Source organism: Trachinotus anak, unplaced genomic scaffold (genome assembly GCF_046630095.1).
Source record: "Trachinotus anak isolate AG129_WGS33_773 ecotype Australia unplaced genomic scaffold, CSIRO_AGI_Tana_v1 ptg000005l, whole genome shotgun sequence".
In the NCBI taxonomy this organism is placed as follows: Eukaryota; Metazoa; Chordata; class Actinopteri; order Carangiformes; family Carangidae; genus Trachinotus; species Trachinotus anak.
Window position 1 is genome coordinate 21,074,922 of NW_027273856.1, and position 60,948 is coordinate 21,135,869.

Genomic DNA, 60,948 nt, shown 5'->3' on the forward strand with positions numbered 1-60,948 from the left:
ACTTCCAATCAGGTCTGTAATATTTCACACAAAGACAGAGGAGTCCCAGATCCCACTGTCTGAGTGCATTTGCTCATCTGCCTGCTCTGAAAGCAGAACCCTTTGATTGAATCTGGAGAATTGGACCATATTGTTTCTTAAAACCACTAAAGTGGAAAAAAGACTTTGACTTTTTTATCTACTGCATGAAGATATGGATATAATTTTACCCTTAGGAGATGCTTCTGATGTATTAGGAATGTGCTTCGGGGTGGAGAACTCGCTCAGAACAGGTTTTGGTACAAGATGTAGGTGCCGGAGGGGTGTGGGCTGACAACTCAAAATATTAATGGATACAAGTCAGGATTCCTGTCGGTTAGGACACCTGCTGAGCACATTAAAGTCTTGTCTATATAGAGATCAATTTAATGCAAATTGGTCGTGGTATTTTAATGGGTGAAAAGAGGGAGGAGAAGAGAAAGAAAAAGACTGTGTGTAGCTGATAGAATTGCTGGAGCTGCCCTGGGTTTGCTGCATCAGCACTGGTGCAGAGCTTCATTGACTTCTTGTTCAGCACACTAGGCACTGAGATCAGAATAGGGCATGGTCACTCAACTAAAAACTGTATATAAAGAGTTAGGAGTTTGGTGGGTTTCTTAGACTTTATAGACTTTTTTTCTACCAAAAAGAAAAAGTATCAGGAGTGGACAAAACTACCAGAACTAGTTGTTGATGGCGGAATAGTTTCAGGTTCCCGCTCCCTCCACACCTTTCCAATGTTGGATTCGGGGGTCTGCATCTGACCATTTCTTACCAACACTATGACTAGCCAGCTATGAGGAGGTGAGAAAAGGGCTTTGAATTTCTCTCTCTAGCTCTTGTTTTTCATTTTTTTACACATTTGTGGCAAGTGAATTAATGAGTGCAATATTACGAATGTCTTCCTGAAGTAGAGAAAATATGTGTTGTTATCCCCCATTTTTATATGATAACACATCTCCCCTCTCTCTGCTGGCCACCTTTTCACCCTGCCTCAGGAGGACCATATAACACTTTTGATGATGTCACATGATGCATCTTCCATACTTGTTAACCAATGACCTTTCAATCAACTGGTAAACTAATGATAGTTGAATAAAGGACTCATTGTTTCAAAACTACTAACTGCTGACTGTGAATCTGCACCATTGTTTCTGGGGACTATACATTAAGGTGGGAGAGACTTAGTGAACAGTTTCAGTACAGTTTGAAAGACTACAACATTTGACATTTGATGTGAAACACTGTGGTAGAGTCTAGGAGGTAAAACTTTGCAGTTCTGTATGCAAATTGTTCAGGATGCAGCATGTTCCTGTGACAATGTAGCACCTGTTTCTTGGGCCTGGTACTCTTGATGAGAAATATCATGATTGTCATTTTGCCTAGACGTCTAACTGCCACAAATATTCTAGGTTCTTGTACAAACATACTGATTGATGTGGATTTATCGCAGGATGCAGAATGATAGCTGACAGCTGAAAGAGTAGGAAAGACAAATAGACTTGTTCCTCATGGTTTCTGCTGAATGTCGCCTAATATTTTAGGAGTAAAGTGAGTAAATTTAATGTACCATTAAAGTATGTACAAAACCATAGTATGGACACATTTCTTTGAGTTGAGATTCTATATTTGTTTTCTTGTTCTGTTCTTCGTAAGAGGGAACACACCATACTATAATTGCATTTAAGAGATATATTGTATACCTGCATTTACAGCAATATCCAAATTATTCATTGTGGCCTGTCTTTGGGTTGAAAATCAATTACTTTCTCTGTATAAATTCAGTCACTATGGCTCCAAGTGAGGAAGAAAAAACAATGAAGAAGAGAGAGTCACTTTGTTTTCATTAACTGTAAATTAAATGGCATTTCCCCAGTGGGCTGGAACTTCAATCTGTCCTGATTTATTAGCTTTGGAAGCAAACTCTGGGAGCCGTGCAACAGATGACCAACCGATCCCCTGGGCCAGGTCCTTCATTTGAAGCAAGCGGCTGTAGCAGTGTTGCTCTGCTCTGTGTCCAATTTGAACAGGTCTTATCTGTCAGGAGGATATTGACTGCATTACTCATTATCAGCCAAGAGTGTCTCTGCTAGTAAACTCACACTCAATGGAGTTAGCTATCAAAAGCAATACTCAAGAGGATGTCTGGCCACAAGGAGATGTTCCCAGCGCAGTCATATATCTCTCTCTGTCTCTCTTTCTTTGTCTAAAATAATCTGTCTCCTTCCTTCTCTGTCTGTCACTTCATAGCTTTTTAATCAACTCTTTGCACAGCTGCTCACCCTTCTAGAGGTCGAAAGTAAGTTATCACTCCATATACCAATAAAGATGACTCTGAGGAAGAAAAATAATGAACACTTGAAGCACATCTGTACAAGTAATATGCTTTCACAGCAAGAAATGATTTAGTATTGACAGGCAAGGATGTGTACGTTTGAGCTTACAGGAATAGTTTGACATTTTGAGCTCATTACCAAGAGTTAGATGAGAAGATTGAAACCAACCTCATGTCAGCCTGTCAAAAATGAAAGCCCCTTTTCCACTGGTCAAAAAAAACTGCTAAGACCCGCTAACAATAGGCTTTTGTTGCCAATGGAAAATGGTACAGTCAGGATTCACAGCCAGGTCAAATGACTCTACAGTAGATGTAGGTATCTATCAGCTCTTGCTCCGATCAGCTCTGATCAGCATTGATGTAAACACAATACCCGGGTGGACCCACTAATTTTCACCCTTTTTGCTGCTGTAACGTCTTTTGGAGCACAGTCGCTGTAGACAGACCTGTCACCTGCCCAGCATGGTGCTATTAAACCAGAAACACCACGGCTACTGGGCATGAAAGAGTGAGCGCAGCTTCGGAACAAGTTTTAAAAACACGCAATCACCAATCTAAGTGTCTCATACCAACCCGGGGATGAAATGTGACAGATCCGTTTTACCAGTTTGGACAACGCCTAGCAGCTCGCTCTTCCTCTACTGCTTCTATGTGCGTGCTCTGTGATGCATGTGATGACATTGCTCCTTGCAGCTGTGTGTGTCCTCCGTCTGAACAGAAGGGCAAACTCGACTGGCAGTAGAAAGGGGTTCATCGCCTTTTTAATAATGGCTTACCTGCGTTTAAAAAAATCCACTTGTACTGGCTAATTTTGGTGGAAGAAGGGTATTAGACTACAGCCAGTAGCTTAGCTTAGCGTAAAGTCTTTTTAGCCTGCTCTTCTAAGAGTAAATAGTCGCCTTCCAGCACCTCTAAACCTCTCTAATTAACATGTCTCATTGCTTTCATTCATAGGCAGATTAGTTTTCACTGGCTGCGTCTCCATATTTCCAGTCTTTGTCCCAAGCTAAGCTAACTGGCTGCTGGCTGTAGCCTTGTAGCTAGCATACAGACATTATGGTACCAGTAGTGCCAATGTTCTCATCAAACGCTTGGCAAGGAAATGAATGAGTGTATTTCCTAAAATGTTAAACTATCACTTTAAGCAATCACTATTGTGCTGTTGTCTTGTACATGTGTTGATCATGAGCAAAAACCTTCTTTGTAGCTGCTGTGGGATCTAAGTCAGAATACTTTCACTGCTGTATTCTAAACTTTTCACTGCCTTTCAAATGTTTTTCTACAAATCTCTTTGTTCAGCTTTTAATAAAGACACAACAAATGTAGAATCTGATTCTTAATGGGATGTAATGCACCGGTTGCCTGTATTTACAGCCTGATTTCCCCACAGAAATCTTTGAACATTCATCCTGACTTGTCTTGTCTTTTACCTGTTGAACTAATTAAACAGTCAAAGCTTGGAAAGCGTGCCATGGAATGTGTGCGCTCTCGGGATCTTCAACCATAAAAACAGGGGAAAGTTTTCTTTCATCCAGCTTGTTTTCTGTCTCATGACTATGCCTTTGTTTACAGTGAGAAAGTATAATTTATTTGTGTTGTATATCCACCAAGGTATCATCATCTTTCAAACAACAGTGAGGAAAAACAAAGAAATGGCTTGAGATGATACAAATAAAAAAGGGAAACAGTAATTACTTTGGCTGTCAAATGAGTCTTAATTTTTTATTTTTTTTTGTCCCACAGTCTGAACTTCAAAGAGATATCAGTGACTGTCTAAGAAATGCGAAGTCGCCGTGAATAGCATCCTCTGAAAGTCACTGAGGAGGCTGAGCAGAGATACATACACAGCTGCAGAGAGCATCAAAGGAAAAGAGGAGCAGCTGAACGGTTAAGGAGTCTATTGTTACAATCTTAGCTACGATACAGGCCATCACAACGCCTCCTCATGAGTAAACCAAACAACCAAAAAGAATAGGTGAATGTGTTAAAGATAAGTCTCAGTTCATCCCATCCCAAGTGGTAGCGGGGAAGATTATGAAACTGTTTTCATTTTCTGTCACTTACAATGAAGTGTTATGCTATTCCTACACTACAACTTGGCATGACCTCATAGTGGGGTTATGATGACGCAACATGGCATGTGATATAGTATAACCAGCTGTAAGTAGTTGGCAGGGCCTTGGCCCTGCTTGTAGTCCAGAACAAGTTTGTTCCTCTGGTGCTACGATGCAGATTATCACTGTGCTTAAATATATGACATATATAGCATATTATAAATTCAGCTTTGTGTAATGCCTAAATGAATTACCAGTTCTTCTTCCCCCACCCAGGCTTATCGTAAGATGCTAACTACAGGCCACTGACCACTCTAATGAGTCTAGGTGTGTTTATGTACAGGCATGAAATGGGCTATACATATGATAATTATCCTTCCCCATGTACCTGAAAAGTACAGGCACTTATGAAGACATCCTGCAGTTAAGTTTACAATGTACAGAGAGGTGCAATTACCATATTCATTGTTGTAATGTTGTTGTGCATTGTGGATACAATGGAAGCTGTACAATGCAAATAATTACAACAGCATCCTTGTAAGTCCTTCAGAGAGTGCATTTCCTTCCAAATGAGCGAAGGTTTATTCATACATTTACCCAATGCGGTTACATACAGTAAACACGTAAAGTGCACAATTAATGATGTGACTTGTAATCACTTGTCAACCAACTGCAGGCAACCCCCACACAACCTTTACATGATAGCCGAGGCTCCAAATTCAAGAGACACTAGCCCTTCATTGCCTCCATTGAGGAGCAAAGAAGGGAAATAAATGTTGTTGCCATTTGAATAATTTTGTTGGTTATAGCTTATTTCTAGTCTGTATATTGTGTCTGCAGTTGGTTTGGTTCTTTTTTCCTACTGTCGCCTGTTAACACACTGCAGATATATTATCGTAAGAGGTATATGCAACCTGAGATCTCTCTGAATTTAAAATAACCAAGGAGCAGCTGTTTTGTGAGCCATTTTATTTGGACATATCTGTATGTATCTGTTTCCCGCTTTAATGATAGTTCAATGGAGGAATATGAAAGAGAGAGATATGCATTCTTTCGTGTGCCTGTGACTTCTAAAGAACTGGACAAAAGTAAACGCCCCAAGAGTCTGGATTGTGATCTGAAATTAGGTCTTCGTCTTCACTCTCAGGTGGTGGGTGCTGGGTGGGGAATGGAGGTAAACTGATCCCAGATTTGATGGAAAAGTCCTCTGTTGCTCAAGGGGATCAATCCACTGTCGCCTTTTGAAGATATAGCAACACTGTTTAGCATTCAGAAAGCAGCTCCCTCTGAAAGAACAGAGGGGTGCAAATAAGAGAACGGTTCATTTCTACGCCCTCATAGTAGACACACATGCACCCTATCAAAAATCTGAGACCAAGGCACAGTGAGAGGGCCTGGGGCATCAATACCTATCCCTAAACCTAAACCAAGAAAGTGCTGTCTGCCTGTCTAATTGGCAATCAATCTACACACACTGAAATCTTGAAAATTGAAGACCTTCCTGTCCCTATTTCCTCCCTCCTTTGTGTGAATGTATTTGAATGGCAGTGGAGAATAGCAGCACTGCATAAGCAATGAGGGCATTATTAAAGATGACTCTTGCTCAATAATTAGTGTCATTGTTTTGACATAGACAAGTCAATATATCAAGCTGCTTTCAGCTATGGCGATGCACAGATTGTCAAAATGCTCACGTGACATTTGGTGTTCATCTGATGGCACAGTTCTATACAAGAAACCAAGCAGGGTTGAGGAAAAGCTGTAGAAAGTTTAGCTGCCCCAAATTTCACACAGATAGTTTATAAGCCTCAACAGTGAAAGTGTATTTCCCATCAGGGACACATGATGAAATGTGAGATAAACACACAGCTTTAATTTTATGATCCTGCTGCCACACATGCAACCCCCTATTTCCAGCATTAAAAGTGGGATGCTAAGCCTCTACCACCCCTCGCTGGATGTAGGCGAGCTTAGCGGAGCCACACATCTGGAGTGGGGTGAGGGGCCCCAGAAGCAGGGCTTATGAGCAGCACGCTGCCTCTGCTCTAGAGCCAGGATGGTATCGATGCTAAAGGGGCTAGGGCAGCCCCACAGCTCGCCACCTGTATAATCTCCTCTAATACTCTCACCACCCGCGGATGTTTACTTTTCCATTTGCCTGTGTTATACTTGCACACATCCATCATGTTCGTGTGATGATGCCCTCTGCAGCCACTTGTGGAGTCTAGAAATTTCAACTACTCCCGCAGCAGAAGTCTGTATTTTATGAGAGAGAAGTGAGGGAGGAGAAACTTGCATTTTTATGAGTGTGTGTGTGTGTGTGTGTGTGTGTGTGTGTGTACTTGTCAGCGTAGACAGGTGCCACAAAACCTAATAATCGTACAAAGACTTGTATAATGGTCTGAGCTGAGCTATTGTACTTTCAAATCCAGTCCTGTGCTACAGGCTGGTTCACTGTACATTCAGGAGTTCACCGAGGCTACAGGGTCAACCAGAGCACACTGTATATGAACAAAACTTTAAAAACAGTGACAAAAGTTTTAACATTGGTTATCATTGGTGTGACTGGATTATTTATGGCAGTTCTAGGGTCAGTTTTTTGCATTATTTTACATTATAGATATAGCGGGAGAAGCCACGTTCAGTATAAAATATGTCCCTTTACTCTGCAGTTGACCTCAGCTCTATGGAGCTTTACAGCATCTTTTAACCCATTGTTTTGGTTTTCAGGCTGTTTTCAGTTCACTTGCACAGTGTTGTTTTCAGCCAGCCAGTAACTGTTCTCAGCAAAAAGCTCTGAAAACCAGTTGTATGTTACCTGCCCAGCACTAAATAACAGACAGACAGAGTTAGCAACTAGCTGGTAAACATAGGGGAGTATTTAGGAGCTGAAGAGCATGTTACTTACCTCAGGAGTTGGTGGAGACCAAAGGAACCTGCATAATTCACAGAAATCTGATCAAATGAGCCTTAATGCTGCTCCTGTTTGCTGAATGCAACTTCTACCGACTTTGCTATATAAACATAATGAGGTGATGGCAGTGTTGTGTTTATAATCCATTACCACTGCCACAAATGGTCAAAAATTGGTTATTGAAGGTCTAATATAAAAACAAGCTGGTTTTAAATCACCTCTGTACCATTTCACTATTTTGAAAAGGTAAAAAGTATCATATCAAACCAATAAGACAATTATGATGCACTTGGACTGCACTTAAACAATGCTTTTCTCGTCTTATCGACAACTGAAAGCACTTTACACTTCAAGGTACATTCACTCAGCACTTTTTCTATGACACACACACACCAGTGATACAGTTTGTGGTTCAGCATCTTGCCCAAGGACACTTCAACATGCAGACTGGAGGGGATCGAACCACCGACCTTCCGATTAGTGGATGAACCGCTCTACCTCCAGAGCCACAGCCGCTTCAAACACAGCATTGGCAACTATAGGGGCCAGGAGAATGACCTAAAGAGTGTGAAATGAGGCAGATGCTGTTTATTACCGAATGGGCAGACCATGAGCTGTTCCCTACTCCAAGGTCCACTGTTATTGTGATCTGTTGTTTAACAGTCAATAGAGCAGGTAAGTGGCAGTGACTTGATGTTATGGCACAAGCTACGCTCAATCCCAGCTGAGCTACACAGTGCCTCTACACATTTCTGTCCTCTCTCAGCTTGTGCCCATATGTGTGGCACTCTCTCGTGGCAATTACCCAGACAAAAAATGTCTCACAACTGAGTTGAAAGGATTACCTTCCACAATAACTCAAAGCTTGGCTGCAGACACATCATCGCACAGAGTCCAAAAAAAGTCAGTAATTGAGCCAAGCAGACAAACTAGTCCGTGCATAACATTTCTGTTGTAAAACTTAATGCAGTAATGAGACAGTTCATGGCTTTTGGCTAACGAGCACACATGACAGACCTGTTTGCTAGACCTGTCCTTGGAAAGACAACAAGGATTTTGATACTGTACCTTGGTATAACACATTTTCCTCTGTATTATCAGCTTATGTCTGAGCTGATCTGTATGAGTCATTAAAACCAGGAACAACTTGATCCTTTAGCGTTTCATATACTTTCACTCTCCACTGCTTTGGGTTTCCACACCTCTGTCAACACTGTTGTTAGGCAAGCTTTCAAACTGCTGCTGCTGAATCAGTGTGAGAGAAGCATTGAGGGAGAATTGCCTCCTCCCTGGCTGAACTGGTTTTCTCTCATTTTCATCAAAGAAGTAACATGTCTGAGGTTCAACTTCTAGAGCAATCCAAATGGACCCACTGCACATAAAAAAGCAGAATAAGTAATAAAAATTATAGACTGATGTACAGACCCAGCATAAACCCCCTGTTTGAGGAGTCTGTGAGTGGGTCAACAAACAATACCCAAACCAGCTCTCCAACCTTCCTTTAATGTGAGCCCTTAAAAAAAAAAGGTAAACATGGGTCTCTGTAATAAAGACAGGATTACTGCATGTTTACTACAGTCTGATTAAAGGATTTCTGTGACCTTATAGTAGATTTTGGCAGCAAGGTCTTGCCCTGACAAGAAGAACCTCTGCTCTATTTAGGCTCAGGATACATCAGCATTGTTATGGAATATGAGATGTGAGTTGAAGCCCCTTAGAACTTGATTTAATATCTTAAATTTTCTTGTTAACATTTGTTGTTAAAAATGTTGCTGTTTAAAATCTTTTGTATTAAGAGTTGAACAGTCTACAGAGAGTATACAGCCATGTGAGCAGCTCTGTAATACCCCTTTTACACCAAAATTAGCGTATATAGGCAGATTTTTTAAAACGCGAGTAAACCCACTAAAAAGGCAATTTACTTTTTACACTGCCAGCTGCGTTGGCCTTTCTGTTCGGAGAGGACACGCACAACTGCAGGGAGCAATGTCATCACATGCAATTACAAAGCACACAGACGCAGGTGCAGGGGAGAAAGAGTGAGCTGCTAGCTGCCGTGCAGACTGATAAAACATATTTCTTCGCTCTCATCATGGGTTGGTGCTCTTGTGTTTCAGAGCATCCATAAGAGATGCTTCGGTTGGTGACTGTGTGTTTTTAAACTTATTTTGAGAGTGACGCGCACTCGTTCATCGCCTGAGCACAATGTAGCCGCTGTGTTTCTGGTTTAATGGCACTGCAGAAGGCAGGTGACAGGTCTGTTAACAGTTTGTGCTCTGAAAGACATCCCAGCACAGAGAAAGGGGTGAAAATTAGTGTCTTCACCTGATGATTGGAGCTGTAGATAAATACCTGCGACTACTGCAGAGTCATTTGACCTGGGAGTGAATGCCGATTGTACCGTTTTCCACTGCTGACAATGGCCCAATATCATGGGATCTTAGTGGGTTTTTTGACCAGTGTAAAAGGGGCTCAACACTATACTAGGCTCAGCTTTAAGCTAAATGCTAACCTCACCATGTTAACATGCTCACAATGACAAATGTTAACATTCTGCCAGGTATAACCATGTTAACCATCTTAATTTAGTTTGCTAACATTTGCTAATTAGCACTAAATATAGGTTGATGGGACTGTTATTAGTTGTGTTATTATTTAGTCATAATCCAAAGTATTGGAAGTGGAAGTTGAAAGTTAAAATTTTGAACTAATGATGGTTGTAGATGAAGAGTTAAGGGATCACCAATGTGAATACAGATCATCCAGAAGAGGACATGAGCAAGTCATCCAATAGTTAAAACAACAAATCTCATTTGGGATCACGAAAGTCATGACAATCAGTCAAACTGAGATATTTCAGTCTGGACCAAAGTGGTGGACCAATCAACAGACCAACATCGCTGCGCCTTGACCCACACTGCTAGCATGGATAAAAACTCAGCTAACCTGCTTCACCAGGACAGTGTGGGTGACGTTTGATTAGGCTTGATTGACAATGCTGACAACCAATCACCTCTGATCACATTCTGATTGAAATATACCAACTCTGGTTTGTGTGCGATATATCCCAGATAGCAAAATAAATCCAACAGACTCTGCCCAAATTTTCACTTATATGGGCCAGATGCAAACTGAGGACCCAGGTATGTGTTGGGCCAGAAGTTTCATCTTGCTATCTGGGATGTGTTATCATGTTTTTTTCCAACCAGCCATTTCTCATAGTGAGAAAATATTTTTTCTAGCTCTTTAATGTTTCACTTCACACATTGCCAGGATCACCTGCGGGTATTTATTTGCTGGTTCAGATGTTTATTTTCATGTACATATAAATATTGCTGTGGTCATTTGTTATGAACTCAAACTCCGTGACTTCATTTAAAAAGTCTATCATACTTGAACCATATATGTGAGCAGCAGTCTGGTATGGATAGTTAAATACCATGTTGAATGTGTGGATTTGTGTGTGGATGTGGTATCAGTGCATGCCTGTGCCTCACAGACCCCGTAGACCACTGAGCTGGCTGTGCCAATGGCAAATGTGGAGCTAGCAGCCCCGCTGGGATTATGATGGCCGCGTTTTTAATTATCGTTTAATGACATTATAATTACATTTTCGTGTCAATGTGTCTCAGTAACTGTCCCAGTGGCTTTCAAAGTATATGACTGGAGGAGTGTTCAGAGAGCTGTGCTGAATAATCAGAATTAGGACATGTAAGTCGAAACTTATTTACTGCAGGTAATACTAGGGGGAGTCTTTATTTATATTATCATAAATGAAATTCCTCTTCATGCTTTTAACAATTTTAAAAGAGATGCTCAAAAAGTTTGAATAGATGGTAAATTGTGTTCAGATTGGAGGCCATGTGTGTGGCCTTGTTCTTGTCTTTTATAATCAGGAAATAATTTTCCTCTGTTAACCATCTCTTTTTTATATATGCGGATGATCTGAGGAAATTGTGCCAACCTGAAATTAGCATTCATTCACTGAAAAGTGATTCAGACTGCTGATTATATGAGACATGCATTCATTCTGAAACAACCTTGTCAGCACTCATTGTATTAAAGTTTGTTGATTACAGGAAATGATTTCATGCTTTTCAAAAATCTTTGCAGTAGCCATCAGTAGAATTTTACCAGTCCATCCCTGTCAATAAACATGTCTTTTATAAACTGAGGAAAGTGAAGAGACAGTGTGAACTAGTTGGCAGCTGTGGCGCTGCAGTTTGTCTAAATCTCATTTAAGGTGCTTACATGACAGCTGTCAGTACTGACAGACAGAAACAATATGGCTGAGATTTGCAGTGTCCTGCTACGGTCTAGGTTTTCCATCACATGTTGAGAGTTCTGTGAATGGATGGAGAGGTTGTTGACCCTCTGACTCTGGCACTAAATCCATGGCTGAGATTACTGGCTTCCGTTATCAGGGCCCGCTGAGCCACAGTGGAAGATTGCACATAAATCTCTGTGAGAAAATAATAAAGGGTTTGTTCTTCTCATCTCAAAGCTTTTCATCTTAGCCCGGAAAAACACAACCACCCACACAATCACACGGCTTCACAAACACTTACACTTACTGACTGACAGTGCATGCACAAATTCAAGCACACATGTATACAGTCACACCTATAACCGTACATATACACTGCAAAAAAACAAAACAAAACAAAAAAAAACAAGCAATCGATTGAACTTTTAATAAATTGAAGAATAATGAAAGGATTGTGAGTGGACAAGTAAAATCCAATAACACATCCATAAAGAGATTAAAATGTGTGCTTTTTTTGTGAAGGTGTTGCAGAAAATTGTTGCTCTTTTAATTCTAAAGGGCCCTAGAGGCAGCATTTCAGTGTTGCAGAGTGCACAGATGACAAGTGGCTCTGAGGATGAGCTGGTTACCAGAGCGCATCTTCACAAATGACTCTAGGATCTTCCAACTGCGGGGATGATGTATGAATAGCCTGAGCTGAACTTGATGCTGAGTATATTGCCATATCACAGCTGTGCTCAGGATCACAGGCTCACACACACACACACACACACACACACACACACACACACACACACACACACACACACACACACACACACATACATAGCACACACACGCAAAGCCAGCCAATATGAGCCACCTGCACCCACATGGATCACACAAAATCACAGCTGCACTCCTCACACACACACACACACACACACACACACACACACACACACACGTGCGAGGTAAAAATATGGCTGCACTCTTACAAAGACACACACTGATATAAGCAGAGATTGGCTATGAAAGGGCAGTCAGTGGTAAAATTATATGAAAATTTCTCCTTTCTCTGCATTTACATCACAGCATGTTATGTACAAAACATATGTTAGTGAAATAGCATACGTTAAGATAGGTCCTTATATACTGTACATGCTTTTACAATTTTTGCATTTGTTGTGTAATATGCTGGCGACTTGAATGCAATCCACACTGAAAAATAACATCTACCTATAAAAACAGATACACATCTGTTTCAGGCTACGTCCACACTACTACGTTTTTGTTTTAAAATGCATCTCTTTAGCTACATTTTTGCCTCCTGTTCTGTTGTTTTAGCTTGAAAACTCCAGCATTGTGTTGTAGTCTGGACAAGCAAAACAGATGGGTTTTCAGGTGTGATAGTATGGACGCAGATCATTTCTGATACAGAGCTAACACGGTCGTCGGTTGGAGACTGTTGGAGACTGTTTTCATTTTCAAACACTGTTTAAAACTAAAACGTAATAGTGTGGACGTAGTCTCAGTGTCTAAATAAACAAACATTTTAACTGAAATGAAATATTTGATGCCGAATTAAGCTGTGAATACACAGTGACATACACTTCTATTGATTGACAAATGTGTTGGAAAACAGTTGCCTATCTACATAAACCAAATACAGAGCAATATTATTATTCATTTGGAGCTGTGTAGTGTTAGGTCATAATTCTCTGTCTGTTCATCACTATGGGCAACACCTTTCACATTAGTCATTGTTATTATAAACAATATTGATTAGCAGAGCTTTAAATGTTAAAGTGAATGTTGTTATATATTAATAAATGTGTCAATAAATGTGCATTGCAATTAGGGCTGCAATTAACAATAACTTCCATTATAAATTAATCTGCTGGAAATTTCATTCTTTCTTATGAGGATGTGTTCTAGTCACTTGTTTTGTTGACCAACAGCTCAAAACCCAAAGAATACTCAGTTTATTATCACATAAGATAAAGCAGAGCAGCATGCAATCAACAACATGAGCTTAAACATATAAAATATTTATGAACCATTCCACCCATCAAACAAATGCTGTTATGATGTATGTTTAATTCTGAGCTTTCAACGCAGCGCACACAGTCTTTGTGGGAGTTATTACTGAGCTTCATGTAGGTGGGAGTCAATCTGCTTTTCTGAAGCTTCTATTCCAATCCATTTACTATTAGGGAGGGCACGGAAAATGTGACACTGTGCTTCTTCTAAAATTAAGGGAGCCTATTATAATGGCAGTATGAAATGCAATGTGTGTCTGCACACAGGGGAAAATATATATGAGCACTTATTAATATTTATCTGTGTGTGCAAGCGAGTGTTGGCCTTTTATCGACATGTATATGTTTTCTAACATCAACAGCCTCCTCATCTCTACCCTCTGGCCCCCATGTATGTATGTGTGCACAGAGTCTACTGGGATCCTACAGAGTCAACAGAGGCAGACAAACCTCCATGCTGTGTGTCTGTCTGCCTGCTAATCCTCGCACTTTGCATCCCTCCTACTGAGTTAGATATCAAGCAAATGAAATGAACACACATCCCCAGTCGATTGGGCTTCCATTTGAAAGCACGAGGCATTAATGCGAGGCCCTCCTGCACTCCTCCCACACTCCGAGGCTGAAGAGAGAGAGAGAAAAGGGAAAAAAAAAAGAAATGACAAGGCGGATCTCCCATGGGCTGCTCCTCAAATGATAGATTTGTAGTGAAAGTGCTTCATGCTAGGGAGAAGCATAAGGATACATTTCAGCACCAAAGAAATGTGTCAGAGTGCTTTACACCCCAAATATCTTCCCTGCTGTTTCTTAAATAATAGAAGACATCCGTAAGGCTTGAATTCCCTCTTGATAATGAAGCATGAGAGAATACTCAAATGCAATCATTTGGTAATGACATTAGATTCACATTTCTAAGAAATATATGCCTGGCTTTTTTGCCAGTAGCCTACAGCATCACTGTATTTAACCACTGAATTCATTCATATATATAATATGAAATGCATTTTTTTTTTAAATATAGCATGATCATTGACATAACGTAAAATCAACACCAAAAATGCAGCTAGAAATTCATTGTGACAGGTAATCTCGTCACACTACCTGCCAGTTTAGCAATTACTCCTATAACCCGTTGAAGAATTTTATCGTCAACAAATCCCATGATTATACTCTCCTACCTTGTCATGTCTGTTCATGCATAATGATGCAGGTTTCACTGCTTGAGCAGTAAACCTAGCATGTGATTTCTTCCTCTTTGCAGCCTTTTCCACCATCAGTTGGAGGATGAAGCTGGCTGACTCTGCCTTCATTGGACGCTAGTTAATTTATAGAATTTTGCTCAGCACTGGATCTCTTATGGCTTGAGGCTGAACAAGGGGAACTGCCACAGCTTATGTATGTTTATCACTCGTAATAATGCTCCCAATGCTCCTTCATGGGCCTATGTCCTCTATAACTGTAAGGTGGCCCTATTGCTTATTATGACCTCAAGAAACTATGTGAGCAATATTTATGATCCTTATTGGTTTGCTTGTGGTTTATTTGCTCTAGGGGTACAAACAGGTCAAATCCAACCTTTTAGCCTAAGGCTGTTATTTTAGGTCTGAGATGGTGCAGCTCAATGTCTTTTCTCTGCATCACTTGTGTCTTTTGTGTATTCTGGCATGTTATGTGGAAGCTCACAGCAGCTGTTCATCTTTTATGGCGAAGGAGCTTGTGGGCAAGACACTGTGCAAACAACAGCTCACACACTGGCTACGTGAAGGCTTTACGTAGCCAGGGGGAAGGGCTTCATGCCAAGAGGATGGCAACTTTAGAGGCTCTTTTCAGCGAAACAGTGATAGGACGCATCTACATGGCGGCGGTTTGGTCTTTATCTTGCTCTGTTATTTATCACGATCAGAATTTTATGGATTTTCTGAGGGTCCATGCTCAGTAGTGGCACTGCGGACATTAAGCTGTCAGCACTGCAGGATCATGTATGACCAAGTATAAGTTTCTGCAGCGGTGAAGCCTGCAGAGGCTGTGGTCACAGGACGGATGTTGGAATTCGTTTTGGTTGTTCATTAATATTCATTGCCACACACCATTCACGTATACTGGGCGTGTGCATGCTAGTGTAAACAGGGAGCAGCTTATCTACTCTGCACAAATACTAAAGGTAAGACCAGAGATGTTTTTCCTGGGACTGACAATGAGGCGGAACTGTTACTGAAAGCAACACGAGTGTGAGGCAGTCATAGGGGCATAAATATAGATTGGGAGTTGTTTTTTTTTTTCAGAAAGGGGCCATGTGATGGGAGAGCGGAATCAGGGAAGTGCACGTTGTCTCTGATAAGACAGAATCTGGAGCGAATATAAGTGTCTGAATCGTCATTTCCTGCACGTATGCCCATCCAGACTAAAACACAACCCCTGAGTTTTCAAGCTAAAACAGGGCTAGCAGCGTTTCCAATAGTCTCTGTTCTCGAAAACCCTGCTGTTGTGCGGAGGCCAGGCAGAAATGTAGCGAAAGTGATGCATTTTAAAACTAAAAGTTATCAGTGTTGATGTCGCCTCAAAGCACATTTTGATCTCATGCGTTGGTGTATGACATATGTATCTGGTGCATGTACAGTGCTATAGTTTATAGAGTGCCTTTCTTTTATTGGGCTTATGTCTCAAAATATAAAACACATGCACAGGACATTATGTACAGTATAAGGTTTTCAAAGGTTTTGTATAGCCTCTGATAACCAGGGTGATTGACCATGTAACTATCAAATTTATCACATATTACTATAACATAACAAGAAATAACTGAAATGTACTGCCACTCACGTCTGCTTGTTGACATTTAAGAATTATGATATAGCACCAAGGGTGATCATGTCTCCCTTGTCAAGGGCGTGCTATGTACATTTCTGATGTTGTAAAGCTGCTCTTTATTAGATATGTGTGACAATGGGATTCTGTGCTGGAGAGCACAGTTTCCAGCATCACTGTTCAACAACACTCAGTCGGTTTCCATTAAAGAACTTCCTGGGGCATTAATAGATGAAATTCCTAGATTGTATCAAAGCAATTATTTGAACACAGAGTGATTTTTTTTCCCTTTTGAATGATTTTCAGTTATTTTGCATTCAGATGAGTGTGAGATGCTTCAGGGCAGCCGCAGACACATATAAACAAAAAACAAAAAAGCGATGACAGTGGGAGACAAAAACATACGATTAGGCATGTAAAAACAAAGCATCCTAAATCGGGAGATACTCAAAGCCTTTATCTACACCACTTCTCTGAGTCCATATCTGTATTCCAACTGTTCCAAAAGGGCTTTCTGAACACTGTGAGATGAGTTAGGGTTTGAAAGAAAATGAAAAGAAAATGAAAGAGAGCAAGAGAAAGGCAAATCCCATCCCTCCCTCCATTCCCTGATTAATTAGTTCCAAGTTATCCATGAAAGTAATACACTGATAAGGCCAGGAACAAACAGAAGCCAATTACTGGGTTTTCCCTGTGAGCGCAGAGCTCCTGAACACCAGCAGCACTGATGGAAAACATTTAAGGCTGGGTCTTGTGGGCTGATTGGACAGGTGTTGGGAGGGTGTTTGCAACCGCTCTCTTTGCCTGGCAGCACACAGCATGTCTTTTCATTACCGGGCCAAGCACACACCCTAACCAAGCTGTTTTCATCGGTGATGGGAGATGAGACCTTGTATAAAGAAGCCATCTACAACAGCAGCTGTGATTGAAGGAAACATTGGGACCTTGAGCTGTGTCTCAAGGACCACAAAAAGAGCCATAGCACATAAAACAACACACTCTCGGGCTCGTCCAAATCATCCAAGTCTCCCTAATAGCTTGCAGTCCTAATGTGCGTCTTCGTGTTTTGTGCTGCTCTGGTCCTGCTGCTGCAACATCATCAATACATCGATTCTGCTGCCACCATGCTTCCCAGGCGCCCTTTGACCTGGGATAAGAGTTTTTCTACAATGACCCAAACAGCTGGATTCCTTTACCTGCAGCATAATTAAGAATTGATTTGCCACAGACTGGTGTGCTAATGCATCATGCTCAAAACCACAGAGTTAGTAGCTCTCTACAGATCTTCTTCTGTGTTTTTTGTCTGTGTCTATGGGTTCTAACAGGGTGTTTATTTTTATTTTAAAAAGCCTGCAGCTATGTTAATGTCCATTACCAGTCTCACTCAACACGGCTGGATGGTCCGCCTCCAAACACGGCATGACCTGACATTTCTGAAAGAGTACGTCCATTCTCTTTCCCCTTGTCATCATCATTATCCATTTTTGTAAAACATAATAATCATGCACAATCACCCACCCTGCAATCAGCTTCTTTAACTCATTTAAAAGCACCTTTTTCTTCCTCCTCAGTGTAGGTGTGTATCTTCCCTGGATTTCACTCTGACATGTCTACAATGGCCTTGTTTCCCTGGTTCGTGGGTGGAAAGGAAGGATGTCGCCAAGCAGGATTGATTTGTCACTGGAGCTGAGCCCTTTAAACTCGGCCCTGCCCTGGGGATGTCAACAAAGCCTTCACGCAGTCTGGCTCGCTATTGGTTGGGGCTGTCATCAGGAGATAATTGACTGTCAATTAGAGACAGAGACAACAATGTGAGAGTCAGCAGGACAGCAGTAAATCACTACCTGTCTGTCAGGAGGCCTTGGCTGCCCCGATCTTGTCTTCATTTCCTTCACTCTTTGTCCTTATTTATCTCGTATACATAGTTCACCGGGCATCGTGCTCCTTTTCTTTCTCACGTATTGTTTCATGTCGCTCTCACTGATGGTATTAACAACATGTACGGCTAGGTTGTGTTCTGTCTTGCGACCTTTCCGAGGAGTGATTGCTCCATTCATGGGGTCAAGACAACTGAGTGAGCGGTCCCCGTTTTAAAGGTGATCGTTGCCACTCACGTCTTGCTTTGCTTAAAGGCCAAACAGTCTCACTGACATCCCCCAGATTACACATATTAACTTGTGTAGGTAGCTTTTATCTCATCATTGTGAGATCTGAGTGCGTTCCTGGCACTGAAACGGCATTTGTCCTGGTAAGCTCTATTGAGTTGTTGGCTTTTGTCTGTGCTTACAAGCTCAAACACAATGCAGTGACGCAGTCTATAAGTGTAAGAGCTACATAAATAAAGCTGGTTCAGCTGTGACAAACCACTCACCAACCTGCAGCACAGCATGTCTCCCAGAAATTAAGATGGACTAGAAATGAAGTTTGCTGTTGCAGACAAGGTGGAAAATTCTTCAAATTTTTATTTTGTTTGAGTCCCTTTTTTTTTTTTTTTTTAACAAAAGAGACTGAAGCAATTACCCAGGCTCACAACCACACTGGAAAATTTGAGAATGTTAAGTGCAGCCTCCTGCAAACAATCTCTTGATTCCTGAGTCGTAAGCTGGGAGAACGACAAGTGCACCTCCAAGGTAAATAAAAGAGAGAAATCTCAGACCTGAAACTAATCCGAAGAAACTGGTACTGGTTTTCCAACTGAGGCTGAGATAATAGAGTGGGCCAATACCATGGGGAAACTCATGTTTGACAGAAGAAACTATGACTCGGGTGCAGAGGAGGACAAGTTGTGAGTGGTGGCTGCAGGGACATTCCAGCAGGGCCAGCGTGTATTGTTAAAGATAATGACAGCAGCAAATACGTGTGGGTGGCTGGTGCATTATTCAAACTGTTACTGTCTCTGTTATCATGTTGCCTATAGCTGCATGCTGCTGTAGGTCTCATCTAGTCTGCAGAGAGAAACTGTAATAAAACTCCCGCTGAGATGCTGTTAGCTCAATCAAGTATGAGCACACTGAAGACAAGGAGGTCCAGATGTCATTCGTCTGAAATGCTGTAATCTTTTAGGAATCATTAAAGCGGCAGTTGTCTGGCTGGAGCTATAGGGTAGTGGACAGATTTATCACTTGAGAGCTTTGCATGTCATCATTCTTACCATTTAGCAACATTTTACGAGTACTTTATTATAGAGATGAGAATACCTCGCACCATCTCTTATCTAATTGGCTCCCACACCACAGTGGCATTTAATGACTACATATATGTGCAGACATGTGAAAGCAAAGAAAAGAAAAGGGAACAAAATAATTGACTTGTCTTCTTTCAGTCGGGAGTCATATTCTTGCAACCTTGACATTCGTAAGTCAGTTTTGCCTTGTAGACATATTATTGCTCTCAATTAACACGTGTATATTGGCACTGTACAGCCATAAAAGCAATGGATGCCCATATTTCCCCCGCAGTGTATCACTGTTTGGGGCAAATTGCTGGTTTTGATTAGCAGCAGCTCTGCTGCACCTCTGCCAGTGGGAAAGGCCTGAGCCCCTTTAACTGCTGTGGTGATTCCTTTTTAATGTTTCAGTTAATGAAAAATCATTTTAATTTGACTTGCGACACATCGAGTCTGGTGCGTCTGTCACCCATGCTGGCATGAAAAGCATTAATTTTGTCAACCGAAGGACGAGCCTAAATTCTGTTCTTTTTATCACCAATGTGGAATACAAATTGGAGCTTTGAAGGCAGTTCCCCCGGAAAAAGCATCTGTCACCGAACACCCACAGTACTACTCTGAGCAGGTCCATTTTATTACATTTCATCCACACCCTGCTCTTCTTTGTCCTGGGGACGACAGCTTTTAAATTTCATAGACAGTTGTGACTCTGCTTGGAGCGCAAATGTTTATTAGACACACACACACATACAAAAGCCAATATGGTGGAAGAAAAGAGATTAGTTTTTACTTCTGCTAAAACACGAACTGATGTGCTTTTGCTGCAGGCAACAGATTTTCTTGGTTTTGTGTGTGTGAACATCGGTGTCAGAATATTAATCAGTTGTATTTGAGACATAAATTATCTAACAATGTTTAGATCTGTACTCACGTATTGTAGCATCTTTAGATTTATTGACATTAGCAGTCTGGTGTGTACAGAAAAAAATAAGCTACAGCAAGTAGCTCGTTATCTTAGCTTAGCATAAAGAACAGGAAACTATTGGCTCTATCCAAATGTAACAAAATCCATTTTCGAGTGCCTCTAAAAATCATTAACCAACATGTTATAGTCTGTTGAATCAGTGCAAAGCAGAAGAGGGGCCCTTAAAACACATGTGCTATAAAGTGTTAATTAAAGGTGCTAGTAACACTGGACAGAGCTTTCCCCAGTGTTTGTGTTAAGCTAAGCTAACCGGCAGCTGGCAGTAGTTTAAGATTTACCTACAGATGTGAGAATGGTCCCAATCTTCTCATCTAAGTCAAAATGTCAAACTATTTCTTTAAATAAAATGAAGGCATCACAAACATCGTATAAGCTGAATAGAATAACATGTAACATGATTCTGCTATCCACACTGATGACTGCTTGGTCGGCTTTTTACTTTATATTATATTCCAGATATGTTCCACTCAACCGTCCAGCTGCTTCCCCTGACCAACTCTGAACAGGTACACATACAGAGATTCATCTGTACTATCTCATGTTTCCCTGTTGCTGACTCTGCTTTCCCTGCTTGCTTTTGAGTTGATAAATAAATGTTTACAGAGGTATCTGGCTCTCTCCTGACGGCTTCAGAATCCATAAAATTACTTCCATCTCGCCCCCTTTCTACCCCTTGCTTACAGACAAACCGACCAGTGCAGAAGCAAGATAAAAGCCTGAGTTATATGAAAACGCGAAATCCCTTGCTTTCACTGCATTTGAAAGGGCTTTCCTGAAACGCACCACCAACACTCTTCGAGAGGTGTGCAGAGTCATGGATAGAACTGCAGCAGAGGAACAGGTTTGGGCTGTACTTTTATCAAAAGAGCGTATTTTCTCTGTAATGGAGGTTCTTAGACAGACCAGCATTATTCGCAGGCTCCTCAGCTGCAATAACAGCCTTCAAAAAGATACTGCTGCTGCAAGGTAAACAATGATCCTGATCCTCCACTGAGAAACAGACTGTCAGCATGTGCAAATAATTGCACAATTTAATTCAAGTGCTCTTTCATCCACCTCCTCTTGATTCAAAATGCCACAAGTTAATTATTGTCCATGATGTAATAGCAAAAGGCCAGTCTCACAATAAACTGGCTTCCGGATAATTTATTCTGATGCCTAAAATCTAAATTAGAGGTGTAAAAAGCAGAACCAGCACCACAGTTGTACAATATTCACTTAACTACTGCAAAACAAAATAGTAAACATTTTGACGCACATTTCTTCCGTCTGTAGACGTCTGCAGATATTTGCAGCGATTTCTCATACAGCACAGTCTTCTCATCACTGTTATTCAGCAGAGACACAATTATATTCTTCTCATTCAGGTCTCCTCATTGAAAGAGAAAGGTAAAAGCAAATATACCCGCATAGAATATCCTGTCCATATGGAGAGACTGTATATGGAGGGATAGGTAAAGCACTATAACAGTAGTCAGTTAGGCGATGAGAATAACTTTGTACCAAAGGGTTTTTTTCATGACCAGGATGCGTTTGTGATCTGTGGCTGTAGCCTTAGGGACTGCTTTGGAAGTGGAGCCCACACAGCCTGGGGCCTGGCTACTCCTGTCATCCATCCAAGATGAGAACATTTAGATAACGTAACATCTGCATGCCTTTATTCCTCTCTCAAGCTGTGCCTGTTCTTCTAAGATGCTTTTTTTCAAATAGCATTGTATTACAAAATCACAATGTATGATCAACACCAGCACCTGTTCATTGTGCTATTTTTATGAAGTGTGTGAGTCACATAAGCCAAATGAGGCTCTTTATCTGAGGTTGACATTTGTCCAAAAACCTTTGTAACGCTCCAGGCAATTCCATTATAAACCTGGAAGTAGCATATATTTTCTGTTTTATTTATTTATTTCATATTTTACCAAATCAATGAAAAAGGCACCGGCACAAACCATCTCAAAGCCAACAGGTTATCCAAGTATGGATATTTGAAAAATGATTTGCATTGTTTCCCATGTTAAAGCTGTAAGGAAATATCACTGAGAATGACCTCTGTGGGAGGAGGCTACTCGCTTGCTTTTTATTTTCCATTTTCCTCAGCTTTCTCGCTGGTATGAAATCCCCATAGGATGATTTGAAAACACTTTATCTCACCAAACAAAAATGTCCAAAACATTAAAGGGGAGTTTGAAACCTCTGGGTCACTACGTATTACCCCGATCTTCCATTTTGCCGGTCGGGATAACAACATGAGTTTCTGAAACAAGTTCTATAACATTCGCAATGAAATTCAGTCCTTTTTATTTATGTATTTTCCCTCTGGTTTCAAAAGACTGTCATCTCCACCGCTGTAGGAAAAAAATGGATTGAATATTTACTGCATTGAAAACAGTGGTCGCTAAGAAAAGAATCAGACTCAGAAAAACGGCAGTGAGGGACATGTGCCATGCAAGCTGTAATTAAGGCACAAATTGTGCCACAGTGTGGAAGCCTTTCTACAAATCTATATGAATAATGTAAGTGGAAGCTGTAACTCCACAGACCTGCTGTTTCTATCGCATGTGGGCAAGTGTGAGAGCTCATGAAGTGGAGGTTTCCAGGGTATTGCACCATCCTTGAGTGAAATACAGTAACCAGTCTCAAGAACTGCACTTGCAGAGAAAGACTGCACTGTACTGTTGTAGTTTCCAGTTAAAAACACCATGTGAGAAAACATAACCAGGTTAATTTCTCTCCCACGATAATGTTTGACGTGATCCACTAACGCAAGAAAAAAATGGTTGTTGAAATGGTAAGAACTGACTCATCAATAGATGAGAGTAACTGCGGGACGCCCAGCACTGCTTTTATGAGTCAAATAAAAAATTAATCTATCCTGAAATGATTGAAAGCTTGTGGGATATCTATTTGTGGGCGTCTATTTGTAACTTGATAATAATGGGCCTTTTTCCTGAGGAACTTAAAACTTCACAAATAATTTTTAAAGGGAGCATATAAAATCCCTCTTGCAGAAATCAGACAACACTAGAGGATGAGCAAAATATTTTCCTGCTCACTGTCTTGTTTGTTCAGGCAAACACACAGAACGCTGGAAAACACAACAGTCTTCTTTTGATCTACAGTGCTTATTAATTCAATCTGCCTGTGTCTGGTGTTGAGCATTGCTTGTTTAGCATATTCTAGTGAGGAGGAAAAGTGGAGCATACTCACTGATTTGTCTCTCTCTCTCTATATATATGAGCATTTTTCACCCCTGATGACTAGGCAAGCATCAACATTGTCTATTGTTGTGCAGTGTGTTCACTAACAAAGACATCAGCTTGTGACTCACTTCTTACTCGCGTCTGTAATGAGAGCTCTTCCCCTGCTGCTGCATTCGCACCCACTGGTGTTGCATGGGCACCGGCACAAACCAGCGACGTTAAAGCTACAATACCTCAAACTCGGCTCTGACACAGTGGGATTCATGTGCATGTAGAGTTTAGTTCCTTCATGGGATGAGTTTGTGAAGATCGAGTCACTGGTGTAGCTCAACCAGGATATTGCACCCCAATTACAAGGGGGTATGTGGAAAGTACTCAGCTAATTATACACGTTTTTATCAAGAATGAAAATTAAATAGCAACAAGCAAGAGCCTAAAGTGCCTTTCCAGTCAGCTGTAACGCCACTTATTGCAAATCAAGAATACTTGATAATTGCAGGCAACCAGGGTAGTTGACATTTCAACCTTCATTAGGCTACTTTTAGCAATGAATAAATGGTCAAAATGGTTGAAGTTGCCAAATAATAAATAGTTGAAACAGTTCGCTAAAAGTGCTCAACAAACAGTTTTGAAACATTTATCAAAATTAATAAAGGAACCACATCATTAAAAGTAATGGAGCAGTTGGAATAGTGAGCTATAAGTAACATGAGTTAAAGTATATTTAAATAAAGAGCTTAACACTTAATAGCTTAGTTAGCACAAAGCTAGGGATAACCAGGTTTGCAGTAATTAACAACTGCAGAACAAACAGTTGAAACTGTTAGTTAAAATATATTGATTAACACTTGAAATACTTAAAAGTAATGAATTTACAGCTGAAAAGGTTAGCCAGCTAAAGGCATTAAATTAACAGTTGAAATTAGCTTGACAGGCACAATTTTCATGGCATCAACAACCAATCGTAGTTCCCTGCTGAAGGCCCCATAATATATTATTTCAAGAAGGTTACCAGAATATTGTTTGTCATGAATGCTGATTTGGTAGAAAGGGTAGCTAATGTGCTATGCTAGTTGTCTATGCAATGCCAAGACATGCACAGGAAATAAACTGCACAACCAAACACATACAGATTCACCAACTGCCTCAGCAACCTCTCCTCAGGGTTTATTTCTCCAGTTTGTGTCTCAGTACATTAAATTAACTCTGGACCTGAATCCACCCTGCTCTCTTGGGATATTTTCATGAATATGATTTGACTAGCTAGCATCTGCACTAACATTAGATCTGCGTTGCTGCTAGAAAAGTTGAACTTTTCTCAATTTATACCAGCAGAGCAAATCAACAGCACCACAGTGCAGCTCGGCAATGCATGACATCACCCCATTCAAAGTAAAGGAGAAGTGTCTCTGTTAAAGCCTCCAACGCATGTGTGCGAGCACAGTTTTAGTTATTCAGTCACATACCTGACAATCAAACACACGAAAACATAATCGCTGCTGTTCACTATAATTCAAAGGCACAGAGTGAAATGTGTTCTTGCATTGTTCAGTGTGTGAAATGTTGAGTGGAGTGTAGCTCTGCATTTGTGTTCAATAACCATGATAGTGACACCACAAAAAAAAGTACTTTCCTGCACGCAGCTATGAGAACACTGCAACTACAAACCTCAGAGCTGCTCCTCCGTCTGTCTCTAGCAAAACCACCTACACTCCATGACTCAGTGACTCTGTTTGCTTTTGTTATAAGACAACTCAAGCATCTCAATTGCTCAGCCAGTTCTCTCAGGTTTGAGAGGATTTTTCAGATACACCACAGAGAAAAAACAATTGTTGCTTTTGAGAAAGGCCATCCTTCCTTTCTGATTTATTTGTCATTACATTTGAACATGTTTTTATTTGCACTATGTACAGTTTTCCTTCATACAAGTTAGGAAAGAAAATCCCAAAACATAAATGTAATAAAAAAATGTAATCTTCTTTAATTCGGCTTAAGAGCATGACACAAAGAGAGCACTATCACCCTGGCATTGAGGAATGCATTTAGCAAATGTCTTTGTCACGTGGATGTGTACATCAGCTCGTCACAATGAGAAGGAAATAACAACTGCATTGAAACCCACATACTTTTGTAACACACTGCACAATACCAGGTTGCCAAAGAAGCCAGATAAAAACACATCATTTTAATGACACTCTACATAACACAAAGCATGTTCATCATTATCAGCAATAAAACTTTCTCCAAGAGATGAAAGCAAACATTTCATTATAGTTACAGTGATGGTCATGATGTGTGCATACACTGACGTGGGATCAGTAGCTCATGAGTTACCACTGGGATGTGTGTTCATAAGGGGTCAGAGGTCATAAGGCAAAACATATAATGTGTAATAACTGGGTCTTCAGATGACCAGAAACTCAATGAGGTGAATCCTAGGGCCCCAAACAAACACTTAGAAATCAATCAGCATTATCATGGTTTTTTATCTGACTGATGTCTGACTGTTTACTCATTCAGGCAGCCAAAAATAAAATTCAAACAAAAGTTTGAAGTCTTAGCTGCAGATTCCTGTAAAGCAAAACACACTGGAAACATCCCCTCATGGAGAATGCAGGCAATATTCACTCTTCATTAGCACAACACAACTGACTTGCATGTTTATTTTAAAATGTTCACAGAGCCGAGGATGTGTAAATGGATTGTTGACTTGCAGGGTCTGACAGCAACCAGTGACGCCAAAAGTGGCTTATTAGTGAAATTAATGTGGTTGTGCTATTTTAGGGCTATGCTCCAGAGAATACACATTCCTTCAGAAAAAGCCATTACGGGGAGCTAACTGTGCACCATAAATGTCAGGTATGACTAATGTAGGACCTGTGCAGGGAAAACTAAGTATATAATGTCACCTCTTGAGGCTTAACTGCTTTAAACCAGCATCTGCCTGGTTTATGATTTACAATATAGAAAACAAAAACTAAAACCTCAGTAATTAATAAGCCCTTCATACAAGGAGCGTCAGTGAATTGTTTGTTGAGTGTCTTGTTTTCCGATTTGAGTAAGAATTCTTGAAACAAACTGAAAGGTCTTGATGCGCTATTACTATGAAATGCTCTCTATTTTAATAGCTGGATAGAGAGATGTGGGTTAAAGTATTGCAAAAAATATGAGCCCCTTCACAGCCTGATCAATTTTAATTTAAGTTTTTTTATGATCTGACAAAAACAAGCTCTAAATCCGATCAATCATGCGTAGCAGTACACCGCCGGCATAGCTAGAGTCATGCAAAGAATAATTGATCACAGCTACATTCAAAGCTGTCAGACTGCGACACTTTGTTTGTATGTGCAGCCCTGGAGGAGATGTAAGGCCCGCCTTTTAATGACATCATCTACGTGGTTTATAACCTCCATGCCGATGGTGAATGGCTGATGCTTCACTTCACATCGTGTTGCCAGATGCAGCGTTTTTTTTTTTTTTCGTTTTTTTTTTTGTGAGAGACACTGGACGCCATTTCCCCTGAATTCCTGACCATCTGGCCACCTCACATCTGTGCTTTACTTCAAAGGCTATAAATGCACATTCTTCAAAGTGAGATTAATCAAGGTGCCTTTAGACAGCAGGGAACATAAAAAAGACAAACATAAAAACAAAGCACATTTGCATGAATGTAGGCAAACTATATCTGGCAGAAACAGATTTTGTTAGACTTCAGGGCACGTCTTTAATGGATGGACACCTTCTCCGAGGTAAAATACAAGGCTCCAATGAGATTCTTGTAATTCATGCCGGTGCATATTGTTCAGTAAGAACGAAAAAAGCCTCTGCTCCTGACTGTATGTGATCATTTTTTTCAACCTCTCAGAGTTTTATTCTGTATTGATGGAAACTATTATCAGTAGTTCTGTATTTTTTCCCTAAAGTTTCTCCAGAGATGAAAGCCCTCCTTTGTCATGAATTAAGAAACTGTGCACATAGTCATGTATTTTTTATCTCCCATTGTGAGGCAGTCAGCCCAGAGACAAATGTAGCCCGGGTAACTGGAGTTGATGAGGGCAGATCACGGTCTATTACAGACAGTCCTGGTTGGCAAACTGAGATGACAGGTGACAGGACTCCACAGAGCGGCTCCAAATTTAACAGCAGCTCAAATAACAATAACATGGAGTTTGTTTAAGAGTGATTTTGTGTTGATTTCTAACCATCCTCAACCTCGGCCCTTTAATAATTGCTTCAGCTCAAGGAGTTATCGTCTCAGTCTTATCACCTCAAAGTTTCTGTAGGGGTCTTCAGAGTTAAAAACCAGCGAAAAGAAGATGAAGCCAACAGGGGTTTAAGTCAATGGGATTCAAACTGGGCTCCAACATGGAATACTTCCATTACTCAAACCCTCTCCCTGTCTTAACAGAAAAAAACTTTGTCTATCCCCAAATCCCCCCTCTTCTCACCCTCAAGCTTGACCTCTCTCCAGTCACTGTGGCTAATCTTGGCTGACAGAGGGCCTGTGGGGAGAGAGGGCTGGAAAGGAAGGAAGGTGGAGGGAAGAAACTGTACATCCCCAAAAACTTTCCTCAACGTCTGCAGGAGCAATGCTGTTCCCCAGAGGGGGTCTTTCTCTTCCTGGGCTCCCCGGAGGTGTGTGGAGGGAAGGTGTGGCTGCTATATGCGTCCTGGTTTAGAAAGGTAGGCAATGAGAGCTACCACCACCCCCACATACACACCAGTGCCTATAGTGATGGAGAGGGCAGCGAGGAACAAAGCCCGTCGGGAGGCGATGTTGGCCAATGGGAAGTCACCCTTGTTCACCGCCTTGGTGGTCTGGAAAAGAGGCAATGTAAGAAAAGAGGAAAGTCAGACACAGTTTGGAGGCACCTCGAGTAAAAAGGCGACCCATTTTTCAAAAGAAGCATAATTACAGACGCTGTTTATTATTTCTGTGGGAGTGTGGAGCAAAAGAAGAGGAATGGAGTTGGAGGATGGGCCCATTGACCAAGTGGCTCAGAGTCACCCAGGAGAGCTCATCATGCATGGCAGGACTGAAAAATGGCAATTAGTGTGAAAATGTCAAGGACTGGACGTTATGGTCATCTCAGCTGCTTGCACTGAAGGATAAACGACACATAAGAAAAGAAGATTCATCATAATTTCAATCAAATTTTGCTCTACTGGAAGAAAAACAAAACAAAAACAAAAACAAAAAAGGTAAAATAGAGGTTCTTAATGCATCTACACTGCCTTGTTGCATGGAGGATTTTTATGTCTTTTATCCAGGCAACCACTCCATCGTCATGACCTAGTTACCATGCATTTAAGGGTATAGTGCATTTTTACAGCCCACTGTAGACACATATAGATCCCCTCTGTGGTGTTAACCGTTCTGCTTAAGTAACAGTTTTGTTCAAACACTACTGTATTGTGAGTAACAGACCACAGTGTAAAACGAGTAAAATTTCTCTGGTTATAATGTGAACCATCTGAACTACAAATCTCATCGAAACAACTATTGGACTGCGCTCGTCAGGAACGCCATGTGACTATTTTGGACAGAAATGACAAAAGTCTGCTCCATGTTCAACAATATATATACAGCATCTCCACAAGTGCCTCTTAATTAGTGAGACAATGTAAACAATATCAGACCGGAGTTAATTAATTAGCAAAATCACAACAATGAGCAGTGGTTGACCAGTGGTTTGTCTCGCAGTTAACAGAGCTGTTGGCCTTCCTCTAGCCCTATCTCACTCCTTGAATAGACTTGCTTGCCAAGGAGAGAAATGGAGGGAAGAGAGAAGCCTAGTTTGACTTGCTGTTTTCATGCACATCCCTGATTAGAGATCAGCACTGAAGCAGAAAGTGTTACAGTGGCATTGTTTGGAATTTGTTTGTATTGACTTTTCCATTTTCCATCTTTGTCTTCCCCTAAACTCATTTTTGTTGTTGTTTTATTCCAAATGTTGTCACATATTAATCTATTGATTTATTTTTTTCTGCTTTATGAATTTAGTGGTCAATGGTTCAGCATGTTGCTAAATCCCAGTCATAATTTGTTCTGCCTATAACACAATACATCCGAAAGACTATTGTGCTGATTGTCTGCCAGCACAGTTGAAATGCAGTGGCTGAGTGTGCGAGAAATGACCTTTCTTATTCTGTTGAATCCAATCTAACAATGAGGAAGCTGACGTGTGATGTGTGTGAATGTGATAAAGCAGGGTCAGTCCCTCCAACTCTGAAACCATGGTCATCTCATAAAAAACCTGTCCTATTCGTGTTGGAAGTGAGCCCAGCTCCAAAGCATACAAGGTGACGTTTCTTATTCACAACTGAGGTTAAGAGGGATTGTGGCTGCTAGTTAGATGCAGTATCTGCAGTGATGTGGATTTTGTATCTGGCGGTGGCAGTGATTAAAAATAAAAAATTAAAGCAAGACTCACTACACATCCTTGTTTTGACCTTCATCTGTTCTGAGATTGAGGATAAACATTTCTTTGCAGGATGGCTAACCTTACTCATCATAGCAAAGTGAGAATTTCAGAAATCTGGGAGGACTTTGGAAACGAGCCACTGCATCTCCTTATTGAGAGGAGCCAGCTGGTTTAGGTGCCTGGGCCCTTGGCTCCATCGTTTTTAGGTGTCCTCTGTGCGACGAACTGAAAGGAGAGCCTGAGGTAAACACACATTGGGACTAAAACACCCTGTTGGAGTACATGGACATTCCCTAGGAGAAGCTGGAGGATGTTACTGTGATCCTGACCCAGATAAGAAGCTAAAAACTACCATGACAAACTATTAGGAGGTGATTGCAATTAACTAAATGGTTTTGTGCCTCACAAAACTAGTAACAACCGGACAGTAGTGTTAACAATTAGTGAATCTTGCTGTATAAAGTCAAAAGTCACATATTTTACACTATTCCAGTGTTTTATTTTAAGTTTTGATATTCATAAGAAGACATATGGTGGATTTAAGAACACTCCTCTCTGGGCCCGAGAACAGGGCGTTTTTGCGTCAGTCCCTGAGCCTGTCCTCTGACTAGCTCACTGTTGTCTGAGTGACACACCGCCAGGCCAGCCACAGGTAACAGATTGTAGCCTGCTACTGTATCTTGGTAAAACTCACAAATGGAAAAACAAATGGAGATGGCGATGCTCAGTCAGGGCTGAAAGGAGCCAAACAGACACTCAAATTTGGACAGCAATGCTTAAGGCACAGTTTCTGAATATGGGCTGTGTGCATTTCTCAGTAGACTGGGCGTTTTGATACTTTAACACTATTTCTACAGCAACTAGAACTACTTTTATCAAAAACAACATTGATATCCCACTGTCAGCCCATAATTAAATATAAACAGATTTGAAAGGCATTAACAAACAGCTTACACACTGGCTCAGTGTCAAACTTTGTCTCTTTTGAAGTTTGCATTGGCTAGGGCTGCACCTGATTTACTGCATATGTACCAGTTTATGTTATTTACATTGATGTTTTTATCTTTATGAATATTCAATATTTACTACCACTTTTCCATCTTTACATCTGCCCATTTGCACTGAAATCATGCACCTGCTTAACCTCAAACTCCCACATAAACTACTATTCCTGGTATTCTGGATCTTTCTGTCATTTCTCAGCAAGTCAGCTCATTAAGGCAGATGCAAATTACATATGACACACACAGTGGGAGATGTTAGGCCTGGCTCTTGCCTATGGTATTGGAATAATTACACTGAAACACTACAAAATGCTGCAAAGGAAAGCAAATACAGACAGGACAAATACTAGCTTATGAGTATCTGTCCTTCCTGTATTTGCTTTGGAAGCATCACTGCATAGTGGCTACTTTCTCATGTCAAGTGATTTGTAATGTTTGTTGTAGGGGAATGAGATGCATGTTCTTGATTGTGATGATTGAACTTCACCATGGTCAGGGAGAGTTTTTCCAGATAATTATTTAAACAAGATCAGGTTTGTAAAACTTTATTTTGTATTTTTGACAAAATAAAAAGAGAAAAAAAGGCCTGTGGTGAGAATCTGACTGGTTGCTGGAATAAATGACTTTCAAGAGGCAGCCACGGCACACTTTTAGCTTTGCATCTCACACCATCTTTAACCACAGCACCTTAATCCACTGAACAACATAATAAATAATCAAGACAAAAAACTCAACTTACCATCCATCAGTGATGGTTCTTGTTACGACTAAAAATACTAAGCACGGGGTCTTTTCACTTTGTTCCTTTGTTTTCATTAGTGCCAAGAAGGTTTTAGATGACAGATCTTTATAGTCCAAGACAAAGACAGTCAGTTGAGAGCCAGAGAGAAAGATTCTTTTGACAAATGCCTCGAAAGGTCAGGAAGCAAATGTAGACAAAAGACATGTATTCAAGGCAGGCTCTTTAGCTTCCATGTCAATATAGTCATTACTGAAACAAAAGCACTGTTATGGAGGCCTTATGGGAAATTCGGTTTGAATTTGCTTTCAAAATGAGACAGAGCACATTCTGCTTTTGAGGATGTAATTCGCCCCCTCACCATGGTCTTTAGAGAAAGAGAATCCTAAAAAGAGTCGTAATGGTACAGTGGACAGTTTAATTCTCTCAGCCACTGCAGGAGTTGAGGGGCACATGCCTGTCATTTCATTTCTCCATTGAGAGCATTTGTAATTGATTTATCTTCTTTTTTTTTTTCTCCACTTCACACAAATAATCAAATGAAAGCATGTTGTGGCTCTCCTGAGGAACAATTCACTAAAAGACTAAATATAATAATGCTGTAATGTGGACAAAACAGATGAGAGTGTGTGTGTGTGTGTTTACGCTGTCTTCTCTGTGAGCTTCAGCTTTGTGTTACGTACTGTACATGTCAATGTGAGGATTTTTCCTTGAATCCCCTTGAGAGAGAAATGGTTAGACGGTTAGACGAATTAAGGCTTTATCTCCACAACCTTGACAAAATGATTGAAATGTGGTGTCATAGAAAACAACAGATAACATCTCAGACTTAGCTGCATGGAGGCTCATATAGCAATGCGCTCTCGGAAGTCAATTGAGCACCCTTAACAAGTTTTCCTTCCAAACAAACGATACATAAAGCCCAAAATCTCTCTCTTTGTCTTCCCCTCTCTGTCTTTGTCTCTCGACCCCCCTCACGCAGACACACACATGCAAATACATAAACTGTTTCACAATAATTAGCTCATTCATTTTCACCCATTATGATGACTTGTATGCCATAAGATAACTTCAGGGGAGTCTTATTTGCATAATCGTGAAAGGAATCGCTGCTGCTTCTCAACTCTGCTCTTCCCAGCACAGATGTCTCAGAGCTGAGAGAAACATTTATCAGCATCTCCAAACAAAACACTCACCCTATTAGTGGCAATAATTCAAACTCAATTCCGCTTCCCAATCAAACGCTCAAAGCTAATTTCCCCAAGATATTTATGGTATTCTAGTCATTATCGGTTTTCTGTGTGTGTGTGTGTGTGTGTGTGTGTGTGTGCGTGTGGGCGGTTACACTGAATCTTAAACAATGCAGCACTATTTACCATAAAGACTTTACACAGTATTAAAGATGTAGTCTGTAGGAAAATAGGATACAAGCATTTTAAAGCAGCACATGTATGAATGTCTGTGTCTGCGTGTGTCACTCAGCTCCTCTGCTTGTGAAGCCATGCAGCGGCTCTCTCTGTGTGACCAGGCCTGACCTTCCAGTGGGACAAAAACACTATTGATCTGCCGTCCGCAGACTCTATTAAAGTTGCTAACCTGTTTGTTTGTAAATGTCCTCGGAGTAAGTGATGAAGCTGATGTGCGATCATTTCTAAACTTTTCTTCTTGGCTCATTCTGCTGCTCTTGTCAAATCCCGTAATGCAGAACTAACCACCAAAATTGAGAGGTTGAGAAGAAAGGGTTTGAAGCAAGAAATCCTACATAATTTGTTTGTCTCTACCCTCTCATCCGACCCTCTGATTGTGCCCCTCAGCGACAGGCGTACCAGACCTTCATTGTCATGTTTACAATAAACATGTGGTTAAGCTTGTGGCTCGCTCACGGTTTGGGTAGGTTTAGGCACAAAAGCAACTTGGGTAGGTTTAAGAAAGGATCATGGTTTGAATTATAAAAGCTACTTAGTTACTACATCATGGTTACAACAATAAGCACGTCAACAGTCAAGGATAAAAGAAACGAACAGTTCACATCATTGTTTATTCCTACTCAAGTACAAGCAGTTGAGTAGGAAAAACTGTTCATGTCAGGAGTTGTAATTCTGAGCCATCACCACCGATGTTTACATCTTAATAAAATAAATTATTAACACTAAAATAATCAGTTCAGCTAATTTGCGGCTTTGTTGCTATCAAAAACACCTCACACCAAAAGTAGCTGATTTAGGCTATTTATATGACGTTAATACATGGGTAACAGTAACCATTTTTAGTTTGAGTAACAATTTTGAGATGAATTGTAAACAAACGGGAATAAAGGTGTTTTCACCTTATCACCAAAAATTGCTTTTAGATGTGCGTCTCTATTTTTGTGTATGTGGTGCATCGTGATGGCTCTGTGCAGATGTCTGCAGGGCACTGAAAGGTCAAATCTGTTGGACTTTTACTTGATCTGTGCAGACCTGTGTGGGTGCAGCCAGTCACTGTGTCTAACCGCCAACTGGAAGATGGACAAAAATTAGTTTTGTGTCTGAAATCCAGAACTGTACAGTATGAGTCTGGGATCATATCAAGACTGGAAAAAAAATATGATCTGGTGAACTAACAGGTTTTTACAGAAACACAGGGGCTCTGAAATATAGCCATCTCCTGCTAGCAACATTAGCATTGTAGCTCATTGCAGTCTCATTCTCGTGAACGCAATATCTCGGGAATTCCTAAGAGAATCTCTTCAAATTTGACACATATGACCATTTGGACTGTTCAGAGTTTGGTGGTCAAAGGTCAAGGTCACTGTGACATTTTTGGCCATACCTTAACACAAATGTCAAACAGGATAACAATGAAGTGATGACATTTTATATCCAAATGGTCAAAGGTCAACTTCACTGTGACATCATCATGTTCTGCAAAAACACTTCTGGTCATTTTTCAGTACTGTAACTCAGGAAGATTGTGACCGTATTTCCCGCAACTTGGCTGGTTAGCAGACAAGTCCAAGTTCTCGTTTTGTTGTCATGTGAGTAATGGGAGATTTTCCAAGTGACCTTTTAGCAGAATTGGTGTTACTGTTTTTTTGCCATTATGAAGGGGTATAGCTACTGCCTTAGTTATGTGGAATGTGTGTGCGTGTTAGTTTAGGCTGTGATTACCTCACTTGCTAACTTTAGCTTCAAAGAGTTTTCTTGTTTTTACCTGTAGTTCCTGCTATAATAAGGGAAAACAAGTTGAAGATTTTGATTTTCCTTACATCTTGTCTAGCTATAGTTACTGTCTGTCAGTACAGATCCCTGCACTTGTCACTCAGTACAGACAGAAAGGCAGGGGCATAGAAATTCACACAGATAATCAAATTTCAGTCCGTCTTCTGCTAAAAACGTACAATATCCTCGCATTAACTCCTGCAGAATTAATCCATTTAGTCGGGGGGGCTTCCTGAACAATTGAATGAAATGAAGACCAGTGAAGTGGTTTATTGGGCTATAAAATGAAGCGATCCCAGACTCCCACCATATCTTTTCCTGACAGCTCTTCTGGACGGCACCTTCTAAAGGAGGGAGATTGGCAGAAAAGCCATCCATCCCTAAACATAGCCATCACTTCCCCATAATTACCCAGGAAGAATCAAATTAGCTCCTGACAAGATAATTCAGTGACTGCCTTCATCTGCCTCGGACTACTTGTGCCCACAGATAAGACAGCTAAACGTTTGAGCTTTTGATAAGATTTTATAGTCAAAGACAGAACAATTTACTGAAAACCTTTTCCGCCTCTAGCATGTGTGTGTACAAGTGCATGTGTTAACATGTGCTTTTAAACATACAGTGCGTGTGTGTGTTTGTGTCTGCAACTGATGGCCTTTTAAAGTATTTTGCCTTTTCAAGTTGATGGTGCACTTAAGAGCGCTAGAATTGATTAGCAGCAGGAAAAGTGGTGATCACTGTGCTCTTCGCTTGACTGACACACCATCATCGGAGTTGTTTCCTAGAGAATTGAAAAGAGGAAGGAAGTCCAGTTGGAATCAATTAGAAACCCATTATGTGCAGTTTGCCGATGTTACTGGCTAGGAACATATTGGCAAAAGCTTCAGAATTAACAGTGTTCCTTTGTCATCGTGGCGCATCGCACTGGCTCGTTCTCTTTGGAAATAACTGCTGTCTTTACATTACACATTGATTGCTGTTGTTAAAAAAAACTCTTAGGGTTTAAGGTGTGTGTCAAGGTTAAGAATAAAGGTGAGTGGAGACAGCCAACATGTATGAGCCAACGCATGATCAACACATCTTTATATCAAAGTACAACACTGTATCTCTGGCGAGGCAATATTATTTTCTAGTGACTTGCTATTTTCTAGCAAAATGCCAGCCTATTACTCATTAAAGGATGTAACAACTGAGCTCTGAATATAAGAGCTGATATTTTATTTGTAAAAAGAACTGTATATTTGTCCACAAACGCCAGAAAGATAAATAGCGTCAGAAAGACAGCTCCTTTTTACACATACAGTTGAGCTAATAATGTCGTGAAGAAAATCAGAAATTAAACTTTCCGAAGGACACACCGTTTTTACTGTATTTTTGTGCTTTTCTGATCCTAAATTCTACTTTCCAAATTACAGCTCAAACAGGGCTATATAATGTGTCTGAAAGCGCCCACCACCTTAATGTAACCAGGTTCATCTTCAGTACCATTACAAACGCCCCTACTTCAAAGGCCGTCTCTCATCTTAGTATTTTAGACACCTCCCTTCTTGGAGTTTACAGATAGAGCCTTGGGGGTGATTTATATACTCTTCCTAAAGGCACCTTTCAGCCTGTTTACAGAGCATCAAGCAGCCATTACAGATTGGCCTTGAGTTATTGATGGGTGCCTCAGTAAAAAGTGGCCTTACGTTGGCGGAAAGCAAGTCAGCTGTCAGTCTTTTATTTTTTTGTGTGATAGCCGTTAATCTCTGGGTGACGAGTCATGCACTGGGTGAGGTGGGTATGTGCCTTTATGTGCTTGCATGTCTACAAATGCATAGAAGTGTGTGTGTGTGTGTGTGTGTGTGCGTGTGTGTGTATGCAGGTTGATGCACCTGTTTTATGTTAGACCTTGACAAAGAGATGTTGCATCATCCATGTGTGACAAACCACAACTTTGGAGGCCTTGGCCTGGCATGCACATGTTTCTATACATGTGTGTGTGTCCTCACCCCCTGTGAGAAGTAAAACGCTGCAATCCCCAGAGGCCAGAAACAGCAGAGCATGGAGAAGATGGCCAGGCCGAGGTGATCTCGTGGAGGAACGACGATGAAGTTGTCCTCACTCTCACTGTCACTGGAGCAGTCCGTCTGCACAGAGGACAGAAATTCATGTCAAAACACACACACGTTTTAGTTTGATCCGCATAAAAACTGAAATGTGAAAATGATAAGTTGTGTTTTTTTTTTTTTTTTAATGTGTGCGAGTGGCATCCTCACAGCCAAGAAAAAATCTGCCACATGTTACAAGTCTGAATATTCATATTTATCACACAGTCATGACAGTGGTATCAAGCTTCTCATCTAACTCTCAGCAAGAAAGTGAAGAGGCGTATTTTCCAAAATGGCAAACTATTAATTCACAGTAAACAAGTTATAATTAATTCTAACTTCAGAAAAAACCCTCATCCTACATCCTACTCTCATCAACACCTTCATCTTACATACAGTACAGTTGGCAGCTTTATTCCTTCCTCAATCCTCAACATGTCATATCCCCACAACACACGACAACACCACTTTGGGGCATTCAAAAGTAGTTTTTGTTGAGGTTTGATCATTGGAGAAGATCTGCAGACAGACAGGTGGATTGAGGCAGATTTTATTGGGAAAAATGAAAGAAAAAGTTTTCCTTTGTGCAGTATAATCTATGCACAGGTAGATGTGATTTTCAAGTTGACTGGGTGGGGTAAGAATCTGCATTCATTCAGAAAAAAAGGCATTTGTGTAATGGGAAACAAAACAGAGACGAGTCACTGTATGCAGGATCATTTGCTTCCACGTAATGTCACAGCTCGCATTCATGGACTTTTTGTGATGGCCCATTAGTTTCTCATTAGTTTTGAGATATGCAGATTCCTACATTTTGGCATCTAAACAACAGATGGCATTAAAAAAAAAGCTACGGTTGAAAGTACTCTTCATTTCAGATGTGAAATAGTTATGAATCAAACACACTTCCTCCCTAAAGCTTTATGAAACTATTTCACGCTCCATGCAACATTCCTCACATGGAACTGCAACGCCTTCAGCAAGAGAGAATAGACGCTCATACATCTGCATACACATTCTCAGGCCTGATCCACAGCAGAAAATATCAGTGTGCTTTATAATTTCAAAGTTGGTTTGTTATGGCCACTTTAACAAACAGATACACAAACATTCATTTACAGTTGATCTCCCCTGACAACAAAAACAAGAATATTAGAGATTTGTGTTCCACTGCGTCACTGTGTGATCAAAAGAAGTCAAAGAATGAGGCCATGGTTTCTATAAGAGAAATTAAGCTGCATCCTTCACACATCATCCTGTTTGAGGGATGATCCAGCATCAGGGTGGAACATGAAAAAAAATGAAAAAAAATCAAGGTTTACAATAGCAATACAAAAAAAAAAAAACATTTCAATCAGAGATGGGAGAAATCAGGCAAATGATGGGGATACAGAGAAAGACTGGAATATGTATTAAACAGTAATCAATTTGAACAAAGATGGTAATCTGATGAAGGAAATGACCCCACCACCCTTGTGCCTTTCATTTTTCAGCAATGCGACATCTTGTCACCATGTAGTCGTTCATTTTAAAGTACTTTCGGTGGGTTTATAACTCTTAATCCCTGCATGGGTTCTTGTGGTTGGGGTGTGCCTTATGAATTTTATTTCAAATACACTCAGATTACAGTGTTAAAGCTTGATCATATTTTGATATTTTACCTGATATCGGACCATTCTTTCTTCCAGCTGAGCTGCAGCCCAGTCTGATGGCTACAGGTCTGGATTGGAACTGCACATGTCAGTGTTAGATAGAGTCGTTGACTTTTCTGTGGTCAGTGCTGTTGCTAAAAAAAACAAGACATTTCTGACTGACTTCCACCAGACTCATGACTCATCGCAAAAGCCCGACAATAAAGGGCATGGAATTGTTTTTATAGCTTTTATTACTTTTGGAGGCATTTTACACCTGTATTACACAGTGTACAATAGAAAGACGACAGGAAATGAAGGAGAGATGAGAGGAATGACCCAGGAGACACTGATAGTCAGCACTGCAACCTCAAGCCCACCAGGGTGTCCTGAGGCTGCTGAATTTATTTTATCTTGCTACATTTAAAGGAAAAACATTACTGCAATAAATTATATTATGGTCTATTAATACAAAAACATGTTTTGTGGATGAATAATTTAAATAAACAAGGGCACTATTAAAACCTGCAATTTTGTTGTGTATGAGTGTTTTTCAATAAGAGGGAGTGCACTTCAGTGCTGTTCGCTTTGTAGTAAAAGTTAAATTATTCTATAGGTAAGAGTGTTGGGAAAGCACTTGCTTTGAGGGGTGAAACAGTTTTCAATTAATTTTATTAGCATACACCCTTTATAGCCCTGTTGAATGATTGATGATGGGGATTAGTGGGTGGGTGGTTGAAATGTGTGGGGGCTCTGCCCACTAATACTAGGGGACGCATTGGATTGATTTTCTCCAAAAATACACCCCTGGAAGGAAGAACAAATATATGAAACCCCAAAACTGAGAGAATATGTAAAACCGTTCCAAACTGCCTGTGCACTCAAAGACAACGCCACTCTGCGTTGTCAAGCTGCACTCATGAACCTGTTAAAAGCAGAGCACAAGCCCCTGTCGAGAAGATCGATATATTTTCATAATGCAGCACTGAGGCAAAAAAAGGTCATAACACATGAGCATAATGCAGCCTACATTCTGCATAATGTCATTCTGCTGTCATGGCCTTAAGCAAGCGCTATAGTGCAATCTCTGCAGAGACAGCCCTGCTCTGCTCTATGCCTTAGAGCTCACTGACAATATCTGCACAGCCTTCTGGCTGTTTGGAGAATGAAAACACACATCATCCAGGGATCCTAGCTGCCTGGTTGGCTAAGGTAACCAGGGAAGAGAGAAAGAGAAGTTAGAGAGGAAGTCAGTCAGGCAAGAGAACAATGAGGTCGGCTGGAGTCAGTACGGACCTGCAGACAGGTCAGCATGCACAGGAAGCTACATGCAGACCTGCAGGGGCACGTACAGGAAGGTCATTAATCATAAAGCTTTCAAATGGTTGCAGGAGCTCCAGAGCAGATTAAAAGAGGCCACCAATTCCTATGCAAGGCTATCCCATGCACCTATTATTATAATGGTGTGATCGTAACATTATCTCTTATTTGCCCTCCAAACTGTGTCATCCAAATTCAAATCAAACTCTCTGGAACCTGTGCTTGAAAGTTACAGCTCACAGAGCTGCTCCATCACCGACAGATGTCTGGATTTACAGAGAAGCTGCATTTGATTTAAAGGAAACAGAATTTTGTTTACAAATTTTTCTACCTGACTTTTAATGAGCGTGTGTGTGTGTGCGTGTGTGCATGTGTGCACGCGCATTGTCATTCATTCATCACCTCCCCTGTGGTAGAAAGTCCTAATGACTATGCATGGTGGTGCTGCTAGCTGCGCTCAGATATGTCTTGTGGGGCGTAAATCCTGTCAACATGAGGCAACAGGCTGACAGGTAACGAAGAGCTAATGGACGGTTTCACCACTCTGCCATGACAGCATAACCAAGAGGAGGGCTTGTGTAATTTATCTGTTGTCAAAATGCCTCCACAACATACAGGAAATGTGTCCCTGTCCCCCTTTTTTACCCCCCCCCCCCCCCCGGTCTCCCAACCGGGACATTTGTCTCGGAGGCTTTGTTCTTTTGTCCTGGTTTTATGTCAAGCAAATGTTTCATACCATGACTCTTGTGTGCACCTGGAATGCAGGTAATCATATTAGGATGGTGTGTGGGTGAGCATGAATGTTAACACACTGTACTGCTTCACGTTATTTAATTTTCTTTTTATTCGTGATATGCAAACCTACTACAGAGCACATCTACATCTGAAGTAAGCAGTATGCGGATGATTGCTGTTCATAATTTACACATGGCAGGAAAATAAATAAAGAAAGGCACATAGTCTACATGTTGTGACTATGAAAAGAAAATCTGGCTAGAACTCTGTAATAGTACATTTATTAAATTTTCACTGCATATTTTTGGCCACAAAAGAATCCTTCTCCATACCATCCATGTCTCTTGACTTAATTATTATTTTCCCTTTAAAATAAAACAATAATAAAAATGTGACTCTACCTTATTATCCTTGAGGATATATAAAGATGAATCAGTCAGTCCCAGTTTCCTATATATTCCTATTTCTTTGATGTTTTTAAATGCAGATTCATAGGTATGAGAGCTGACTTTTTAAATCAGACACCACAGGCCTCCATAGGGAAAACATGAATGTATCATTTCCCATTGCCATGTTTTACAATATATCCGACATAATGAGTCCATAAAAATAGTAAAATCAAAGGTTGTATTTATGAAAAAAAGAAAGGAAAAGCTTTTAAATCTCAGCAACGAAGCAACCTGCTTGAATGTATTAGAGGGGGAAAAGCAAACTCCATACCACAAACACATCTCAAATGAAAAGACACTGACCAACACTGAATCAAATTAAACCACCCACAGAAATGAATGTTGTCTTTCTCAGCCATTTTACGAAGCAAAAGCCAGCGGCTGAGATTATACAAATTAATTGCTCTACTGTGCAGCTACACAAAGGTATAGAGGGAGGTCTGGATATAGAAACAAACTACTTCATAACCAAAGGGAATTCAATTACTTGGCTGAATGCATAAGCAAAGTTAATGACCAAATGTCATTAAAGAGGCAATACTGCACAGAATGACATTTTCGACACATTTACAGAGAATAGGTATTCATGGGAAATCACAAAAACTATGCATGGTGTTATCTTATGACATCTAGTATCTGCAACAGTGTCCAATGTCCATGAGAAAACATGCCATTTGAAAAGGGAGCGGGCAGAAGTCATTAGGATCTGTTCGCTCTTAATAGCTCTCTGTCAGTTAATTACATTCCTACAAAAGACAGTGCATGTTCACTTTGCATAAGAGTCATCTGCAGGTCATCTGATCTCCCTGTCTGTCACAAGGCGCGACTCGCATCCTCTGCATCCTAATGTAGCATCAGTGCAATATACACTTGGGTCTGTATCCACACCAGATGGTCATATTAAGTTATGCCGGGGCAGGAGCTCACGGCCCCAGATGTGACTATGGTGTAAGGGTTTGTAATTTATCAGGCAGTGTGACAGAAGGCTACCAAACAGAGTGGCTGGGAAAAAGAAATACAAACTTTACCGTGCAGTTAATAAGACCTCGTGATTTACACAGGGCCCGGGCACAGCCACTGCAAGAGGTCCACCAAAGTCAGGAACCTCAGAGGGACACTCAGTCACAGAATGTGTGATCACAATGATAAGAGCCTTGTCATGATGCAGTCCTCTTAAGCATGCATTGCAGTCTTTAGGGGGATGTACTACCCGTGGTGAATTAATGAACAACATATTTGTTATTTTTCTTTCCGTTGCCCCCGCGGCCTCTTGTTGACAGGTGTGCAATTTAGGATGGTGTAATGAGGCTACAACAGGGAAACACTACACTTCACACTTAGTATTCACGTCGTGCTCTGTAAACAGGTAGCAATGCACAAGGAAGACTGGGCTGTTGATCAAATAAATCACGGTATAAATCTCATAAGAAAGTATCGCCCTGTGAAGCCAGAACATCCCTTATATATCCCGCAATTAAAAATAAAACAATATTAGTATTAATAACATATTTAGTATATCCATCCATTAAATATACTGCTTATCCAAACCGGGTCCCGGGGGTGCTGACACTGGGCGAGGGCTAAGTACACCCTAGACCGGGCGGGGCTGACATACAGAATATTTAATATATACAAAATGCAAATACAAAAATATACAATATATTAAAAAAAGAAAAAAAAACTCCTCAACAAACACAAGCTACAGTACAGAAGTGAATGGATTAAAGAATTTAAATATTAGCTTTACTCCTTCCGCTCAACCAAAATCTAATCCAGAAATCCAACCTCCAAAGATTTCAGCTATAAGCAAAACCAACACCTTCCTATATGTTACAGGACGTGTGCCACTGTGACTGTGATTGCAGCTGCTTTGCAGTGAAGCGGCTTGCATCTATAATTTAGTGGGTAATTGATTAGCTTGTGCCTGGCTGTTTAATATGGGATATGACAAGGCCATATTACACGTTCACAGCCAATGAGAAGGTGTCCGACTGAACCTGCCAGACTAATGGAGGGAGACAGAGTGGATATAAGGCTCAACATCCCCAAGGTATTGTACCGATTACCACATCACAAAAAGAGCCTTATCTCTTCTTAGGTTGGTTTTTTTTAAATAAAAACCATCTAAATCCATCTAAATCCAACAGACTCATAGACAATCATTATATGTGTGTCCATAAAAAACGGCTCAGATTTGTAACATGTAATCATCCCCCAAAGGGCAGCCATTTCTCAAACTCATTGCATTACAGAAGCATCTTTCTCATTATTCACTTTTTAATACTCTGAGCTGCCATTCAGGCAGGGATTAAGCAAGTACCAGTGAATTTTGGCTGAGAGACAATAAAGTACTACTTTGTTCTTCTTTCAGGAACTTTCAGGAGTGTCTTTTATTTCCAATTTTCTGTTATTAGCACACGTTTCAGTCCAGCCATTATAGCCTTAAATTTTTACATTCAAGTTCTCATTTATATTCTCATAAAATGTAAAAAGTATTTTAAAACATAGGACTAGATTTTTATTATTTCTAGGTTAAAACATCCATGATGCATGTCTCAAAATACAGAGTAAATACAGCAATAAACCCTGTAGGTTTATTTTTCTAGTGGTGACTGTGGTCATATTGCGTTTGCCTCACATCCCACATTTCCGTTCAATACAAAATATCATTGCTTTATGTATTGTAGCATATACAGTAACCTGTACCCAAAATAAGAGTTGTACCCTGTGAAGTGTGTCCTTCAAAGGCCAGACTGAACCTACACTTTGAATCCCTAAGTCAGATGTGGAGACCGAAGCTAATGGCACACTCGTGTGTTCCTCTAAACTCCTGGGAAAAGCTTTTACTTTTTACCAAGAAGTGATAAAATGGCTGGCAAAGTGTGACCAGTGAGAATATGAGACAACAAAGCTTGTACAGAGAAGAATTGTAAGAGATGTTGGGGCACAAAAGCTGTTACATTACAGAGCCTTCTTTTTCTCCTCCACCATTTAAAAAAACTATAATAACGTAACCAAATACTCGTACAGTGCAAAGAATGGTTTAACTACTGCACAATATTAATTTGTTTCTCCCACTCTCGCTCTGAGAAGGGACAGTGTAGACAGACTGCAGAAAACCAGTCAACCTGTACCATTCACTACAGCTGTAGTCTGACTCACCGGCTTCCCCTGCCCGTTACTGTTTTCAAAATCCCCTTCACTATGTGAAACAACAAAGACCTCCGAACTAGCAACCTACAGGCTGCAAATGGCAAATTTTGATCAAGAATCACACACGAGCCATTTTAATGACAGGGCTCGATTGCCCACATGCAAATGTTCCACCAAGACCAGTTCCCCTCTGACACAGTTCCCCACTGACAGTTAACATTATTTGCCGTTGCTGCAGCCTGGGCTCAGGGCCGCCCAAGACAATTGTGACTGATTTTAAAAATGCAAACAATATAAAATGATACTGGGTGAAGCCAGACCCTTCTCCAACACTGACACAGCGTTGTGGAGATAGGTCTGCCTATGCAAGATTACTAGAACCGTGACACAAAGCCCTCACCAGGTTCCCAACTGGAAATATTGCCACAGTCAAAGATCTGCAAACTTCAAACCAAAGTCTGCAGTGCTGGTTGAGTGCCTTTTCTCCTGTACAATTCAGATGCCCCATGTTGTGCTTTCCTGTCTGAGTTTGAAGACTGTACCTCTGGTTTTATTTGCACAAATCTGAACCTTAAACTGTCAGAAACTACTTTGTGCTTTTACAGTTGATCAAATGTTGAGCTGAGCTCTCTGAGATTGACCCTACAAAGGGAGTGAAAAGACACAATGCACTTTAAAAGGACATATTTATTCAAAATGCATTGCAAGCTTTTATCATTTCCTCTGCAAAATGCACATGGAATATTAAGTGTAAGTAAACACCCCTGGAGTTTGGTGTTTGGTGTGGTTATTTATAAAAAATAGCCTCTCTTTAATCATCTTCCATTATTCTAAATTATCAGACCTCGTGCTTCATTTTCTGCTTTCCTTGGACACAGCCCCCTTTACTCTCTAAGTGGGCATTAGTGTGACATATGGTGCTATGTGTTACCACATGAAAGCGAAGGAAGGCTCGTCAAATGATTATTGAAAAGCACTGAATCAGGCTGATTGGCCATTTCTCACCCACTCCATCTCGCATGCACAGGACACCAGACGGCAGCTGAGTCAGACATGATGATGTGCTACTCAGTTGGCACTGTAGGACATTCTCTCTTCCTGTAATTGTTGTGTAAATGTGCGCATCAAATTCTCCTCAGAGAGAACCACATGAGCAGCATTAGCATTGAGGAGAATTTCAGCGTATTCTGAAATGTAAATTCAACTTGCACAGGAACATCATCTGCCTTTGAAAGGATATTTGCCTCACTCATATTTGCAGACTTTACAACTTCAAGTGTCTTTCATGGTTTCACACAGAGTGATTTATTATTTCAGTGGTACAAGTTGAGCAGCGAGATTTGACTTGTCACATTTGCTGACCATGTGAAAAGGCAGTGGCAGACAGAGGGACATTTTAAAAATTGAAATCTTTTTTTTTTTCGAATAAAACATTTGCACTGAACAGTAATCAAAATTTAGAAAATAATATGTTACTTTTGCTGGAATTCTCACCATGGATGCTCATGGAAAATCCTTGACATTTCAAATGTCTGAGATGCCTGACTGGATGGTGACATCAGAGTGTGGGAGTGTGGGACTTGTACCCAAAGATACAAGTGAAATGTTGTGATTCTACTGATAGGAAAAATCAAATCAAATTAATTATTCTTATATGTACTTTAATTTAGTATGTTTTCATTTTTTAAGAAGTGCTGAAATCTTTAATTCAAATATTTCCTTTGATTTTTAATGAGGGATATATCTGTGTATCTGTCTGATTTTTGAGTTTCACTCATGTGATACCTGCGATTGATGGGATCTACAAACCAGGTTAAAGGACTTATTTCTTCTTGGCAAGTTTTACAGAAACTAACTTTTTTGACATGTCACAATTCATTATTCCAGCACCACAGAGGGATATTTTTTATGATTTCTATAGCTCAGACATACACACCAAGCCATAGAATACATTTCCCAGGTTAGCAGAGGAGAGCAGGATTTAAAATCCATTGGACAGACTCGCTCACAGCTGAATTGAAATGATCCAAGAGATCGGTTTGTCATTTACTGCTAAATGAGAAATGGGATATCTCTGAAAGATTCCACTAGAATATATGACATAGGCTCATATCAGCTGCTGGACCTTTCAGAAAAGGAACAATATGTGTGCACTGAGCTGAAGCATGACTACATTTTAAATTTAATGAAGGCATAAGTGCTCATGTCCCCTCAGATTGAGTGAGAATGGACAACCCCTCCAGTCAAACCTGGCCTGATCTAAAATGCTGCAGAGATGAGGCACAGGGCAGCTGGAATATATTTATTTCAAAACTGATCTCTCTATTATTTTACACCCACACCATGATTTTGTCAGTCCAGTGCTTGAGCTAAAAAAAACAATGGTACAGTCAGAAAAGCTGAGAGGAAGCCATTTTTATTGAAATGCTGCTCATGAGGAGGACTACCACATGCTCTCATTATTATGTCAATGTGAAATGTATTGATAAATGCTAATTTCATGCACTGGAGAAGGTGTAACGAATGGCAGACAAATAGAAATGGCAGGTCTTACCCCTAGTCCGAGTGCTATTTTTTATGCAGGTGAGAATAGGTGAAAATTTGAATGGACCAAATCACTGCCAGATCAAAGATATCACTCAGTGTCATATTGTATTCTGCTCAAGCTGTTAAATGCATTTCCACTCATTAGTTACCTCTCTGTATAGCAATGTGTATTGTCAGTGGTGGAGACCATTCATGTCATCCAGGAGAGTCAGAAATAGCTGGTCAGAAATATGGCTGGGGTGATACAGTATAAATCACACAATTTGCACAAGTTGCTTGTCTTCTTTTGTTGTATTTCTGACTGTGTATGAGCCTGAAGCGTGTTTCCTGATCAATAAACGTGTCATATTGAACAGAACTCAAATGTTTTTAGCTGTTACCACTCGTAGCCACAGGTGTAACCAAATCAAGCAGAACTGGAATCTGAATGAGGAGCTACCAACAAACATATCTTCAAGATATAGAGAAACTTGCTGTCTGTGTCCACAGACACCACTGAAGAAGAAACATCTCGTTAAGATCAATGTAAATCACTTCCTGCTGGTTCATTAACCCCCGTTAGCTCCTCGGCCTCAGGCTACCACAAATAATTTGCAGAGCTGAGTGGTTGCAACTAATGACCAGACCTCGTACTGCCACTTTACTGTTCCAACTTTGTTGTACACAGAAAATAGACTTTCTACCTGACCTGTCACTCACAGAGCCACATTATGGTTTACACTGTCTCCTCAGCCGGGACCGTGGCACTGCATTCAACACTGTCCAACTGCATAATGTGAGAGATGTCCACACTAACATCTTAAGGTTGTTTGTGAAAAGTTTGCTGCTGTTACTGAAACTCAAAACAAAAAAAAAAACAACATTTCTTCTTCTTCCTCCTCCACTTTTAATGTTCAGCAGCTAACAAACAGTATAGCAGAACGAGCAATTTAGTTGTTGTCAGTGACATTTTTCTGATTCTGGTGTCAGGCAACGGAATGAGCAGAAAGTAAAGCAGTAATTTGTCCATGGCTCATAAATGCTACCTGTTAACCATCGGAAATTTGGGCACTTCAGCACTGACAACATCTATTAAAGCATGAATTAAGTACCTCGGTGTTGTAGGAAAGCAGGGTTTCTTTTTCTTTTGGGGGGGTTTTGGCATGGATGGAGAAGGCTTTTTCAAATGTGGCTGACTGAGTTTGAACATGTCCCCACCTGCCAGTGCGCAGTGAGACTCAGACAGCAGAGGGTCCCCTTGGCAGACCTCCAGTGCTCACTGTGCACTTGTTAAGGCTGGAGCTGATAAGAGGAGACAGATGAGATTTTATTGGTTAACCCAGCAAAGAGGTCTTGAACATGGAAAGACTCTGTGTTGGGTGTCGGCCTCTGGAGGCAAAACTCTCTTTGCTTTAATTTTCTGCATGGAGACCAGAGAGCAGAACTTGGGGGGATTCGGTGCCTTGCTTAAGGGAACTTTAGCAGGGATAGTGCTTATTATTATCATAGACCTTATATTTAATGGATGCTCTGCTGACTAACTGTGCTGCTGCTTTTCTAATATTCTGCTCAAAAAGACTGAAAAAAACCCAGTTAATGAAAAAGGAGGAGAAAGACTAAATGTGATGTTAGTTGAGGATACACAAACATATGTCTCTTATGATTCAAATGTAATAAAGCAAACAATAATAAAGGGAATTATTATGTGGAGGGCACTTGAAAAAGAGAGCGAAATTTTGTAGAAAAAGGACTGATAATTGGCTGTTATGGGGCTTTGAATAAAGTGGTATGCAGCTAGAGTGCAAGGTTAAATAATACTGAAATTGGAAAAAAGTAATATCTAAATAGGTAACAGTTTACATTTCAAGTTTGACAGGAAAGGTAACGAAAACAAAGGAAAATTGAATTTAAATTTCCTTGATGAAATTTCTCTTCTATTTTCGCGATTCTGCTCAGAGGCCGTCTGTAATTTACTCATGCACTTTGATAATTGGATGATGTGTGCTTTATTTAATAACTCAATAAAAAAAAATACACAACCCTTTGTTCCAAAGCAGCAGTTTCCTCTTTTTATCTTTTTTGTGATGAGTTCACAAAACAATAGGCTTTTAATATCCGCGAGCTAAAGGGAATGCAAAACGAGCACATCTCCTACCGCCTGGAGTGCTGTATTTTTTCTGAATTGGTGAGGAGTTAATGGTCATATTTTTACACTGTCTCCCACATTATATGCAACACATAGTGAGCCGACATGCACTGTAGCTCTAAAGGTTCCTCTCATTTCTTTATGCCAAGACGACGATAATAATTCTGACCTTCTTAATCATAGCAATCATCCGAGGAATAGGTATAGGTCAAGTTCTGCGATTGTTAATATTCTGCTGTATTGATGTATTTGCTGCTCTATCAGCGTGTTAGAGATGTGCTTAGAGATGTGTGTTAGGTTTAAGAACTGCTTACAAACCTCTTAGAAAGTTTTCAGGCCTTTTCAAAAGTTTTTTTTTTTTTTTATCTCATCTAGTTACAAAGTGCTGATGAAAACTTTTCAGATAACTTGTATCATATTGATGTGTAATAGCCGTATCATTCTGCATTGCAGGATTATGAGGATTATTGATTAGACAGCAGATTCAATTAAGCAACACGAGTGGTGAAAAAAATCATTTTTAGGTACACAAACTCTTTTCTTGCCGCACAATGTTGAGCTGAATCAGGGAAAAGCCCTAACACCTTACTGATTCTCTTTCTAACTCAATACAACTCTCTGAGGAGAAGCTGCATATACAGAGAAACACAGCTCACTCAAGAAACACCATCGACCCCTGTTTCATAATCATCTGTAGACCATCATTTTTGTGGAGCAGTTTATCTTTCAGCGGAGGAATAACACAGCTAATGATCTACGCCAGCTTCCTCCATTCTCTCAAAAGACAGCACTGTCAAGACAGCCTGCTATTGGTCGCAGCGCAAAACAGCAGGTCAGAGTTCACTAGCGATGAACTCAACGCCCATACGACAGAATCCGCAAATCACGTGATTTCTTGAATTGATTTAACGGTTTAATTGTTTTAAATTACTTAGCCAGACCTTAACAGCTTGACTATTCAGTCACTACAAAAATGATTTAAGCAGTGCATATTCAGTGATAACATATAACATAATATGTTTTTTTATGTTATATTTTGTGAGACATAACCATAACAGTTTCCCACTCAGATATCATTGCTCTAGAGCAGACAGTTTCTCATGATGTTGCACAAAGCCACAAAACTGTCAAACTGTACCTGTAATCAAAGCCAAAACATGAGACATCACTGTGCTGCAAAAGCCACCTATTTCCTCAAAGACAGGGCTTCCTAAAATTCTTACACACAGCACTGCAGACACACAAAGCCACTGTGTAAGCATGAAGAACTGAGCAGTCTAGGTTATACCAGAAAAATTGCCTGGATACTGGGGTATCATATTCCATCCCTTTGTCACACTCCCAATCCTAACACCCTCAGAGGAGGGCTCCACTACCTAAATTTGTCATCTTCTTTGTGCCTCCCTCATGAAAGAGAAAAAGAGATTGAATTCTATTTCAGTTACGTTGTAGCAGTGCATCTTTTTAAGTGAATGTTTTCAGGACATAAATGTTTTACTATACACTAATTTAGAAATATTACACATGAACTACTATGGTGACTGTACAGTATGTTTTAACACATTATTGATCAACCACATACACACGCAAATGAACGCCTACATTATGGCTGACATTTACTTGAACATATTAAATTAAATTAAATTAAATTAAATTAATTAGGCAAAACCGGAGCAAAATGTCATACAGTAAAGAGGAAGCCCATAATGAACTTTGACACCTTGAAAACTAAACAGATATTGATGACACTTGACTTTGGCAGCAAGTTTTCTCTGCTGCCAAATACACGGGTTTTTGCAGGGAGCAGGTGGGTTGTTATTGTCACTTGATAAGAGCTTCGGCCATCATTGCATTTACAAGAATGAAAGTAAACATCACTTTTGTTTGTTTGCAAGAAAAATGCAGTGTACCCATAAGATTATTTTACTGCTAAAACATGAATATATGTATATTTTGACCTCAATTTGATAGATACAGCCCCTTAAAAAATATAATTGGTTGGGAGATTAATTGTTCTGTGTTTGTTAACAAGCTGTTCCTACTTTCGATGACATAATACATAGGTTACATCTTGTATAGCACCGTCTGGGTAAAACACCAATAAGTGTGTGTATTTCAGCAGACGGCTTAGCTGAGGTCTTTGCGTTGTGTCAGACTGCGGGCAGAGTGGTACAGACGCTTCACACTGCTGGGAGGCTACATAATGAGTCCCACTGTGTATTTTCCTCTTTACATCTCGAAGCTGGCTGTGGGGCCCGATGATGCTTTTTTTATGTTCTTGTTCATTTGTGAACAGGAGAGGTGTGGAAAAATATAAACAGTATGGTAATGTGTTCACTTAACCTTTGAACAACTAAGAGGAGCCAACAGTTGGTGTATAACATTGTGTCTCACTCATCTGTTCTCTTTTCCCGGCATAGTTGGCAGGTTATTTGGTCTTTGGCATCTGCGTATCGACATGTTTCTCATCTCTTTCTATGAGTGAACTTTCATATTAATTTCGTTTTAATGTAAATTTTTCCCTCATGACTGTATCTTTCTTCGTAATGTGAAATGCACAGACTTTCTCCTGACTGAGCCCCCTAGCTATATCTACCCACGTCACATTGCATTTCAGCAGCTACACACCACTCACACTATTCCAGGTTAATTCTACTGGACACACAGGTGTGTGCTCAGTCCCTTAGGTCTTCCAGGACACTGGTCAAACTGAACACCCTATTCCGCCTGTCCAATCCCTTAAATCCTTTGGAGTGCTTTGTGCCATTGGCTGTGCCAGTTGAGAGTGAAAGTACTGTAGCTAAGGCAGTAGCACTGTAGCACCTAATATCCCCGTGTGCGGCAGGCTTGGGTGATTCATTATTATTATCTAATGATGAATTTTACTAGAGTTGGGTATTGAGGCCAAGGTCAGTGGATCAAATGGGATTTGTGGTTGGTAAAATGTCAGTCTGATCCAGGCATCAAGCCCAGTCCTTTGGTGTGATACAAGAGTACAAACACCACAGGAATACAAGCATGCTTGCTGTTTCTCTCTTTTAACACAAACACACTAGATGGATTATCAGCCTCAACTGGGCCTTTCACTGAAAAACACCAAAATCCCTAAACCACCTAAAAGATATGTACATCACCAGCTAAAATCTATAAGTAAACTGATATAAATTCATCTGTATGGGTCTCTTTGGAAAGTTGTTGCATCCTTGAGGGTCTATGGGTTTGGATAATGCCACAAAACCCTGGGTTAAGAGCTGCATACTATAGAGTTTTGACTGGACCAGCCACAGGCCACACACATCTGCACATGTCAGTGAGTGACTGAGCGAGTGAGTGATGAAGTAACACCAATGGTCAGCCAGTGTTGGACCTTTCCCATTGGCTGTTGCTCTTTCAAAATGATTTGGTGCGAACAGTTTCCATTATGTCATCAGGCAGCATTTACAGCAGATCCACAACACTTATTTAGTTATTTACCTCAACTGCTGAAGGTACCAAGTCTTTATTAGAGGCAGCCCTTCATTTCTAATTCCCTCTGTTAGATATGTATAATTGGTCATAACTGTATTTTAGTACAAAGCCTCATTTCGATCCATTCCCATTTGGATTCAATTCTGGCATGTGAAATTAGCATTTAACCTTTTGTCCTGTTAAGGTTACTGCATTAAGCATTAATACAAACTAAACACTTCCTGTAACCATTTCAAATTAATAGCCCTCTAGCTTGTCAGTGGATAGAAACCTTTTTTTCTAAACAGGGCTTTTATTGCCATGCTGCAGTAAGCGTATTGTCTCATTTCTGGTTGCTGGCATTTCTGATTTTTTTGACCAGCCCACCAGTGAGGCAGCCTGTGGGGATTTCTCCTGATGGCCAGTCCAACTAAGGAACAGTCTATTTTGCAAGCAATATATTCAGAAATGGACTTTTACTGTCAGCGCTCATGCTCCTGTGACAATAGCCTCTTTATTTTCAATGTCAACAGCATGTTAGACAATTGTATTTTTAGGTTATTTTAATTTAATTTAATTTTAATAAAGTTTATAATGTATATATATATATATATATATATATATATATATAAAGTGTGCTGACAAGCCTGGCCAAGTGGAGCTATCCATGGTAGTAAAAGGGTAATTCAATTATGGCATGTTAAATTAGCATTTAACCTTCTTCCATGTTAAAGTTACTGCATTATGCATTAATACAACCTCAACACTTGTAACCATTTCAAGGACAGGGTACATGGTCGGACCGGGAAAGAAAATTTGCCCGAGACTTATCCAATCAAAATTTGACACAAATTTGACACTGAAATATCACAAAAGGGTTTCATTCTAGAAATTCATTCTGGTCAAAAGCAAGTGACCTTCATCCTACTCATGCATTCTCTTACCTCATACTCCACATACTCCTCCTCCTCCACCTCGTAGGAAACCGTTTGGATTTTGATGTGTTCGCCATCCTCCAGCAGCTTAGCCTGAGGATCCTCTGTGCCAGGCGTGTCCGCCCCTGTTGTGTTGGACGCCTCCTTCGCCTTCTTCTCAGTGAAGGTGGTCTCACAGCACTCACTTTTGTATTCCTTAGCCTTGATGCTGCCGCTGTCCTCCTTGTACAGGATGAAGTTGGGCCTGTAGAAGGCCTCTACTGCCAGATGCAGCGAGGTGGCGTCCAAAAGTTGCTGAGATTTCACCTTCCCGTTGGTATTGTAACCTCCTCCACTCACTACGTTGCTGTTATTCACCTTTCCTCCTCCTCCCTCACCTCCACCACCACCTCCTCCTCCTCCAGCAAAATAATTAATAATGTTTTCCTGGTACTGGTTATTAGGGAAGTCTCCCCCATAACCATTGACCATGTGCTTACTGTTTTTGTCCAACAATGGGTTCTGGAGCTCACTGAGGTTCTCCATAGCAGCAGGGGTCACCAGGAGGAGCTTCTCAGTGATTTTAGTTAGTGATTTTAGATGGAAGACTGTCGGCTGATCAAGGCTCCTCTATGACGTGCGTTGATGTCAGTAACGGTGACAATGGCATTCAGAATTCAGCACTCTGAGACCTACAGAGGAAACAAACAGCAACAGAGAACACGTCTTTTTAGACTGAAACTCAGAGGGAGAATTTCATGTGATATCTACCAGATCTTCCTCAGATCAGATCAGAGTTCAGCCGTGGCTCCCTCAGCAGCAACAACTTTAGCAGCACCTTGCTTGTCAAAAGCTTCACACTGTAAATGATTCAATTAAGTTTAATTTCCTTCCTTTCTGTAGACACATACAGTAAGTTATCACAGACACACACATATTTCAGTGTAATAACGACAATATATCATAATATTGCTGTCTACATAAAGTATCTCTGTATATCATCGTCCGCTATCAGTGTGTGTGTGTGCGTGTGTGTTTTCTGTGCTCCTAATTAGATTGTTATCGCTCCTTTGTTTAGGTCTTATTTGGTGTCATCAGTCTCAGAGTCTGATATGGATCAGTTGAGGCCTACAGCTTAGAGGGCCATAATCTGCCTCATATCTGGTAATATACGGCTGACATTTACGCTGAAATTACTTTGACATTGGTGGTGATTTTCTCTCATTCATTCATTCACCATGTGAATAAATGATAATTGGCTGAAGATGAGCATCAGAAACACGGTTGGCAGAGCTTTTGTTTTTTCTTTTCTTTACCAACTTGTAACTGATGAGTTAACTAAAATGGCTTTTGGCTTATGTGAAAAGGAATACAGTTTTATAAGTAACTGAATACCTAATAACGCAACTGACCTCCATTCAGGTCCATTCAGGCTGGATTGCTTATCCTCGGTATCCTAGATACTGGAAATAAAATCTAGCTGGTTTTCAAAATAAAATATTTCAATGCTATGAATTCAGTGGTGTCTAAATTTCAACATGAAGTATCCAGCAGGAATTACATTTCATAATTAGCAACTCAGTTCCTAACGAGATTCAGATTTTTATGGACATTATTTTGCTTTTATACAATTTGCCCCTCTAAAATAAAATAACCAGAACTGAGGCTGTTTGCCATTAAGCTGTCAAGTTAGGACTTTCAGAGTTTCAATGTTTCAACATAAACCGGAGCTGCACAACTATTAATATAGACTGTAACATATAAGTTATATAAGTTAGTTGTAAATTGATCAATTTAACATATACTGATGCCAGTCATAAAGTGGAATGCTAATATTTGCTTTGGCTGTTGCTCCCACAGAGGACAGACAAAAATGTCACCTTCTCTACATTCAACCATCAAAATGATATTACTATTTCCACTCTGCAAAAATAGCCCCGAGTTCTTTGCTTCTCAGTTGCCACCCTAACCTTTGTCTGATTAATCTGCGTTTAAAATAGAAATGCCAAAAGCAGATTATTTCCTGGGGTCCTGACCCCAATCGTGTATGTCTGGCTTTCTGCAGTATTTCCACACCCATAAAGAGAAGGTATTTCCATTGGAAGACAACAAGATTACACGTAATGCAAAATGGCATTGTGGTGATGGGATATGGATAATACCTTGTTGGTTCACAGATTAATAAACTGCACACTGATCATCTCATAAATGATTTGATATTTTCTTTATCCTTTGGTTATTCATGGTCAGAAACCTCTGCTGATTCATATTAAGCAAACAATATGTTAATTTTTTTTCTGTGCCATACATTCATTTAAACATCCAGTACAGTCCATAACATTAGGACATGTAAGAGAAGTAATGAAAATATTTAGACTCTAAACTGTAGGTTATGGAGTGGTTCTTTAAGAACAGTCTCCCACTGGACAGGACACAGGAGGTCCCCCCTGCACATGTCCTGAGGGGGACACTGACTGATCTGCAGTGTGTTGTTATTCCTTCTCTTTATCCATTCACCCATGTTATAAAATTTTCACTCATAACACTCTGTCTTAATCATTAATTTATAGTATAATCAGCACTTTCCTCTTAGATTCCCTTACTTTTTTTCTAAATCTCAGAAAGTTATTTTGTCCTCCTCATTTCCTCCAAAGCAGTTTTTTTTGTTTGCTTTACTTTTCATGTTTTCTGCCCCATGAATAAAATACAAGCCACATGCTCCCAGGCTTCCTCAAGCACAGTAAGCACCGGACAGCCAACAAAGTTTTCATGGTTCCCCCCTGTCGGACCTCCTGCGCTTGAATGTGCTGACATTGTTGTTCCACACCGGTGCACCCTTTGGTCCACATACAGCTCCAGGGAGCGCACACTCATGCAGTTCTTGAGTCACTCGACTAAAAGTGTGACTATCGCAGTTGTGAGCAAATTCCCGTGAAAGATTGAAGATGAGCAGGTGCTAAGGTTGCTATCTACTGTGGATGCTGCTGTCACATGTTGTAAATTGCTGTCTTTTGGTGGCAGGATGCTCTCTGACCCAGGTCCAAACCCCACAGTGGCATCTGTCATGTTTAAGTATCCTTCAGCAAAAATACTACAACCCTGACAACTCCAGGGAGGATAGGTTGTTACTGAAAATTAGCTGTGATCTCCTCAGATTTGATGAATTTGGACATGAACTGCAGCTGCTCTTTAAAATTTGTACTGCTTTCTATTCATGTGCAGCTATGACATAACACACTTTTGTGTCCCTTAGTTTTTAAAAATGTCAGACAGCATTTACTTTTCATATCAAAGGATAGCCACTTAAGTTCCAAGGGGCTACAAATAGCGTTTAACATCAATAAATCACTACTGCATTAATGCTGAAGCACTGCTGTGATTACCGTAATCACATGAAGCAGCCTGCAAGAGGACAAGTTACTCCGACTTGCTTCTCTTCTACAGTTTAGATTTGATGGTGGAATTCTGCAGCTCAAAGGACATGAATCAGGATGTTACTTTTCCATTTTTCTCAATGGCAGACGGTGGAACCTCAGACAAAAATGCTCATTTTATTTTCTTCATTAAGGTTTTCCTAACACACCAGTAGATCATGTACGGCAAACAGGTCAATGCTGATGAACTCTCTTTGGCAGGGTCTGAGGACACAGATACAATGGTTGCCATGTAGCCATAATAAGTATTCCTCCAAGTGTTTCCTTGTTTCTGACACTGTGAAACTCCCACTCTGCACCAGCGCTACAAGCTGACAGGGGATTACTTTTCGTGTCATTACTTAGGGATGCTCTGAGAAATCTTTTTTGGTGTTGTCATTCTTCCAAATTCGTTGCTGCTGTGTTGTTGGGTGCAAAGTGAGGCTTCTTTTTTTTTCTTTTTTTTTTTAGTAAATGGGAATTTAAGTGTCAATAAGCTGTTTCAGTGCAAACTGAGCAATGTAGGACACCTCACAATCAGTGGAGATGAATGTTATAGAAATAACCATGGTTCTGTGGATATATGTGTGTGTACGTGTGTGTGTTCACATTTGTCTGTAGGCGTTTGTGTTGTGTGTGTGTACGGCTGTGAGTAAATACATGTGTGTATGAGTGGGCGGATGTGTTTGTTAGAGAGCGGTAGAGTAACAAAGAGACGGAGAGAGAAGAGGGGAAAGAAAGAGAGAGATCATACTTATATGCGATTCTCTGGTTGAGTGCATTTGGGCATGTTGGTCGACAGCAGCGGCTGGGAGGCATAAAGAGCTGGGAGGTACAGCTGAAAGCGAATGAGGCAGAGCACACGCTGTTGCGAGGAAAACAATTCAGCATGACAGTGATGGCACAAGCACAGGCCTGTGTGCTGCAGTGCTGCATGTGTAGGAGGGCCCAAAGGTGTCTGACAAGGGGCTAATAGATTAGCGAACAACCTGTAAGCATCCAGGTGCAGGAGGGTAAGAAGGAGGCCGTGGCACTGCTAACATGCCAGCCGCGCTGATACCTCTGTGTGCTTCAACCCCATTAGACTACCGTCAGCACACTCTATTTCCCTGTGTCAGCCCATTGCCAATCAACCTCAGACCTCTGACCCTGCAGCCAAGAGCGGGTATTATCAGCCAGGCCTCGAGGCCAGCGTGGCGAGGTGCAGCTGAATACCAATGTGTCTTATCTGTCGGCCGTGTTTACCAACCGATTTCATCCAGACTGTGCCTCTCACAGCTTTTCCTGGATACCGCATGTGGAGATCTGCTCACTGTGCTCGACAACAACAACTTCATCTTTCTGTAATTTAATTTTGGAGGCAGTGGCTGGCATGTCATATGCATAATAAGGTAACACCAGGTAGTTATTGATGATCACAGAACGGGACGATGCACGAGAGCTCGTTGCCCAAAATGCAAATTCATCCTAAAGCACATTTGTCAGTGAACTGTACCCCTGGCATCAGCACATGAAAGTCCACTGACAGATTAAGCAACAGAAAAGGATGAAGTGAGTAATGGGCTTAACACAGTGTTGACTGATCCTTTTATGAACTATTATCATCAAAGGGGACTGTGTAAAAATGTCGTAATCCACATGAAATTAATCTGAATCCTACTCCTGTGTCAGCAGCCACTGGTGATAGTCTGTCCCCTCCGTCGACACGTCTATCTGAGGAGCTGATAAAACATTAAACACTTAGCAAGGAACCTTCCACAGAGGAGTCAGGACTCCTCTGGAGCCTTGTACCATTACAGTCATATCACTTAGCTTAGGTTTTTCCACACCTCCGGCAGATGATTTAAAGTATTCCTTGATGTGTAAATCCGCCATTGAAAATCTCCGCCACATGTGTTTGAATTATTCAAGGGGAGGTTGCTGTCAATAGTATCCATGTACACTCTAACAACAAACAACAAACCAACCCTAGCCATGTTGCTAGACCGGTTTGTTATTAGAGAGAGGCAGGCTCTGGTTAAGTTGTCTTCATTGCCTATTCATTGTGATCTCCAGTTGCTAATAGCAAGACACCAGAATTTAGATTGTGATATAGAGAGATAGATAGATAGATAGATAGATAGATAGATAGATAGATAGATAGATAGATAGATAGATAGATAGATAGACACAGTGACATAAATGTGCAGGGGATTGAGAGTTGAAAACCTGCCACTTCTTAGACTGAGGTTTCACATTTCTACTGCAGTTCAAGCAGCGATCAGACCTGACATCACTTATGCTGTCCCAATTGTTGCAGGCACCAGGAGTAGATCAGAGGGACAATGTGGGGATTGATGTCTCTCTCTGTGTGTGTGTGTGTGTGTGTGTGTGTGTGTATGTGTGTTTTATTTATTAATTCATTTTGCCTAACTACCTAAATCTTTAACGAAACAATCATCCTTTTCACCGCCATAAACGATCACTTACTACATGCACAAAAATCAAGATGACAGTAAAATATCCTGAATGCAGACACTGAGCCCCTCCTTTACTGCTCTTTGTTGTCTTTTTCTTGGCTTTCTTTGTTTGCAGGACGAAACACAGCCTATATTCTTGAATGCACTCTGTAGCCAAGTGGTATGAGTAACCTCAACAGAGGAAAATTCACTATTCCTGCGCAGAGTGACTTGATGACTTCATGCCAACAGCACATCTCAGTCACAACACACACAAGGACCAGGATTTATGCAGGTGGAAACTGAGTGCAGAGTTCTTTATCAGCAGCGTCACCCACCTCCTCCATCGCAATACATACAATGTATTGCGATGCGTCACATTCAACACTTATTTCTCACAGAGACATGAGCAGGTGCGTTCATATATATATAAAAAAAAAAAAAAACAGTTTGAGAAAATTCTGATCACATTTTCCACAGCTTTAAAACACGGCAAAGCGCGTGTTATTAAAGGCAAACTCTAAGCCAAACAAACAACAACAACAACAACAAAAAATAATAATAATTTTAAAAAAAAGAAAGAAAATTCGTAATGCTGTAATAATTCCCTACCGTTGAGTTCTTGACAATCCAAATATTGTCTGGAAGCTGCAAACACTCGCTGGTTCCCGCCTGCACATTATGGCTGGGATGCTGACGGTGTCGCCCAGAGAAAAAGAAGACATTTCTCTGACTTTCTCATTTGAAGGAATAGCCAATCACTTCTGGCGAACAGGTCTCCGCTCGGCAAGTCGCCGCCGTCACAGCCTCGTAATCTCTCCCCTCTATAAATACGAAGGTCCCGCTCCCCCAATAAACCGTTTACCTTGAGAGTCGACTGGAATGCTCTCGCCGTCGGAAAGTTGAAACACCTCCTGTGTGTGTGTGTGTGTGTGTGTGAGAGAGAGAGAGAGAGAGAGAGAGAGATAGAGAGGGAGAGAGAGAGAGGCGCACATACACACACACACGCACGCACACACTCGGAGACGAGCCCTGGTGCGGGGAGGTTCAGTGACGCGTATGGAGAGAGACCTGTCCGCTTCGCAATGCGCGCTCCCTCCCCGTTTGTAGCGTTTACTTTGACTGAATACTTACAACGCGTGGACGAGGGTAATCTTCTCTTAGAGTGGATGATGGTTTTATTTTTTTCCCCCTGCAATCATCAGCAGGCAGCAATATCCAAAGCCCTCTCTTGGAGAGTTTGGCGATTACTGGATCCTTTAGACACTCCCTGTTGTGGAACAGTTATTGCAACCCATAGTTGAAACCTGAAGACTATAAAAAAAAAAATTAAAAAAATCCAATACCAGTGGCAGCAAAGTATAAACAAATAGCTTATAGTCACAGTCATTACGCTGAGAAGTGACTGGGAATATGAATTTGTGCGTACTGTCATCTCTTGAGTTAAAGCGTTTCAGGGCACATAGCTGCTGAAAAGGTCCCTTTCTTAAACAGCCACTACAATTACTCTGAGTGGACCAGTGATGTCTGTAGTGAGCCTACTGATTTGATTAGTT

At 40.6% G+C, this 60,948-nt stretch overlaps 1 protein-coding gene across 1 annotated transcript; it reads right to left on the reverse strand.

The window, feature by feature from the left end:
- Positions 1-25,594: 25,594 nt before the first annotated feature.
- Positions 25,595-60,413, reverse strand: syndig1l (synapse differentiation inducing 1-like). The gene is made up of 4 exons (XM_071478885.1): positions 60,005-60,413; positions 53,572-54,233; positions 37,122-37,259; positions 25,595-28,580 (listed from the first exon to the last, which is right to left on the reverse strand). The coding sequence occupies exons 2-4, from the start codon at positions 54,085-54,087 to the stop codon at positions 28,422-28,424; spliced, it is 813 nt and encodes a 270-aa protein (XP_071334986.1). The 5' UTR covers positions 54,088-54,233; positions 60,005-60,413; the 3' UTR covers positions 25,595-28,421.
- Positions 60,414-60,948: the final 535 nt, after the last annotated feature.

What these genes read in the sequence shown, in the direction of transcription:
- syndig1l (XM_071478885.1), bottom strand. Translation starts at nt 54,087, where the DNA reads ATGGAGAACCTCAGTGAGCTCCAGAACCCATTGTTGGACAAAAACAGT. An exon ending in AGGAGTATGTGGAGTATGAG is followed by an intron (nt 37,260 to 53,571) that starts GTAAGAGAATGC and finishes TCCTCTGTGCAG; the next exon opens with ACGGACTGCTCCAGTGACAG. An exon ending in CGTTTTACTTCTCACAGGGG is followed by an intron (nt 28,581 to 37,121) that starts GTGAGGACACAC and finishes CCTCTTTTCCAG; the next exon opens with ACCACCAAGGCGGTGAACAA.